Source organism: Eleutherodactylus coqui, chromosome 2 (assembly GCF_035609145.1).
Source record: "Eleutherodactylus coqui strain aEleCoq1 chromosome 2, aEleCoq1.hap1, whole genome shotgun sequence".
Taxonomy (NCBI): Eukaryota; Metazoa; Chordata; class Amphibia; order Anura; family Eleutherodactylidae; genus Eleutherodactylus; species Eleutherodactylus coqui.
In genome coordinates this window covers 304712827-304784915 of record NC_089838.1, presented here as the reverse complement: position 1 = coordinate 304784915, position 72089 = coordinate 304712827, and the positions used below count along the sequence as shown (strand labels likewise).

The following is a 72089-nucleotide window of genomic DNA, read 5'->3' as shown; positions in this document are numbered from 1 at the left end:
TCCCACCAATGCTGGCAAATGCATAAATAAAAACTCAATTATTATAAAAATGTCATTTATTCTAGAGGATATAGTAGCAGCAATACTCAGCCAAAAATCCCCATTAAGGTGTGAGGTTTGGATCAGGTGTGCAGGCTCAACTGGTCCCAACTCCTAGATCCGCAAAGTGTAATCAAGAAATAGCATAAAAGAGCAGCACCACCAGTGATCCAAGAAATGTTGGCTTTATTCAATCCATAAAAAATGGGGCAGCAAAGTTTCAACTCCACATGGAGTCTTTTGCAAGCTTGAAAAAGACTCCCTGTGGAGTTGAAAAGTTGCTGCCCCATTTTTTATGGATTGAATAAAGCCAACATTTCTTGGATCACTGGTGGTATTTCTGATTTATTCTAGAGGTGGAGAATGTGGTCAGATAGAATTCAGTCAATGTAAAATTTGCAATTTATCCTTTGTGAGAACCTAAAAAGGCAATATCAGACTAAGGGCTCATGCCCACTTGTGTTTTTTTAATGCAAATGTCAATGGGACTTTCTAATGTTAAAAACGCATTGCAAGCTTGTGCTTTGCAATTTTTATGCGATTCATTTTTAACATTAGAAAGTCCCATTGACAATCACGTTAAAAAAAAAAACCATATTGCAGCATTAAAAAATTGCAAGTGGGTAGGAGCCCTAAAAAGTACTGAAGTCATCTACTGCAATCTAAATAGTAAAATTGCTCAAAATGTTCATTGAAATATACCTTTACACTGGCTCTGCTACTTACCGTCAGGCACCATAGTATATTAATGTCTTTGCCGAATCCTCATATGCTGAATATTCCATCATTCACTAGAACCTGAGTTGGAATTTTCTTATTATTATATATTTTTTTTCAATTTCAGTCAATGGTGTACATACAAGAAAATGGGACCCACAGCAGAGATCAAAATAAAACCTCATTATGGTGCTGGGTTTTGGCAGCCAGGACCATACTTCTATTTGTCCCCAATCCACCCCCACCCCCATGACCACTGGGCCAAAGTATTATTATTAAGATTATCAAAAGGGTTATCCAGTTACCAGACAACCCCTCTTCAATAGGATGCTCTTTATTAAAATAATAACGTGAACTGCAGAGGAATAAGTATAGTTCACTTTATTATTTTAATACAGGGTGTCGTATTAAGGAAGGGCTGTACGATAACTTGACAATGCCTTTAGAAATTATTATTATTATTATTATTAAAGTGTAGAGATGAGCGAACGTACTCGGTAAGGGCGATTTCGCAATTGAGCACCGCGATTTTCGAGTACTTCACTACTCGGGTGAAAAGTACTTGGGTGCGCCGGGGGGCAGAGGGGGGGGGGGGCGCGGCTGAGCGGGGGGTAGCAGCGGGGAATAGGAGGGAGCCCTCTCTCTCTCCCTCTCCCCCCCACTCCCCTCTGCAACCCCCCGCTCACCCCCGGCGCACCCGAGTACTTTTCACCCGAGTAGTGAAGTACTCGAAAATTGCGGTGCTCGATTGCGAAATCGCCCTTACTGAGTACGCTCGCTCATCTCTATTAAAGTGCCATTAACTCCGGGAAGCTTTATTTAAAAAGTGTTGCAGAACATAACAAAGAAAAAAATACAAGAAGAATAAGCATAAGTAAAAGGGGGGTAGACTAGACTGCCTGTGAAGATTTAAAAACTACAAGGGAAATAGCAAGCAGACAGGAAGTGGGGGTAAAAACTGTTCAGGTAGTGGTTTAGTGGCAGCAGGGTTATTGTACGGTAGGCTATATACTTTATTTAAGAGGTTGCTTTTTTAGGATCTTTTTAAAGGCTTTAAAGGTGCAGTAAAGTTTGTGATAGTGAGTTGCATAATATAGATGATGCACAGAAGAAATCTTGGAGATGATTTTGCGATGAGCAGGCAAGAGGGAAACAAAGAAGAAGGCCTTGTGAGGATAAAAGAATACCTATGGGGAGATTAGGTCAAAGATATATGGAGGGGACAGTTTGTGGATGTTGGGGGCTGGATTAACTGGGAAACAGAGTTAAGGGTAAATTGGATGGGAGACCACAGAGTATAATCTTGCAAAATTTAGGTGGGAGATGATGAGGGCATGCATTAGCATTTTGTTCACTCAAAGCTGAAGAAAGAGCAAGTCTTGGATGTACATTTTGTAGGATAGGTCAGAATAAAAGGTTACCCAGAGGCAGTGGACTTTTGGGACAGGATTGACAGGTCTGATGGGGGTTGTGTTAAAGGAAGAAAGATAACACTGTTTTCTCAAAGTTAGGTTTCAGAAAGAGAGAGGAGAAGGGGGACACAGCCAATAGACACTAGGGGATTCTGGACAGCGAAAAGGTAGATTTGAGTATCATCAGCATAAAAGTGTTATTGAAAGCTCTGGAAATCTGTTAGCTGTCCTAGGCCAAAGGTGTAGATAAAGAACAGCAGGGGTCCCAAGACAGAGCATCGAGGTACAAAACAGAGAGGGAAAGAGGAAGAGATGATGTGTAATTGTGAGACAGTAAATGTTTGGTTAGTGAGTTATGAGGAGATCCAGGAGAGGGCCAAGTCTGTGATGCTAAGATATATGAGAATCTGCAACAGAAAAAAGTAGCCGACTGTGTCAAAGGCAAAGGAAAGGTTGAGAAGGATTACAAAGTAATGTTGTATGGCTTTGGCTGTTAGCAGATTATTCATGACTTTGGTTCACGCAGGTTCAGCAGAGTAGTGGGCTTAGAATCCGGATTGTAGCTAATCAAAGCAAGAGCTAGATGAGAGGTTGAGGAACAGGTTGAAGTGAACATGCCGTGCAAGGAGTTTTGAGGAAAACAAGAGTAATCTGATGGGGTGATAACTGGATAAAGAAGATGGGCTGACAGCTGACTTTTAAAGGATGAGTGTGACTTTTGTATATGTAAAATAAGAAGGGTAGATGTTGGTCCCTGAAAAGTTGTAGAAATGGGTTAGGGCTGGAATAAACACAGGCCTGGCATGCAAGAATGTTATAGCTGAAGCCACAGAAATAGTAGCTGCAGTAGTCAAGGAGAGTGGTCATCAGGGCATGCATTAGCATTTTTGTTGACTTGAAGTTAAGTGAAGAGCAAATTTGATTAACATTTTTGAGGTGGAGATGGCAGCAGGTGGTAAAGAGTTGAACAACTTTTTAGAAAGAAAGGATAGTATCAAAGGATACCCCTAAATTTAGAGAGCATCTAGATTGCAAATCTAGGTATATCATATACTAAATCGAATGTGTATGTAATTTACGTCATATAGGTAGAACCTCAAGACACCTGCATGAATGAATGAATTGTTCAAACCTCCAGGTTGGTTATTTAAAACAGTGTTTTCTAGACATTTTTTTCTTTTTCATAATAAATATATTAGCTGTATAACAGTGACCCCCATAGAAAAATGAAGTATGGAAATTTTGATAGCCTGAAATGTGGAGAAATTCAGTCAATTTTTAGGTTTGATTGTCTAGCACCTAAGGGGTTAAATGAGATTCTAGAAAAAAATTGCTAAAGTTTGACATGATTTTGTTCAATAATTTGATCTATGCTAATTGGTATCTTTTTATCTATAATGCAAACATGTAAAGGATTTTTTGAGATTTTTTGGAAGAATTTGATTCTAATTATACATTTATATATATATATTTTTTTTTTTTCATTTTGCAGATTTTTCAAGCGTTTTCCATATAGGATGTATAGACTTCCTTAGGTAATATTAATATAAACCTGAATTTCTTCCCCCCTAGTTTTTTTTCTGTTTCTTTTTTCCGTTCACTTTATATACATTTTTTTTCCTTCCCTCTATTTTTCTCCGCCCCTCCCCCTCCTGTTCCGCCCCCTTATTTTTTAATATTAATTGTATTAACAAAATTATTACCTTTTTCATACTATATAATTCATTTTAACATACAGTGATTTTTAATCATTAATAGAGAGGAACGAGCACCAAAATGCTCGGGGGTTCGTTTCGAGTAACGAATCCCCATTTAAGTCAATGGGCGACTCGAGCATTTTTGTATATGACCGATGCTCGCTAAGGTTTTCATTTGTGCAAATCTGCAAAACCTACGAAAGTGATGCAAACGACACAGAAATGGATAGGGCAGGCGAGGGGCAACATGCAGGGCTGCATATCAGGTTCCCAGGTCTCACTATTAAGCCACAATAGCAGCTAGAGTGTGCCCCCGCCCTAACAATTTTTACTTCGGACAAACCCTCATCAGCAAGGCACACCTTAGCACCATACTAACTCCAACCAAGCACAATCACTGCCTGCGGGACACACCGCTGCCTCTTCTCCTGGGTTACATGCTGCCCAACCCCCCCGCACGACCCTGCACCCACAGTGCACACAAAAGTGCCCCTGCGCAGCCTTCAGCTGCCCTCCTATCACATGCTGGCCTCATAGCCACACCACCCTCATGTCTATTTATAAGTGTGTCTGCCATGAGGAGGAACCGGAGGCACACACTGCAGAGGGTTGGCAGGGACCGGTAGCGACCCTCTTCGAAAGGGGTGGGGGGCGATAGCCCACAATGCTGTGGAGAATTGATAATAGATTGACGTTCCATCTTCATTCCAATCCTTTGCCACCTCCGTCAGCAGCTGCAGACGTGGGCAAAAAGGGGAGTCCGCTGCCAGCCCAGCACTTCTACACATCTCCACAATGCAGCAATACTCGGTGTGGGAAGTATGTGAGCAGGCCCTGGGTCAGCCTCTGTCCCAGCAAACACCTTGTGTGGCCCAAGGTGCTGCGAGTGACATATCAATGGGGACTCCATGTGTCCACACACTACTCATTCTGTTTGGGTGTCGGATACCTCATCGACAATGCAAGGGGTAAACCATCCGCACTCTGCACCCTACCCAAGTCTGTCAGTGTTTTGGGGACAGACAGGTACAACTGCGCCTTGGAAAGTCTGTGTGCACCTGCACCATGGGTGGCTAGCAGGTACACACAGACAGTACAGAAAGAAATCCCATTGCAGTGCCACGGATAGCTGAGGTTACATGAGAGGAAATACATGTTGGCTGCAGCCCACACGCTATGCCCTAGACATTCAGGGTTATTTTGAAAAGTGCCAGGCAGGTACAACTCCGCTATGGCAAGTCTGTGTGCACCCGCAGCATGGGTGGCTAGCAGGTACACACAGACGGTACAGAAAGAAATCCCATTGCAGTGCCCCGGATAGCTGAGGTTACGTGAGAGGGAATACATGTTGGCTGAGGCCCACACGCCATGCCCTAGTCAGTCTGTGGTTTTTATTGGGCCATATAGGTAGAACACCGCGATGGGAAGACTTAGTGCACCCATAGTATATACAGACCCCTATAATATTCCGGTAGCAAAGGTATAAGCTGACCCCAGTAACAGTTCTGTTGCAGAAGTCTAGGGAGACCCCAGTAACATTTCTGTAGTAACAGTATAGACAGACCCCAGTAACATTTCATTAGCAGAAGTATAGGCAGACCCCTGTAACATTTACGTGCCAGAAGTATAGGCAGAACCCAGTAACATTTTAGTAGCAGAAGTATACGCAGACCCCCTAGTAACATTTGTGTAGCAGCAGTGTATGCAGACCCCTTTAACATTTCAGTAGCAGCAGTATAGGCAGAGCACAGTATTTGTAACATTTCACTAGTAACAGTATAGACAGACCCCAGTAACATTTCTGTAGTAACAGTATAGACAGAGCCGAGTAACATATCTGTAGTAACAGTATAGGCAGATCTCAGTAACATTTCAGTAGCAGCAGTATAGGCAGAGCACAGTATTTGTAACATTTCACTAGTAACAGTATAGACAGACCCCAGTAACATTTATGTAGCAGCAGTATAGGCAGACCCTTGTAACATTCAAGTGGCAGCAGTATAGGCAGACCCCTGTAACATGTAAGTGGCAGCAGTATAGGCAGACCCCTGAAACTTTCTCATAGCAGAAGTATAGGCAGGCAGGCAGACCACAGTAAAATTTCTGTAGTAATAGTATAGGCCAACCTCTGAAACATTGGGATACCATGAGCGTAGGTGAAGGCCGGAAAAATTTGTTGGATAAGAGTGTAGGCGTGGGCCCCAAAAATTAGTGTACCAAGAGTGCAAGTGTACTTCTAAAAAATGTATCAACCGAGAGGGCAGGTGAAACCCATAAACATTTTTTTAAAGATACAGCTCACTGTTGCTTAATTTTTAACAGAGCCTGTAGGCAGCCCTGTTGAAAAAATTGGTTCATGTTACAGTCTCAATACTTTTGAAACTTAGAAAAATTGTAAAAACATTGGTAGATGTAGATGAGCCTTTTGGGACGCAGAAAAATTGGCAGTTCAGCACGATGACAAGATGTTTTTGGAGGAGGAGGACTAATGTCAGAGACAGATTGACAAAGCTAAATGCCCCGTTTTACCGGTGACAGAGAAGAGTGCTTTAATCTGTGGTTGCAGCGAAAAGAATCTTTAGCTTCCGCTGCTCTCCGCTGGTGGAGAAGAGTAGTCTGGGGAAATCCAGGCTTTGTTCATCTTTATGAATGTAAGCATGTCGGCACTGTCAGTTGATAGGCAAGTATGCTTGTCTGTGATGATTCCCCCAGCTGCACTAAACACCCACTCTGACAAGACGCTAGCGGCAGGGCAAGCCAGCACCTCCAGGGCATACAGCGCAAGTTCGTGCCACGTGTCCAGCTTTGACACCCAATAGTTATATGGAGCAGAGGCATCACAGAGGACGGTGGTATGATCGGCTGCGTACTCCCTCACCATCTTTTTACAGTGCTCCCTCCGACACAGCCTTGACTGGGGAGTGGTGATGCAGTCTTGCTGGAGAGCCATAAAGCTAGCAAAGGCCTTGGACAGTGTTCCCCTGCCTACGCTGAACATGCTACCTGATCTCTGCGCCTCCCCTGCTACTTGGCCCTCGGAATTGCGCCTTCTGCCGCTAGCGCTGTCAGATGGGAAGTTTACCATCAGTTTGTCCACCCTGTGGTATTGCATCACTCTCGAACCCCTTTCCACTTCGGGAATGAGAGTGGAAAGGTTCTCCTTATACCGGGGGTCGGCTGAATGCTTAAGGTAGGAATAATGGAATAGGACTAGAGATGAGCGAGCATACTCATCCGAGCTTGATGCTTGTTCGAGTATTAGGGTGCTCAAGATGCTCGTTACTCGAGACGAGCACCACGCGGTACTCATCGCGATTAAACGAGCACTGACCATTGAATTCAATGGAGCTGGCAATACAGCCGGCTCCATTGAAAGCAATGGGCTGTCGGCGAGCGCGGGATGAATTGTTGGGAAGGGCTTAAAGGGGTTGTCCCGCGCCAAAACGGGCGGAGCTACAAGGAGCAGCTCTCCGGCACGAGCGGCCCCATTCGGAAGGGAGAAGACCGGATTGCGCAAGCGCGTCTAATCGGGCGATTAGACGCTGAAATTAGACGGCACCATGGAGATGGGGACGCTAGCAACGGAACAGGTAAGTGAATAACTTCTGTATGGCTCATAATTAATGCACAATGTACATTACAAAGTGCATTAATATGGCCATACAGAAGTGCTGAACCCCACTTGCTTTCGCGGGACAACCCCTTTAAATATATAAGCGCTTCCCTGCAATTCATCCAGAAATGTGTAAAAATAAAAAAAATATATACTCACCTTGTCCCGGCAGAACGATGTTAGCCCATTGAATTCAATGGAGCCGGCAATACAGCCGGCTCCATTGAAAGCAATGGGCTGCCGGCGATCGCGAGATGAATTGTCGGGAAGGGCTTAAATATATAAGCCCTTCCCTGCAATTCATCCAGAAATGTGTAAAAATAATAAAAAAATATATACTCACCTGGTCCCGGCAGACGGAGTTCAGCGCGGCTGGCGGCAGTCCTCCTGAACTGCTCTGAACAGCTGTGAGTAGTATTCAGCAGCCGGGGATTTAAAATCCCCGGCTGCTGAATGAGCTGCCTCTGATTGGTCACAGCCTGACCAATCAGAGGCAGATCTCACTCACACACCCATTCATGAATTCATGAATGGGTGAGTGACTGCTGCCTCTCATTGGCTCAGCGCCGGGACCAATCTTGAATTTCACAGGTTTTCACAAATGAAAATCTTAGCGGAGCATCGGCGATATGCAAAAATGCTCGAGTCGCTCATTGACTTCAATGGGGTTCGTTACTCGAAACGAACTCTCGAGCATCACTGAAAGTTCGACTCGAGTAACGAGCACCCGAGCATTTTGGTGCTCGCTCATCTCTAAATAGGACCCCGGTTCTATTTTGTTGGTTTTCGGAACTGGGGCCATGATTAAGAGGGACAGCCGGGGGCATTCGTATTGTGCTGCTAGAGGTGAAATTCTTGGACCGGCACAAGACGGAGCAAAGCAAAAGCATTTGCCTTTCGAGGAGGAGGAGGGGGAGGGTTTAGAGGAGGTGGCATAGACCGCCGCAGATACCAGAACCGAGGAAGGACCCGCAATTCTGGGTGTGGGTAGGACGTGTGTGGTCCCAGGCTCTGACTCATTGCCAGCCTCCACCAAATTCACCCAATGTGCCATCAGGCAGATATAGTGGCCCTGCCCCCGAGTACTTGTCCACGTGTCCATGGTTTAGTTGCCTTCCCAGTAACCGCTTTGGTGAGGGCACGATTGATATTGCGGGAGACGTGCTGGTGTAGGGCTGGGACGGCACACCGGGAAAAATAGTGGCAACTGGGGACCGAGTAGCCCTGGACCGCCACCGCCATCGTGTTTTTGAAAGCCTCCGTTTCCACAAGCCTATACGGCAGCATCTCCAGGCTGATCAATTTGGCAATGTGAACGTTTAATGCTTGAGCGTGCGGGTGCGTGGCGGCGTATTTGCGCTTGTGCTTCAACGCTTGCGCTAGCGACAGCTGGACGCTGCGCTGAGAGACATTGCTGGGTGGGGCCGAGGACAGTGGAGGTGAGGGTGTGGGTGCAGGCCAGGAGGTGCTCCTGCCTGTGTCCTGAGAGCGGGCTTGGAACTGAGTGGCAGGTTAGGGCACAGGGGGAGAGGCAGTGGTGCGACCCGGAGGCGGTGAACGGCCTTTGTCCCACCTTGTGGGGTGCTTGGCCATCATATGCCTGCGCATGCTGGTGGTGGTGAGGCTGGTAGTGGTGGCTCCCCGGCTGATCTTGGCGCGACACAGGTTGCACACCATTGTTCGTCGGTCATCCGCGCTCTCACTGAAAAACTGCCACACCTTTGAACACCTAGCCCTCTGCACTGAGGCTTGCCATGACCCTGCCTTTACCCCTGGCCACTCCACTGCCTCTTCCAACCTGTCCTGCTGCTGCACTTGCCTCCCCCGCTGAAGACCTGTACTCAGTAGGCTTAGCAAACCAGGTGTGGTCAGTCACTTCATCGTCCAGCTGCTCTTCCTCCGAATCCTCTGGGCATTCCTCCCTCGGTTTTACTGCCCTTACTACTGCCTCCCTGACAGACAACTGTGTCCTATCATCATCCTCCTCCTCACCCACTGAAAGCTCTTGATACAGTTGCCGGAAGTCCCCAGCCTCATCACCCGGACCCCGGGAACTTTCCAAAGGTTGGGCATCGGTCACGACAAACTCCTCAGGTGGGAGAGGAGCCATTTTTTCCCAATCAAGGCAGGGGCCTGAAAACAGTTCCTGGGAGTCTGTCTGCTCATCAGAATGTGTCATTTTCATGGAGTGAGGAGGCTGGGAGATAGGAGGAGCAGCAGCGAGAGGATTCAGAGCTGCAGCAGTGGACAGCGTAGAAGACTGGGTGGTCGATAGATTGCCGGATGCATTTTCTGCCATCCATGACAGAACCTGCTCACACTGCTCATTTTGTAATAAATGTCTACCACGTGGACCCAAAAATTGTGATATGAAGCTGTGGATCCCAGAAACTTGCCTCTCTCCTAATCCCGAATCAGCCGGCTGCGATTTACCTGGACAAGGAACTCGGCCTGTGCCCACACCCTCACTTGGACCTCCGCGTCCTTGCTCGTGTCCACGGCCACGTCCTCTAGGCCTACCCCTACCCCTCAGCATGGTGTATTACCAGTAGAGCAGACACAGAACGGTCTGAATAATTATGCAATTAGTGGGGTGCAGTTGGAGGCTGACAGCGGTTATGTTACGCACACTGCAGTCCGTAAAAAATTATACCGTGAGGGTATATGTATATATTGCCATATGTTTTTTATGTCTTTATACCTGTATGCAAGTTCTATTCAATGCTAAAATGAGAAAAACTTAATATGTCACCTTACATCAGATATTCCAAAGGTTTGCAAGGCTGAGAGAGATGTGTCCAGAAATTTAGAGATGATACAGAACCGGATACGAAGGCCGCGTGCTTGGCTGTTTTCCCAGAAGCGCTGTATCTAGATAACGACTGTTTATCTACGTATATAACTATCACTGCCTCAGGCGGAAATGCGGACTTCACATATATGGTTATGCGGTGAATTTGAGCCAATGAGACCATTACCCCTTCCTAGTGACGTGACCAAAGGGTATAAGACCCCATGTAATCTGTAATTAAGTGCGCTGTTATGTCCCTGTGTGAGGAACTATACCAGACCTCCGTGTGTGTGGTGTCTCTTCTTTACCGCCGGCAGCGGGGCATTGGGGTGGGCCTGATTGGTGCTGTACGCAGAATTTCCCTGATAGATGGCGCCCAACGTGGTCCAGTAAAACCGGAGCCGTGTGGCCCAGACCCGCGGATCCACACCACGGGGAAGCCGTTCTGCTGCAAACCGAGCCTGATCAACTCACAGAACTCCAGGTAAGACCAGCATATATTTATGTTGTGTTTTACGCTGGGAGACTTGCAGCAGGAGGGACTTTCTGTGTTTTGTGACCAGACAGGTTGGTTTAAGAGTTCTACACGGTAACTCGTGGGATCCGGGTTTGCCGTCACGGACCACTGACCGTGATAAGCGCACCAATCGCTCACCCAGGAACTAGTCTGTAGTCTATTTGTACTCCCAAGTCCATAGTATTTTAACGATAGGGGAGGTTGTTTGTTGTATCTGCAGAAGTTTCTTTTTCTCTATTTTTGGTCTTTTCCTTTTTTTTAGTCTCACAGGAGAAGGGAGCCTCGGTTGTTTTGCCATACATAAGGGGGCTGATGATTTGGGTTAGAGGGATGCATTTTGTGAGACAGGCTTCATAGGAGGAGGGACCCTCGGTTGTTTTGCCATACATAAGGGGCTGACGATTTGGATAAGAGGGATGCATTTTGTGAGACAGGCTTCATAGGAGGAGGGACCCTCGGTTGTTTTGTCATACATAAGGGGCTGACAATTTGGATTAGAGGGATGCATTCTGTGAGGCTGGTTCCATAGAAGAAGAGACCATCGGTTGTTTTGCCATACATAAGGGGCTGACAATTTGGATCAGAAGGATACATTCTGTGGAGCGTGTTATTATTATTATTATTATTGTTGTTGTTGCTCTAATATGCGTAAGACCTTATTAAAGAAGGCGGAGCCCCTTAAGGGCCACCGCCGTGCGGATCAATTGGTGGCAGAGAGACAAGAGTCCCAATTTGTAAAATGTAAGAAAACTCTTATGAAAATGTGTGACATAGACCCGCATGGTAGATTACAGCATGGTGACTGGGAGGAGGTCCTTAGGACCAAGAAGAGCGCCTTGAAAGATAAAGGTTTACTAGAAACTGCTGAATTGAGGAGCAGAGTGACAGTCAAAGAAAGTTAGGTATGTACACGTATTAAGAAAGTATCCGTAAGTGAAATGTTGAAAAGTACAGTAAGTGATCAAGAGGATGTCGGAAGAGTGTCTATAGAAGGTTACATTGGCAGGTCGGTAGGGAGAGAAATATGGGGAACAAGCAAAGTTGAAAGGAAGGTTACGGGCATGTGATTTGTTGGCACAGAGAGAGAGGAAAAGGTGTATAAATCTAGGTGGATAGATATAGATGTATGTGTGTGTGTATTTATGTATATATATACATACAAATGGTTAACTGAGCTCGCTTCTAGTGGGAGAAGGATTGTTTACTTGAAGCTGCAGTGTCTATGTCTAACTTTTCAAGGCCAAGAGATAACAGCGAGAGAGAATGCGATACTAACCCTGGAAAGTAGCTTTGTTTGCTTTAATAGAATAGAAGCTTGTAATGAATCTAATGAATTATACTGTCTTAGAAGGCCGGCAAGATAGCAATTTTTCTGGGTTACTGGGTTCTGAGGTCACAAATGGAAATGTCTTGGTCTTTTTCATACAGGTATAAGAAAGTTATACCCCACTCACATCCTGTGGGGGCTTTTAAGAATACAGGGGTTGAAAATGCAGAACATGTTACGCTGTCAGAAGGTCCCAGCATATGTGTTATTTATGCGTTTAAATGCAGGGAATAGTTAAACTAAAAGAACTTTGTTCAGTCGGTGAATGCATATTCGCAGAGAGATAACAGTTATTTTGCAAAGGTCGGGGCTTTCAGACTTCACTCTTTGCTCAGGGTCACAGACAGAGAAGGAAAGACAAGGGGGGTGAAAGATACCCACGCATTCTAAAATATATCAGCATTTAATATAGCATACATTAGCTTCAGTAAATAAGAAAGATAGAATGTCTCAGTCACTCAGCAAAATTTTTTCCCACAAATTGTCAAAAATAGCACTCATTCACAATCTCATCTCAATAGAATCATGTACTTTATAACATTATAGCACTCAACTCAAGTTTTTCAACTGTATGTTTGTCAAACTTTTTTTTTCTTCTGTGCATCTGTATGCACTGGTACACCTTCAATGGGGGGTGACTGGGCAGACTTGAGCGCATGGATCGATGAGAGTTAATGACCAGTGTTTAGTCTGTGATGAATGTAAAATGTGTGATGCAGATATTGACTAGGGATAAAAGTGTTCCTTTCCCCTCTGCATAAGACTTTACTTGTTTGTGATGTGGATGGGCAGACTGTAAAGTTTAAATGAAGGTGTGAAGATAGACGCAAGCGGCCAGTATCGAAGGGGTGGAGCTAGATGATGTAAAAGCACGTAATGGGTCATCCCTCTCTTGTCCACAAGGAGGGGGTGAGAATCTTGAGCAGCCAGGAAAAGTGTTTTTTTCTTCTCAAATTTGATGAGACATTGAAGGCAGGATCAGATTAATAATGAATTGGCTTAAAGGATATCACATTTCAAATATTAATAGATGTTTGTAGATTATTCTGCCCCCATGTAACTTATGTTTCTGTTATTGGTGCTAACATTTTACAGGCCTTATCTGCATCCAAATCTTTTTTCCAATTTTGTACTACCTTGAACCCGGCTACTCTTCTTCCAATTGAGTACCCTGGTTCAAAGGAGGGAGGAGGAGGCATAGGTGATCTAGGTATTGCAGATCAGGTATTTTTAATTTTTTTGCAACAAGATTCTGATCTATTTGAAGTATAATATCAGCATGGTTGTCTAGCATTGATGCAACAAGAAAAGTAAAGTTTTAAAAAGTTACTGAAACCCCTTGTTAACAATGCATATTTTGAGCTTTTTATAGATGGTACCAGGGGTGATTGATGACTCCACACCGGATATGCAGTGGTCACACAACAAGATGTCCTAAAAGTAGAAGCTCTGCCTCCGCATGTCTCAGTACAAGAAGCGGAACTGAAGGCCCTCACTGAGGTGTGTAGAGTGGCAGAAGGTAAGACGGCAAACATTTACACTGATTCCCGGTATGCATTTGGCATAGCTCATGATTACGGCCCAACATGGAAGGCCAGACAGTTTTTTACCCCAGCAGGACAGCCAATTAAGAATGGTGCAGTGGTGCAGAGTCTCATGGAGGCCCTACTTCTACCTGACAAAGTGGAGAGCTCACACCAATTCCTACACCGGAGAAGCAAGAGGCAACACCATCACAGACCACACAGCAAAGGCAGCGGCCCTTAAGCCGTGGAAGAAAAGAAGAATTTGACAAAAACCTTGGACATTGACTACATTTTGGACTTTGATAAAAATTTTGGACTTTGATAAAAACTTTGCACTTTGATATGCTAAGGACTTTACAGTTACAAGCCAGCAAGTAAGAAAAGGAAAATGGACTAAAAATGGAAGCAGCAGAAACAGGACGGCGTATGGCGAACAGTCAACAGAACTTGCCTACCACAGTCCCTGTGCCCCAAGATGGCCCAGCTGATGCACGGAAAGACGCACCTCTCAAAGCAGCGATGATGTCGATGCTTGAACGAGGACGGGTGGCTCCTGAGTTTTCTGTAGCTGCTGCATCATTTGTCCAATTTTGCATGGTCTTTGCCGTAAGCAACAGGGCAGAAGTAAAATTTGCCAAATAACACTTGCCCGGGCCACTCTACCCATTTCAGGGATTGCAAATTGACTACATTCAGCTCCCACTTGTTGGGAAGTATGAATGTGTGCTTGTTGTTGATGTCTTTTCAGGTTGGAGGCCTACTCTGTTACCAAAGTAAATAAGTAGGTAACCGCACAGAAGCTCATGAATGAGGTATTCTGCAGATACGGGGTACCGGAAGTGATTGAGTCAAACAAAGGTACACACTTCACAGGTGAAATAATGCAATACATCATGTCTGCTTTGGGTATATCCCAGGCCTTTCACACACTCTAACAGTACCCTGAAAAGTAAGATACAAAAGGCAATGGAGGAAATGGGCAAATCTTGAATTGAGTGTCTTCCATTAGTTTTTCCTCAGGAGAGTGCATGCCACAGTAGCGGAGCTTGGGGAATGATTCTTTTGTTAATTTTGTCATAGGTCTCTCCAAGGAATCGTCAATAACATATTCTGCAGTCTCTGCTTTTCTCCCAGGTTCAACAGACGAAGGTCATGATCTGAAACCAGGTGACCGGGTGTATGTGAAAAAGTTTGAGAGGACTAGAAACCCGGTTTAAAGGTCCCTACCAGGTGTTGCTCACCACCCCAACTGCAGTCAAGCTCGAAGGAAAGCCCACTTGGATCCACACCTCGCACTGCAAAAAGGCCCTGGGTCCCGGAGCACAGAAATCATGATCCTGCATATCCTTTACATGGTATGTGGTACAATTCCTCTAACACACACCTTTGATTACTGTACACTAGCCCCCTGTTTCAGGGATCAGAACAAATTAATACAATCAAATGTGCAATATGAAGACTACACTGAGGGTGAGAATCCAACACCGCATCATACTAAGAGAGAAGTTGACGCTCCAGGTAGTAACTTTGATCCACATGTATACATAGATGCAATAGGAGTGCCAGATGAATTTAATTCTAGAGATCAGGTTAAAGCAGGTTTTGAGTCCTTATTTGCTATTGTTACTGTTAATAATAATGTAGATTGGATGAATTATATCTATAACAATCAGCAGAGGTTTGTAAACTTCACCAGGGATGCTTTGCAAGGGTTAGCTGACCAGTTAGGGTCCACTGCATCCATGACGTTCCAAAATAGAGTGGCCCTGTATATGATTTTAGCAGAAAGAGGTGGGGTATGTAACTTCCTGTACGTCTATTATCCCTTTGATCAAAAAGAGTATGAGTAAGGGACTGGACAAAGTGACACCAACATTTCCCTTGTTTGAAAAAGATGAACAGCCAGTTCCGATAATGCCAACCACGTACATTACCAGAAGAATGGAGAAATGTACTAGTACTGCGCCTGCCCCGATCTCCTAAGATGGATTGTCAGTGGACTTCCCATTTGCCTAGGGATAGTGCAGAAGACCATAGGTTCCAGCGAGGGCGCACTCCACGAAGTGTTAACTCGTACAGATAGAGGGTATGGATGCCCGGAAAATGAGCCAAGGGAATCCATGGCCTCCTTCTGAGGTGAGGTAGGGATTCCCCTCTCCTAGGAATAGGGCCTTACGGGCAGTGGGGAAACCCTGATGCAAGGGAGAGGCGACCGAGGAAGAGTGCAAGGTCTGGTGCTTGATCTCCATATTAAGTTTTTAGGGGGGTTTGTGAGGGTATATATATATATATATTGCCATATGTTTTTTTATGCTTTTATACCTGTATGCAAGTTCTATTCAATGCTAAAATGAGAAACACTTAATATGTCGCCTTACATCAGATATTCCAAAGGTTTGCAAAGCTGAGAGAGATGTGTCCAGAAATTCAGAGATGATACAGAACCAGATACGAAGGCCGCGTGCTTGGCTGTTTTCCCAGAAGTGCCGTATCTAGATAACGACTGTTTAACTACGTATATAACTATCACTGCCTCAGGCGGAAATGCGGACTTCACATATATGGTTTTGCGGTGAATTTGAGCCAATGAGACCATTACCCATTCCTAGTGACGTGACCAAAGGGTATAAGACCCCATGTAATCTGTAATAAGTGCGCAGTTATGTCCCCGTGTGAGGAACTATACCAGACCTCTGTGTGTGGTGTCTCTTTACCGCCGGCAGCGGGGCATTGGGGTGGGCCTGATTGGTGCTGTACGCAGAATTTCCCTGACAATACGCTAGGCTGCAAAAAACAGCAGCCTAGATAGCGTGTATATGTCTTTCCCTCTATCAGCGACTGTGGGCGTACGCTGTGCGTGAAGTTCACGGGACGCACAGAGCGGTGTAAAAAATTAGGCAATTATTGGCCTGCACTTGGAGGGTCACAGCGTTTATGTTACGCACACTGTAGGCCGAAAAAATTATGCGCTGGGCTGCAGAAAGGCCTAGCTGGCTAATAGTGAGCCACTGCAACAGTAAAGCACACGCTCACAGATAGCCCTAAGGAGGAGTGTTTTGTCAGATTTTTTTTAAAAACCAGCTGCCTAGATAGCGTGTATATGTCTGTCCCTCTATCAGTGGCTGTGGGCGTACGCTGTGCGTAAAGTTGACGGGACGCACAGAGCGGTGTAAAAAATGAGGCAGTTATTGGCCTGCACTTGGAGGGTCACAGCAGTTATGTTACGCACACTGTAGGCCAAAAAAATTATACGCTGGGCTGCAGAAAGGCCTAGCTGGCTAATAGTGAGCCACTACAACAGTAATGCACACGCTCACAGGTAGCCCTAAGAAGGAGGTTTTTGGGGGTACTTGTTGACAGGATTCTACACTACCACTGTCCCTGCCTGACCAGTACTGCCCCTATACTTTGTATAATTGGCTGCAGACTGAGAACGGAATAGTCTGCATAGCCCAGGATGAAAACAAAAGAATTGTGCAAAACTGCTCCCAGCAGCCACAACAGTAATGCACACGGTGAGATGTGGCCCTAAGAAGGACCGTTGGGGTTCTTGAAGACGCTAACACTCTCCCTATAGCAGTAACAACACTCTCGCTAATCTCTGCCAGCGTGCGTCTGAGGTGAGCCGCGGGCGGGACTGCTTTATATACTCGGCGGTCACTTGATCTCACCAGCCACTCACTGCAGGGGGGTGGGATAGGGCTGGAACGTCACAGGAGGAAGTTGTAATGCCTTCCCTGCATGTCTATTGGCCAGAAAATGGCGCTAAACATGCAGGGAAGGAAATGGAATTGACTCGAGTACCGCGTAGTGCTCGTCTCGAGTAATGAGCATCTCGAGTACCCTAATACTCGAGCGAGCATCAAGCTCGGATGAGTATGTTCGCTCATCTCCAATCATTAACCATTTATTATTATTATTATTATTGTTATTACAAAAATGTACTATATATAATTATTAATAACATATTTTTTCTATAATAATCTGCTTTCCAATGGCACTCCAATATGTATGTACACAAAACACAGTATATTCTCTTTGTTTGGTATCAATTAAGTTTGTTCTATTGAATGTATTCTGTTTGGAGACAGCGTGATGATGTCATCACATTTATGTCTCCCTCCAGTTATTGTGAAATGCATGTTTTGCGTTCCAACCTCAGATATACTTGTTATTTCCGTCGCACACCATTTGGCGGTGCTCAGCTGTCACTGGGAGATTTCTCTGAAAGCTCACAGATTAGCACCTTATTGTAAGTTCTTCTTGTTGTATAAATCTGCTTTTTCTTTTCAGTATACCCAGGCTTAAGAAAAGTGCTCTATATACATGCCAAAACACGTTGCAGTTCATTTTTTTATATACATATGCACTTTTTTCATGTTTGCACTATATGTCTCTCACTTGTGTTGCTACACTAGCCAGACATTAAAGGCTTTTTAACTCTTCACCTTTTATTCTACAGTAGACTTTTGTTTTTACCTTGAATTCGTCTCCTTATTCCTACTTCATATTGCTGCTGCTTTGGGGAGTCTCTTATGCCTGAGTCCTCTCGCAGCCATACAAGTCTGCCCTTTTCTTTTATTTAACTGTAGAGATGAGCGAGCATACTCGTCCGAGCTTGATGCTTGTTCGAGTATTAGGGTGCTCGAGATGCTCGTTACCCGAGACGAGCACCACGCGGTACTCGTCTCGATTAAACGAGCACTGACCATTGAATTCAATGGAGCCGGCAATACAGCCGTCTCTATTGAAAGCAATGGGCTGCCGGCGATCTCAGGATGAATGTTCAAGAAGGGCTGAACTCCATCTGCCGGGACCGGGTGAGTATATATATATATTTTATTTTTACACATTTCTGAATGAATTGCAGGGAAGGGCTTATATATTTAAGCCCTTCCCGAAAATTCATCCCGCGATCGCCCGCAGCGCATTGCTTTCAATGGAGCCGGCTGTATTGCCGGCTCCATTGAATTCAATGGGCTAACATCGTTCTTCTCTGCCACAGCTGTTACAGCTGTGGTAGATGAGAACGATCTTTATGCTGACAGTGCGGGGGGGGGGGGGGGGGGGCACTCTTGCCGCTATTGTGGCTTAATAGTGGGACCTGGGAACTTGAGATGCAGCCCAACATGTAGCCCCTCGCCTGCCCTATCCGTTTCTGTGTTGTTTCCATCACTTTCGTGAATATCCCAGATTTTCACAAATGAAAACCGTAGCGAGCATCGGCGATATACAAAAATGCTCGAGTCGCCCATTGACTTTAATGGGGTTCGTTACTCGAAACGAACCCTCGAGCATCGCGGGAAGTTCGACTCGAGTAACGAGCACCCGAGCATTTTGGTGCTCGCTCATCTCTATTTAACTGTAGTGAAGATCTTTGTTTTTCCTTTTGTATCCTTTATTGGGATCTCACTTATACAAAAAGATTAATGAAATAGAGAAAACATTTTTCAGGTATATTTACAGAAAGAAGAAACACTGTGGAATTCCAAAAATTTGAATCAGGAATAATAACTATATTAATGAAAATTAGACCATTTCTAACTATTTGAATAGCTGCTTTTGTTCTGTATTTCAAGAAGCTAGTTTTCAGAATCATAATATGTTTGGGCCTGTTTGTACTTCTAGCCGTGAGGGCTCATATCTAATGCTTTGGGGGCTGATGATGTAGATGAACTATTTGAAAGCAATGGTCCAGATGGCATCCACTGGAGAGTTCTTAAAGTACTCCAATCTGTTCACCTTTAACTGATTCATTTAACCAGTCACTTCTAATAGGCAATGTTCCTGATGGCTGGAGAATGGCCAATGTTGTACCAATCTATAAGAAGGGTAGTATAGAAGAAGCCAGGAACTACAGGCTGTTTAGTTTAACATCTGTAATAGTTAAACTAATTGAAACTCTCCTGAAAGAGATGATATTTGACCACTAAAAAAGACCAACAACCTGCTGGACCCAAAACAGCTTTGGCTTTGATAGGAATAGATCATGTCAAACTAATCTCATCCAAAATCAATATATTTGCCAAAAGCAACAACCCTGAGTGGATCCTCTTAAAAGTAAACTTTAATCACATATAGAATGTCACCTAAAATAGATATAAAAAGAACAGATATGCTGTGGGAGCAGAAAAAATGATTATACAGACTCTAACAGTCTTGTGCACTGTAAGATGAATTACCATTTCCATGGGTACCATTTCGACTACATGTAATGTTTTGATTGCTTTTAATCATGTTTTTGGGAGGCAGATGTATGAAAAATAGTTATTCTGGCATCTTTTGATTGGATTTTTTTGTGTAGCCATTTTTTAAACGTGCTCAAACATGCACAAAAAAAATATTTGTCTGACCGCAGCCTCAGGCCTCGGTCAGACGACCGTTTTTTGCCACGATTTGCGGATGCGCATGCGATCTGCGCATATATAGAACCATTGCTTCACAATGGGATCGGTCACATGTCCGTTTTTTATGCGGATATGCGATAAATTATAGGAGACTACGAATCGCAGATCGCGCCTATCTGCGTTCTGCGCTTCCTTGTGTTCTATATATGCGCTTAATGGGGCTGGCGGCAGCAGCGCCGACCCCATTGAGCACATATACTATAAAGATCATTCTCCTCTGCCACAGCTGTAACAGCTGTGGCAGAGATGAACGATGTTCGCCCATTGAATTAAATGGAGCTGGCAATACAGCCGGCTCCATTGAATTTCAACGGGCGGACAGCGCTCCTTTGATCGGGTCCGTTTCGCTAAAAACGCTGCTAGCTGCAGATTTTTCAGCAAACCGTCTGCCACGGTCACGCGATTTGCGGATGCGCATCCGTCATGCGATCCGTAAATCGCGGCAAAAAACGGTCGTCTGACCGAGGCCTCAGGCCACTGTCAGATGATCAAATTTTTTACGCATGTATGGGCGAGGGAAACAACTCTATTAGAACCAATACTTTCCAATGAAAGCAGTCACATGTCCATTTTTAGATGTACTTAAAATTCACACCTGCAGAAGATAGGAGTTGTGAGTGCAAATGCACCTGGTCATGTGATTTTTTTTCTACACACTTTGTGCGATTTTTTTCCCCCCACACCTATGCATGCATGAAAAATTTGCTCGTTTGACAGAGCCCTTAAATGTGGTTAACTACATCCCTTAGCACTTTAGATTCCAGAAAATAATATATTCATATACAAATTAAAAAAATATTTTTGACCAATAATCCGATTATTGAAACGGTGCTGCATTTATACTGTATGTTTAACAACACAGAATTTGCTTGATGTTTTGGCTACTTTTCTTATGGCTCCCAAGACTTCTTTGTTCCTCAGGCTATATACAAATGGGTTTAACATTGGGACCACAGCTGTATAAAACATTGAGAAAATTTTGTCCTGTTTCTCAGAATCTTCAGATTCAGGTTTCAAGTACACGAAGGTGCTTGGTCCGTAGAATAATAAGACAGTAATGATGTGGGATGAACAGCTAGTAAATGCCTTGAGTCGTCCTCTTGCTGAGTGCATTCTTAATATTGCAGAGATAATTCTTACATATGAGGTCAAAATAAACATAAAAGCAACAATTACCAAACAGATGTCTTCTACAAAAATTACTATTTCTCTTCCTGTGGTGTCACTAAAAGAAAGTGCTATTAAACTTCTAGACTCACAAAAGAAGTGGTTGATCTTGTCAGAGTAACAAAATGATATTGTGGCTATCATTATGGTTAACATTAGGGAATTCACAGCACTGAAAACAATGTTGGAAGTAGCTATAATAAAACAAACTTTCTTTGTCATGATCAAAGAATAATGTAAAGGAGAACAAACCGCCACATAGCGATCATAAGCCATAGAGGCCAGAGTGTTATTCTCAGCAACAGCACATAGTGAAAAGAAGTAGAGCTGAGTGAGGCACCCGAAGAAGGAGATTGTCTTGTCTTCTGTAAAAATGATGGACAACATCTTTGGGAGAGTAGTAGAGACAAAGATGACATCAATAGAAGACAGATTACACAAGAAGAAATACATGGGAGTGTGAAGTTGGGGTGCAGTGCATATCAGGAGAATGATAGTCAGATTTCCCACCACTGCTAGCAGATAAATGAATAAAAACCCAATAAATATAAGAATTTCATTTATTCTGGAGGTGGAGAATGGAGTCAGGGAGAATTCAGTCACTGTAATGTTTTCACAGCCATTCATCTTGAGTATTTGTGATAAAACAAAGAAAAACTGATTCTTATGAATGTTAGGAACTTCTCTGCACACAATGCTTGAATGATGTACATTTGTAATACTGTAGAATGCAGATATATAACATGAATAACAGATAATAATCAAATATACAATAAACTTGAGCTTACTGATTGAAAATCTGTACACAAAAGATAGAAGAGCCTGCCCGTGAGGACAATCTATGATGGAAGAGCTAAGAGAAAGTAGGTGAGAAAAGAAGCTACCTATACAGTTGTGTAATGGTAGAAGGGTTATTGTATCTTATGAGATTTTCTAAAAAGATGGGTTTTTAAGTTACTCTTGGAAGCTCATATGATGGAGTCTAACGTATTGGGTACTGATTTCCAGAGTATGGGAGATGCATATAAGAAATCTTGGAGATGATGATTGGAGGAACAGACAAGGGAGGAACACAGAAGGTCTTGGAAGATACTGGAGATTGTGTGGGGTGGAATCTGGAGAATAAACCTGGCTTCACACAGACATAAGCGTAATTCTGCTGCACAAACACGCTATATGTTTGCACAGTCAAAATGTGCTTACATCTGCATATGAACTCTTGTGCCCTGTAAATGTGCATAAAATAGAGCATGCTGGGTATTTTTTTGAACAACCAAAATGTGCTAGAAAATACTGACATGTGAATGAACTCATTAAAATCAATGGGTTCTATTCACTGTGTATTGCACACACAATACACCGAGCAAATGCGGCAGTGTGAAAGACTATACGAGAGTCAGTATTACCAATAACACATGGTCCAAAAAACAACGATACCATGACCACATGTTACCCTGTACATAGTGACTGAATAATATTACCAAACCGTTGTTGAATAATTAAAAAATGAATTAGAAAAATGATAATTCTGTACCTGCAGAAGTGATATTTTACGTAATCAGAGAGTATAAAGCTGCATTGCCATTGCAGTTTCTTAGATGTGCATACAACAATGAAATTATTATATCTATGGAAGTGTATACATTAAAGTATAATATTGTGGCCATGGTTCTTCTTTGTCTCCTCTTCACCTAATTACCTGTCCTTCCCCTACTGTAAAACATGTCACTCATGCAAATGGGAAGATGGAACAGTGCCTCTACAGCGCCAGGCAGCATTTCTGCAAGTCAGTGTTAGGCCTTTGAAAAAGCTTTGTAACACTGACTGAGAATATAAGCCACAGCTTATATGGCATTACATCATACTGCAGGAGTGATCAAAGCATTGCAAGTTGTTGTCCCCTTTGGGGACTAAAAACAAAATAAAGACAAGATCAATAAAGTTTTACTAGTTATCAAAAAAAGTAATAAAAGTTTAAATCACCCCCCTTTTGCCATATTTATAATAAAAGAAACTAAATCATAAAACAAAAATACATATTCGGTATTTCCGCGTCCTTCAGTCTATCACAGTAATGCATTATTTACCTTGCACGATGAACATTGTCACAAAAAAAAAAGAACGCCAGAAATGCACTTTTTTGCTCACCCTATCTCCGAGAAAAAATGCAATAAAAAGTAATCAAAAAGTCATATGTATTGCAATATAGTACCAACACAAACTGCAGGACGTCCCACAGAAAAATAAGCCCTCGCACAACTATGTCGATAGAAAAATAAAAAAGTTATTGTGCGCAGAAGATGGTGGCAGAAAATAATTTTAAGAAATTAAATGTCTTTGAAAAAAGTAAAAGTATGGTAGAAAAAAAAAACTATGTACGTTTGGTATGGTAGTAATCATACTGACCCATAGAATAAAGTTATCATGTTATTTTTGTTACAGTTAGTGCGCCGTAGAAACAAAACACACTGAAAGATAACGGAATGTTTTGTTTTTTTTTCATTATACTGCACTTAGAAGTTTTTCAGTACATTATATGATACATTAAATAGTACCATTAAAAATACAACTCGTCTCGCATAAAACAAGCCCTCCTACAGCTATGTCCATGGATAAATAAAGGAGTTGCGATTTTTTAAAAGGAAGGAGGAAAAAACGAAAATCGCGATAAAGGGCCGTGTCCTTAAGGGGTTAATATTAAATGAAGGATACCTACAGTACAAGTTGATATATTTCATCATAAGAAATACTTCACAGAGCACAATTCTGAGTATAAGCAGAATATATATAAAAGATCATAATTATATTTTACTCACAGTTTTAATGATATTTATATACCCTAGAGCGAGAAAGCTTGTTTTACCCTTGTGGCATCTTATCTCAATTTAGCTTAAGTGTTTTGCTAGAATATTCAGTAAGGAAGAATATTTCTCTAGAGATTATTTTATCTATTTATTTAATAATAACGGTCAGTGCTTCCATTTTATGTAAATCAAGAATATGAATTCATGAATTGAAGGAAAACCAGTGTAATGACCCTTATGATATTCAGAGAACAAGCCCTATATACAACTATTCTATAGACAGGGGCATGCATGCCATAGAGGCAAACCATGTGGCTGCTATGGCATTCTTAAGGCCGCCTGCACACGGGCGGAAATCCCGCGGCGGTATTTCCCGCGGGATTTCCGCCGCTGAAAGTCTGCATAGGAGTGCATTACAATACGCACTCCTATGCAGACGGCCGCGTTTTGGCCGCGCGAAATCTCGCGCGGCAAACAAACCGCGGCATGTCCTATTTTTGTGCGGGGCTCGCACTCACCCGGCCGCCGGCTACGGTCTGCGCACATAAAAAAAGCCGGGGCCGCCAGGCGCGGGTGAGTACGCGCTTGTCACTGCAGGCTCTCGGGTCGGGTCCCGCGGCGAGAATTCTCGCCGCCGGATCCGACCCGCTCGTCTGCAGGTGGCCTTAGAGAGAAGCGCAGTAATGGTAGGCCATATCCCCTTTCCTGCTGGGTGATGAAAATCTGCATAGATTCCCTCTCCAGGTAGATTATAAATGTTGTATAATTGGCCCTATGGTTATTGAAGGGCATGAAAACAAAAACAAAATCTGGACTCTTCTAAACTCGATGGCATAAGGCTGGCTGCAGGATTGACAGTCTTCTTAGCTCATTGAGGTGCTACAAAAAAAGTTAGAGTAGCTCATATGAAAAGTATGTAGATACAATATATATAAGAAAGGATAGAAAAATGGTGGACTCTTGCTCACTTACTTTGCTTGTGTGCCAGAAACAATGCACAGACAATGCCTAAAATTATAAACTTTATTCATTAATAGAGATGAGCAAGCACCAAAATGCTCGGGTGCTCGTTACTCGGGACGAAATTATCGCGATGATCGAGGGTTTGTTTCAAGTAACGAACCCCATTGAAGTCAATGGGCGACTCAAGCATTTTTGTATATCGCCAATGCTCGCTAAGGTTTCCATTTGTGAAAATCTGGGCAATTCAAGAAAGTGATGGGAACGACACAGCAACGGATAGGGCAGGCGAGGGGCTACATGTTGGGCTGCATCTCAAGTTCCAAGGTCCCACTATTAAGCCACAATAGCAGCAAGAGTGCCCCCCCCCAACAACTTTTACTTCTGAAAAGCCCTCATTAGCAATGCATACCTTAGCTAAGCACCACACTACCTCCAACAAAGCACAATCACTGCCTGCATGACACTCCGCTGCCACTTCTCCTGGGTTACACGCTGCCCAACCCCCCCCCCCCCCCGCACGACGCAGTGTCCACAGCGCACACCAAAGTGTCCCTGCGCAGCCTTCAGCTGCCCTCATGCCACACCACCCTCATGTCTATTTATAAGTGCATCTGCCATGAGGAGGAACCGCAGGCACACACTGCAGAGGGTTGGCACGGCTAGGCAGCGACCCTCTTTAAAAGGGGCGGGGCGATAGCCCACAATGCTGTACAGAAGCAATGAGAAATATAATCCTGTGCCACCGCCATCAGGAGCTGCACACGTGGGCATAGCAATGGGGAACCTATGTGCCACACACTATTCATTCTGTCAAGGTGTCTGCATGCCCCAGTCAGACCGCGTTTTTTTATAAATAGTCACAGGCAGGTACGACTGGGAATCCCCAACTCCGCAATGGGAATTCCGTGTGCACCCACAGCATGGGTGGCTCCCTGGAACCCACCCGCTGTACTTAAATGTATCCCATTGCAGTGCCCTGGACAGCAGAGCTAACGTCAGATTAAATGCAGGTGGGCTTCGGCCCAAACTGCATGCCCCAGTCAGACTGGGGTTCTTTAGAAGTGGACACATGTAGTTACAACCCCGTGTGGACCGACAGCATGGGTGGCTCCCTGGAACCCACCGGCGGTACATAAATATATCCCATTGCAGTGCCCATCACAGCTGAGGTAATGTCATGTTTAATGCAGGTGGGCTTCGGCCCACACTGCATGCCCCAGTCAGACTGGGGTTCTTTAGAAGTGGACACATGCAGTTACAACTCCGTGTGGACCGACAGCATGGGTGGGTGCCATGAAGCCACCGGCGGTACATAAATACATCCCATTGCAGTGCCCAGCACAGCTGATGTAACGTCAGCTGTAATGCAGGTGGGCAAAAAATTTATTGGATTACACTGTAGGCGAGGGCCCCAAAAAATTGGTGTACCAACAGTACTAATGTACAGTACCTCAGAAAAATTGCCCATGCCCAACCAAGAGGGCAGGTGAAACCCATTAATCGCTTTGGTTAATGTGGCTTAATTTGTAACTAGGCCTGGAGGCAGCCCAGTTAAAATAAAAATTGGTTCAGGTGAAAGTTTCAACGCTTTAATAAGCATTGAAACGTATAAAAATTGTTTACAAAAATTATATGACTGAGCCTTGTGGGCCTAAGAAAAATTGCCCGTTCGGCGTGATTACGTCAGGTTTCAGGAGGAGGAGCAGGAGGAGGAGGATGAATATTATACACAGATTGATGAAGCTAAAAGGTCCACGTTTTTGATGGTGATAGAGAACAATGCTTCCATCCGCGGGTGCAGCCTACGTATTGTTTAGGTATCGCTGCTGACCGCTGGTGGAGAAGAGAAGTCTGGGGAAATCCAGGCTTTGTTCATCTTGATGAGTGTAAGCCTATCGGCACTGTCGGTTGACAGGCGGGTACGCTTATCCTTGATGATTCCCCCAGCCGCACTAAACACCCTCTCTGACAAGACGCTAGCCGCAGGACAAGCAAGCACCTCCAGGGCATACAGCGCGAGTTCAGGCCACGTGTCCAGCTTCGACACCCAATAGTTGTAGGGGGCAGAGGCGTCACGGAGGACGGTTGTGCGATCGGCTACGTACTCCCTCACCATCCTTTTACAGTGCTCCCGCCGACTCAGCCTTGACTGGGGACCGGTGACACAGTCTTGCTGGGGAGCCAGAAAGCTGTCAAAGGCCTTAGAGAGTGTTCCCCTGCCTGTGCTGTACATGCTGCCTGATCTCTGCACCTCCCCTGCTACCTGGCCCTCGGAACTGCGCCTTCGGCCACTAGCGCTGTCGTATGGGAATTTTACCATCAGTTTGTCCGCCAGGGTCCTGTGGTATAGCATCACTCTTAAACCCCTTTCCTCTTCGGGTATGAGAGTGGAAAGGTTCTCCTTATACCGTGGGTCGAGCAGTGTGTACACCCAGTAATCCATAGTGGCCAGAATGCGTGTAACGCGAGGGTCACGAGAAAGGCATCCTAACATGAAGTCAGCCATGTGTGCCAGGGTACCTGTACGCAACACATGGCTGTCCTCACTAGGAAGATCACTTTCAGGATCCTCCTCCTCCTCCTCAGGCCATACACGCTGAAAGGATGACAGGCAAGCAGCATGGGTACCCTCAGCAGTGGGCCAAGCTGTCTCTTCCCCCTCCTCCTCATGCTCCTCCTCAACGCGCTGAGATATAGACAGGAGGGTGCTCTGACTATCCAGCGACATACTGTCTTCCCCCGGCTCTGTTTCCGAGCGCAAAGCGTCTGCCTTTATGCTTTGCAGGGAACTTCTCAAGAGGGATAGCAGAGGAATGGTGACGCTAATGATTGCAGCATTGCTGCTCACCATCTGGGTAGACTCCTCAAATTTTCCAAGGACCTGGCAGATGTCTGCCAACCAGGCCCACTCTTCTGTAAAGAATTGAGGAGGCTGACTCCCACTGCGCCGCCCATGTTGGAGTTGGTATTCCACTATAGCTCTACGCTGCTCATAGAGCCTGGCCAACATGTGGAGCGTAGAGTTCCACCATGTGGGCACGTCGCACAGCAGTCAGTGCACTGGCAGATTAAACCGATGTTGCAGGGTGCGCAGGGTGGCAGCGTCCGTGTGGGACTTGCAGAAATGTGCGCAGAGCCGGCGCACCTTTCCGAGCAGGTCTGACAAGCGTGGGTAGCTTTTCAGAAAGCGCTGAACCACCAAATTAAAGACGTGGGCCAGGCATGGCACGTGCGTGAGGCTGCCGAGCTGCAGAGCCGCCACCAGGTTACGGCCGTTGTCACACACGACCATGCCCAGTTGGAGGCTCAGCGGCGCAAGCCAGCGGTCGGTCTGCTCTGTCAGACCCTGCAGCAGTTCGTGGGCCGTGTGCCTCTTATCTCATAAGCTGAGTAGTTTCAGCACGGCCTGCTGACGCTTGCCCACCGCTGTGCTGCCGTGCCGCGCGACACCGACTACTGGCGACGTGCTGCTGCTGACACATCTTGATTGCGAGACAGAGGTTGCGTAGGAGGAGGAGGGTGGTTTAGTGGAGGAAGCATACACCGCCGCAGATACCACCACCGAGCTGGGGCCCGCAATTCTGGGGGTGGGTAGGACGTGAGCGGTCCCAGGCTCTGACTCTGTCCCAGCCTCCACTAAATTCACCCAATGTGCCGTCAGGGAGATATAGTGGCCCTGCCCGCCTGTGCTTGTCCACGTGTCCGTTGTTAAGTGGACCTTGGCAGTAACCGCGTTGGTGAGGGCGCGTACAATGTTGCGGGAGACGTGGTCATGCAGGGCTGAGTAGAAAAAAGAGGTTCCCAGCAGCACAGCATATATCCTCACATAGAGCCAGGCAAAACAGTGTGCAAAAGCCAGTCAGGAAGCCTAAACCAGAGAGGCTCCAAGGGTGTAGTCAGGAATAAGGAAATAGTGACTGGCAGCATTCAGCAATGTAGAAAAATACAAGATTTATTTCCCCATTACAAAGATTGCGGCAACGTTTTGGTCGTAATAGACCTTCCTCAAGCCAAGTGGTCATGCAGGGCTGGGACGGCACATCGGGAAAAGTAGTGGCGACTGGGAACTGAGTAGCGCGGGGCCGCCTCCATCATACTTTTGAAAGCCTCCGTTTCCACAACCCTATACGGCAGCATCTCCAGGCTGATAAATTTGGCTATGTGCACGTTTAACGCTTGAGCATGCGGGTGCGTGGCGGCGTACTTGCGCTTGCACTCCAACACTTGCGCTAGCGACGGCTGGACGGTGCGCTGACAGATATTGGTGGATGGGGCCGAGGACAGCGGAGGTGAGGGTGTGGGTGCAGGCCAGGAGATGGTAGTGCCTGTGCCCTGAGAGGGGGGTTGGGTCTCAGTGGCAGGTTGGGGCACAGGGGGAGAGGCAGCAGTGCAAACCGGAGGCAGTGAACAGCCTTCGTCCCACCTTGTGGGGTGCTTGGCCATCATATGACTGCACATGCTGGTGGTGGTGAGGCTGGTGGTGGTGGCTCCCCGGCTGATCTTGGCGCGACACAAGTTGCACACCACTGTTCGTCGGTCATCTGCACTCTCAGTGAAAAACTGCCAGACCTTTGAGCACCTCGGCCTCTGCAGGGTGGCATGGCGCGAGGGGGCGCTTTGGGAAACAGTTGGTGAATTATTCGGTCTGGCCCTGCCTCTACCCCTGGACACCGCACTGCCTCTTGCAACCTGCCCTGCTGCTGCCCTTGCCTCCCCCTCTGAAGACCTGTCCTCAGTAGGCGTAGCAAACTAGGTGGGGTCAGTCACCTCATCGTCCTGCTGCTCTTCCTCCGAATCCTCTGAAAGCTCTTGAGACAGTTGCCGGAAGTCCCCAGCCTCATCCCCCGGACCCCGGGAACTTTCAAAAGGTTGGGCATCGGTCACGACAAACTCCTCCAGTGGGAGAGGATTCGGAACCCTTGCTGCCCATTCTGGGCAGGGGCCCGGGAACAGTTCCTGGGAGTCTGCCTGCTCCTCAGAATGTGTCATTGTAATGGAGTGAGGAGGCTGGGAGGAAGGAGGAGCAGCAGCCAGAGGATTCAGAGTTGCAGCAGTGGACGGCGCAGAACTCTGGGTGTTCGATAGATTGCTGGATGCACTTTCTGCCATCCACGACAGGACCTGCTCACACTGCTCATTTTCTAATAAAGGTCTACCGCGTGGACCCATTAATTGTGAGATGAATTTGGGGACGCCAGAAACGTGCCTCTCTCCTAATCCCGCAGAAGTCGGCTGCGATACACCTGGATCAGGAGCTCGGCCTGTGCCCACACCCTGACTTGGGCCTCCGTGTCCTTGCCCGCGTCCACCTCCTCTAGGCCTACCCCTACCCCTCAGCATGGTGTATTACCAGTAGTGCAGAAACAGAACGCTGTAATTAAATGTGCCGCTTATTGGCCTGTGGTTGGAGGCTGACTTCGCTTACGGAACGCACAGCAGAGCCAGGAAATAATTTTGCGCAAGCCTGCTGTAACACTTAGCTGGATGCGTATGAATTAGGAGGACAACTACCCCCAGCACAGACCCAGTACACTGAGGACAGTCACAGGCAGCCCAAATAGATTTTTTTTCCCAAATGTTTTTGGAAAGGCCCACTGCCTATATTCAATAAATATGTCTTCTGTCCCTGCCTCACCACTACTGGCCCTGGAGTATGTAAAATAACTGCAGACTGTTGCACTGTGGACTGGAATACAGCGGTGATGTAACAGCCAACACAGAGCCAGGAAATAATTTTGTGCAAGCCTGCTGTAACACTTAGCTGGCTGCGTATGAATTAGGAGGACAATTACCCCCAGCACAGACCCAGTACACTGAGGACAATCACAGGCAGCCCAAATAGATTTTTTTTTCCCAAATGTGTTTGGAAAGGCCCACTGCCTATATTCAATAAATATGTCTTCTGTCCCTGCCTCACCACTACTGGCCCTGGAGTATGTAAAATAACTGCAGACTGTTGCACTGTGGACTGGAATACAGCGGTGATGTAACACCCAACACAGAGCCAGGAAATAATTTTGCGCAAGCCTGCTGTAACACTTAGCTGGCTGCATATGAATTAGGAGGACAACTACCCCCAGCACAGACCCAGTACACCGAGGACAGTCACAGGCAGCCCAAATAGATTTTTTTTCCCAAATGTTTTTGGAAAGGCCCACTGCCTATATTCAATAAATATGTCTTCTGTCCCTGCCTCACCACCACTACTGGCCCTAGACTATGTATAATTACTGCAGCACGCAATGCTCTGCACGGCCGATATACAAAAAAAAAAAAAAGTGCAACACTGCAAAAAGCAGCCTCCACACTACTGCACACGGTTAGATGTGGCCCTAAGAAGGACCGTTGGGGTTCTTGAAGCCTAAAATACTCCTAACGCTCTCCCTATAGCAGCTCCGGCACCAGCAGCACTGTCCCTGATCTCTGTCAGAACGCATCTGTGGCGAGCCGCGGGAGGGGCCGATTTATATACTCGGGTGACACCTGATCTCGCCAGCCACTCACTGCAGGGGGGTGGTATAGGGCTTGAACGTCGCAAGGGAAAGTTGTAATGCCTTCCCTGTCTTTCTATTGGCCAGAAAAGCGCGCTAATGTCTCAGAGATGAAAGTGAAAGTAACTCGAACATCGCGTGGTACTCGTCACGAGTAACGAGCATCTCGAACACGCTAATACTTGAACGAGTATCAAGCTCGGTCAAGTACGTTCGCTCATCTCTAGTCATATCCCCTTTCGTGCTGGGTGATGAAAATCTGCATAGATTCTCTCTCCGGGTAGATTATAAATGTTGTATAATTGGCCCTATGGTTATTAGAAGGGCATGAAAGCAAAAACAAAATCTGGACTCTTCTAAACTCGATGGCATAAGGCTGGCTGCAGGATTGACAGTCTTCTTAGCTCATTGAGGTGCTACAAAAAAAAGTTAGAGTAGCTCATATGAAAAGTATGTAGATACAATATATATAAGAAAGAATAGAAAAATGGTGGACTCTTGCTCACCTACTTTGCTTGTGTGCCAGAAACAATGCACAGACAATGCCTAAAATTATAAACTTTATTCAATTTAACTATTAAAAAAATGTGCTAAACTTAGTAGAGAAAATTGTGTTATTTTCACAGTAAAGCGATTTTCTGGCATGCAGAATAATGTAGCATCCAGAAGCACGTGAAAACTAATTTTTGAGGAATCCTTATACCCCCCGTACTCTAATGAGCCAGACACTCTCAAATGTACATAGCCACACACCTGGAGTTCCACCACAGATCCTCAAAAAAAAAATTGTCTTTGGTGCATAATTTTAACATCTAGTGTGGAAGAAAATCAACAAACAATTAATTATGGCTGAACAAAGCAAGTTCTATTAACTATCACAAGGGACAACAAGTGATGGAGGTCTATGTGCTGTAGAGCCACAAATTGATAAGGTGCCATTCAGTTGCCATTGCAGAGTATGGTATAATGCAATACTATGCTATTATTTATACTCTATGAGCAATCAAACGATCCAAGTTCAAGTCCCCTATGGGGACTAAAAAATTAGTAAAGCTTAATTTTTAAAAAGTTGCACTAAGTATTTTTAAAAGAACTTCTCTTTTCCCATTGTTATAATGAAACAATCAAAATAAAAAAGTCTGATCCTTCACACATTATTTATCCTGTACAGTGAACGTCATCAGAAAGAAAAATACACCCTGTCAGAATTCTATTATTTTTGGTCACCCCCGTCTCAGAGAAAAAATGTAATTAAAAGTGATCGGAAAGTCATATGTACTCCAAAATGGTACTAATAGAAACTATAGAGCATCCCACAAAAAATGAGTTTTCATAGGATGAGGTTGACGTAAAAATAAAAACATTAGAGCTGTCAAAAGATCGTGTCAGAAATTAATTGTACTTTTTTGCAAAGATATGTTATTTTTTAAAAACAGTACAGCAAAAATAAAACGCTATCGTACTTATAATGCCTACTATTGTATTTCATTAGAGATGAGCGAATATACTCGTTTTGAGTAATTACTCGATCGAGCACCGCGATTTTCGAGTACTTCTGTACTCGTGTGAAAAGATTCGGGGGTGTCGGGGGGCGGGGGGAGGTGTGGCGGAGCGGGGGGTAGCAGCGGGGAACAGGGGGGAGCCCTCTCTCTTTCTCTCTCCCCCCACTCCCCGCTGGAACCACCCACTCACCCACGGCGCCCCCCGAATCTTTTCACCTGAGTACGGAAGTACTCGAAAATCGCAGTGCTCGGGCGAAAAAGGGGCGTTGTCGAGTAGGTTCGCTCATCTCTATATTTCATCTGTATACTTGTTATTTTTCAACAATAAAAAAAATATAAAAAATAAAATGCTATATGAACTTGTTATCATCAGAATCACACTGCCCCACAGAATAAAGTTTGTGCTGCAGTATGTACACCACAGAAACAGGACCTACCCCCAAAGATAGTGGAATTGCATTTTTTCAATTTTACTTTATTTAGAATTTTTCAGACTTTTTTTTACCATATATGGTAAATCATTTAGTACTATTGAAAAATATAACTCATCCCACAATAAACAAGGCCCCCCAGACAGCTACGGTGATGGATAAGTAAAAGAGTTCGGTTTTTTGAAAGTGGGGAGGAAAAACTTTTAAAAAAGGGCCAGGTCCTTAAGGGGTTAATAGATCTTAGACAATGAAGCAGAGCAGGGAATAAAAAAAAAAGTCACACTGCGTATGTTTGTGTGCGTGTGATATGCAGGCATTATTGTTCAAGCAAACGTGAGTTTACCCTTCCTCTCCTGACTCTCTGGACTTTATGCACTGTATATTATCATCCTCACCATGGGAGCAGAGACCAGCCCCATTGAATGTCACCATTACCCCATGTACTTTTACACTGTGTGACTGGTTTTGGAAATAAAACACCATGACAATACATCACTCTACTGGCCACTGACAGTTAGTCCCATCCCTGGTTGCAACTTGTTTCAGTATCTTAGATTTTGTTCATGTTATAGATAAGTGGTGTAGGAAATAGTGTAAAGTTAGTAGTAATGTAAGTAATTTAACCGGACCCATTCCAACATCAGCCTGTATGAATGGTAACCACACATAGCAATGAGCTTTATGCCCAGATGCTTAACTGTGTATATGCAGTTTATGCCACCTTCTCGATAATCAGAAGGCAACCACAATTCTGGAATGTATTAATAGAAGCACAGAGCCTAGAAAACATGAGGTGACTATTCCCCTTCACTGTTCCTTAGTCAGACCTCATCTGGAATACTGTGTGCAGTTCTAGGCACTCCAATTTAATAAAGACATAGGCAAACTGGAGCAAGTTCAGAGCAGCTTCACAAAGATGGTGAGCGGTCTGCAAATCATGGCTTATGAGGAATAGTTAAAGGATCTGGGCATGTTAATCTTGCAAAAAAAAATGTCTTCAAATATCTGAAGGGCTGTCACAGTGCAGAGGGATCATCCCTATACTCATTTTCACAAGGAAAGACTAGAAGCAATGGGATGAAATTGAAAGGTAGGAGACCCAGATGAGATATTAGAAAAAGCTTTCAAACAGTGAGGGTGATCAACAAATAGAACAGGTTGTCACAGGAGGTGGTGAGTTCTCCTTTAATGGAAGTCTTCAAACAGAGGCTGGATAGACATCTATTTGGGATGATTTAGTCAATCCTACACTTAACAGGGGGTTGCAACTGATAACTCTGGAGGTCCCTTCCAACTCTCTAATTCTATGATTCTGTGATCATATAAAGCAGTATGTCCCTAGTAACAATGATTTATCCCTATTAGTCATAGGATTTAACCTAAAGAAGAACTCTAAGTAGATTGAAAGCTGGCTATAACATTGTGGTTTTTTTTTTTGTTAGCCAATAAAAGATATCATATCTACAAGATTACTTGGTTTCTAGGGCTGAGAACAATCAAATTTTGCTCTACTGGCTAACACGGTACTAAATGTTTTTCATTCATCCCTGTTAGTAATATGCCTGAAAAAAACATTTTGCCTCCTTCAACTTGGGCTTCTGGTGCAGCCTTTGCCTGACTATTATTGATAATCTAAACAGCAGCCAAATGTTATCTTTTTGACTTTGTAAGGGGAGGTGGGGGGCAAACCTTATGTAGCCTCCCTTTACGTAATATAATATATGATACTGTACTGTTTGTATACTGCATTGTGCTGTATCCCACCCTTTTAAATGTAGTTGTCTATGTAAGGATCTGCATTAAAGGATTGTCTGCTACCGCAAATCTCACAGTTGTAATAAATAGATGAATCAAAAACGCTCTTGCGGGGGCCGGGCCTAGATGCAGGCAGAGCAAGACGTGTAATCCAGAGCTCTGCTCTCCGGTGGCCTTTTGAAGCTATTTAAAGCTGCTCCAGCACAACCCAACATTAAAAAACTCCTCCGAAGTATCCCTGCTTACCATGCTGAAGAGGAGGACCGGGAAAGCGCCGCTCCAGAAGATCTCCGACTTCTTCTCCTCCCGCGGCCCGGGACAGACTGAGTCTGCAGGGAGAGATGCCTGCCCGAGATCTACAAGCTCCGATATGAGCACCGAAGCAGCTGAAGCCTTGGCCGGTACCATGGACAGCGGCGCTGCCTCCGCAGCCGGCTCGGGGAGATCACATCCCGGACGGATGGAGTCCTCATCACAGCGCAGGGTGAGTGAGAAAGGAGCCGACATTACACATAAAATTGCGCTGGAACATCCGCACTCCCCACATGCTGCACGCACTCCCTCTGCTAGTCCAGAAAAGCAAAGACCCCATCTGTCCCCCTCTAGCAGCTCCTGCCAGCAACTATTATATACAGAATAGGACCCTATTAATGATCTCCCCTCTTCAAGTCTTCCTGCCTCAGAAGACTTTATTAAAAACATGATCCTAGCTCTATGTGGTTCACTACAAAAGGACATTAAAGCCCTCTCCAGCACAATAAATATGTCCGTACAGGAACTAGAGCAGTGCACTGATCATATTGAAAACAAAATGGGAGAAATTGCTTCCTCCCACAACAACCTTATCGATGCTCATTATTCCCTGGAAGAAGAGGTGGAATCCATTAAGCACAAACTGACCGACTTAGAGGACAGGAGCAGAAGAAATAACGTAAAGTTTAGAGGCATACCCGAAAGCGTGTCGCAACCTGATCTAAAGTATTTCCTCATCAAACTAATAAAACACCTCCTTCCAAACTCAACAGAACAAGACTGCACTATTGACAGAGCCCACAGACTAGCGAAACCAAGCTTTCTTCCTGATACAATCCCTCGAGATGTGATCGCTAGGATTCATTTTTTTCATGTTAAAGAAGCCCTCATGTCAGCTTCCAGAACCTCAGGTCCTCTGGTACCCCCATATACCAACATTCATTTATATACAGACCTCTCGCAATCTACAATACAAGCCAGAAAGGCCTTTTCACAGATAACCCTGGCCCTGAGATCCGCCAAAGTACCATATAAATGGGGCTTTCCTGTCAAAATAATAACGCATAAAGACAATGCAACACAAGTTATCTCTTCCCCAGAAGAAGGAAAGAAACTACTATCTAAATGGAACATTTCCATACCAGACACCTTCCAAACTGCGAAACCTCAAAGACCCCAAAAGTCTTCCAGCAGACGCACCCTCCCTACTACGCCTCCTTGAGGGAAGTGAATTAATTTCTATTTGACCCTATCCATCATCTGTGCTGGACTAATCATCTTACCAACACAAGATAAAAGGCTGCCACCTGCCTGCCGAACTTTTCTCCCCCAAATGTACCAGGTTCTAACACCTGCTATGCTGTTTTGTTCTACTTGTTTTTACTTTCAGGTCTTCATCCACATCTCTGGAAAACAACTCTCTCTAACCCCTTATTGCGGGAAAACCACCCCCGCCACCAAAAACAACTCTCATAAGCTTCCGCTTTTTTCCTTAAGAAGACCTACTTCTGTTGTTGTAAGTTCTAAATTTTCTGTATACAATGTTAATTATGCTGCCAAACTAACTCCATACACAATGCATATATTTACCACTTACTATGTCGTTAAATGTTTGCTCACTGAACGTTAAAGACTTAAACACCCCTTTTAAGAGGGCAATGGTGTGGAAAGACGCCAAGTCAGCAAACATCGACATACTATGTCTCCAAGAGACACATTTCACACACCCCTCTTACACCAAGTTCTCAAACAGGCTCTACCCTAATATCTTTTTCGCAAACACCCAGAAAAAACATGCAGGCATCCTAATCGCCCTCAGAGAGAACTTAAACTTCTCTCTTAAAGAACAAATTGTCGACCAGAAAGGTAGATACCTAATTTTAACAGGTTTACTTGACGAAGTCCCGGTGACTCTGGTAAACATATACGCCCCCAACAAGGCACAAATTTCCTTTTTAAACAAGTTAATCAAAAAGGTCAAGAAAGTCCATATAGGCAAGCTAATTTTCTGTGGCGATTTTAACATCATCCCTGACAAAGATCTAGACTCTACAGCACAAACAAGGACCTCCCCTATACTCCAACCCTGGCTGCACAAAGAGAGTCTTTATGACTCCTTTAGATGCCTAAACAATTCCTTGAGAGAATTCACCTACTATTCACCAAGACATAAAACGTTCTCACGAATCGACCTAATGTTGGTGGATAGATGGACCCTGACTTTTGTTACCAGCTCCTCAATAGGCAGCACCACGTGGTCTGATCACTCCCCTATCTACTTAAAACTAAACATTAAAGCCCCCTTTAACCCAACTAGAATTTGGCGAAACAACATAAATCTGTTCAGCTCACCCGCCAACCAAAAATTAATCGAAGGGGCCATAGAAGAATACTTTTCTATAAATGCCACACCCGATATTAGCAACTACACACTATGGAACGCCCATAAGGCAGTAATCCGGGGAGTTCTAATAAAGCTTAAAATTCTGGACCGAAAAAACAAACAAATGAAAATTGACTCTACTATAAAAAATTAAAAATCAAGAAAAAGCTCAACAGGAGCACCCCCAAAACACACACAATATAGAACTAATGGAACTGAGGAGAGAGTTGAGGAAAACTCTCTTAGACAAACATGCCAGCAACCTCACTTTTCTCAAAGCAAATTTTTACTCACACATCGACAAGCCCTCAAAACTAATGGCAAAAATGGCCAAAAAAAGACAAATCAGGGCAAAAATCCCCTTCATAAACTCCCTCAGTGATCCTACCACAAAAATAACCCACCCTCAACAAATTTCTGAGCAATTTAGAGTCTACTATGTAAACCTATACAACTTAGCAGAAGACCCAAAAACTCTTCAACCCTCCCCTCACCTTATAGAGGAGTTTTTAGAGAGCATGTCACTTCCCTCCTTAAAATCAAAAAATGAGTCGTCTCTAAATAAATCTGTATCTATCTCAGAAGTAACTAAAGCCATCAGTGGCCTAAAAAAGTACAAATCCCCTGGCCCGGATGGCCTATCGAACGAATATTATAAAAATTTTTACCTTTCCCTGGCCCCACATCTAACAGCCATCTTTAATGATTCAATGAATCAAGGAGAGATGCCAGCAGAGATGCTACACGCTACGATTATCACTATTCCTAAGCCAGGAAAGGACACCTCTTGTTTAGCAAATTTCAGACCCATTTCCCTCCTAAACTCTGATGTAAAGATTTACTCAAAAATTTTAGCAACCAGGCTCTTGGAGCTCCTCCCTTTGGTCATTCACAATGACCAGGTGAACTTCACAAAAGGCAGAAATGCAACAGACGGCACACGAAGAACCCAAAACCTGGTGGAACTAGCCAACTTGAGTCGGACGCCTTCTCTCCTCCTTTCTTTGGACGCGAGAAGGCGTTCGGCAGAGTCCATTGGGGGTTCGCTCTCGCTGTTCTGCGAAAGTTCGGATTTGGAGATAACTTTCTCCATGCAGTCCAGGCCCTCTACACACAACCATCCGCCAGAGTACTAGTCAACGGTGTCCTGTCCACGCCATTTCCAATCACTAATGGAACCCGCCAGGGTTGCCCCCTTTCCCCTCTAATATTTACTATGATAATCGAACCCCTGGCGGAAATGATAAGGATGTCCCCAACAATTAAAGGCATTCCAGTTGGCATGAGGCAGCATAAAATCGGCCTCTTCGCTGACAATGTGCTTATCACTCAGACGGATCCTTTGAACTCCCTAAGGAAGGTCCAGGAGTGCATTTCCCGGTTCAGCCAAGTCTCCTTCTACAAATTAAACTTGAGTAAATCCCAGATTATGGGCTTCAACATAGACAAAAAACTGAAAGAGGACATCCAAAATGAGTTTTCTTTTCAGTGGAAATTGACAATCCCTTACTTAGGAATCAACCTATGCAGTACCGCGTCAGAGATTGTCCCACAAAATATGAATCCTCTCTTCTTTTCACTGAGGGGGGAGCTGGAGGAGCTGGGAGAAAAAGAATTCTCCTGGTTTGGTAGAATGGCCTCATATAAAATGCTTATCCTTCCAAAAATCCAATACCTCTTTCGCACACTATCTCATCCAATCCCTCAAAATATAATCACCAATTTTCAAAGACAGTTGCTAAATTTCATATGGAACAACAAGAGGCCTAGAATCCTATATCTCAACAGAAAACGAGGTGGACTAGGAGTACCCAATCTGCAAGCATATTACAATTCCACCATCCTAGCCCAGTCAGCCAATTGGCTAAAAGACTCACAACTCCCATCATGGTGCCATTTGGAGAGACATAGAAATCAAAATAAAACACTGAGCTCTCTTATCAAGGCCTCAATGCTAGGCATTTTCAATCCAGAGACTCCTCTCCTCCTCCCAATACAATCTCTCTCACCTCTAATGCTATCTACTATCCACTGCTGGAATCTGCTACCGTACAAGTTCGACCATGTCACTAAAGGCCCACCCACAAATCTTCCCTTGGAGATTCTAACCTACTTCATTCAAGATCTAAACTTTAGGGGATGGCACAGATGTGGAATCAAATCTATATCTGACCTCCTAGAAAAGGAAAAACCCTTACTTTCCAAACTATCAAATCCAAATACAATCTGCCGGATAAGGAAACATTCTCTTATCTGAAGATAGCCTCTCTTCTCAACAGTTCACATTTGGGGAAGTGCTCTTTACCAAATGACTTAGAGACTCTACTCCACAAATGCACGAACTCCCAGGGCTCCATGACAAAAGTTTTTTTATGATGTCATTGTGGGCAACACAACTGACACAAAAAGAATCCATCTGCTAAACTGGGAACGTGATCTCCAGAAAAAATTCAAAATCACTCAGTGGCTGAAAGCATTTGAAAGAGCAAACAAAGCAACCATTTCAGCAGGACTACTTCAGACACACTACAAAGTGCTATCTAGGTGGTATTACACCCCCACTAAATTAGCCAAATGCTTTCCAAATACAAATAGAGAATGCTGGAGAAATTGTGGCTTCGAGGGCTCAATTTACCATATATTTTGGAGCTGTCCCGTGATCCAAAACTATTGGAGAGAGGTGTTTGACATCATCCGAACCATCACCGGAGTGCGCCTTACAAAAACTCCTCAACTCCTTCTTCTAGATAGCGAATCAATCCCAGCAGATAAAAGGACCTGGATTTGCCATTTCCTCCTTGCAGCTAAAAATATAATCGCAAGAGCATGGAGAGTTACTTCCCCGCCTGTTTTGAAGGATTTACTGAACATGATAACTGACCACCATTGCTTCGAAAAAATACATGCAAAGAATAACAATTCTCTTCTAAAATCTAATCGCATATGGAAACCTTGGCAGCAATATGAGTTAAAATGTTTGTTGTAATTTTACTTTGTACTCACAACTGACTCAACACCTCACCCCTTATAACTACAATAACACTATATATCACACACAACCACAACACTCATTCAAATACTCTCATACTCAATCACTTACTACACACTTCAAAACAATGGTGTTTGTATTTGTTCAACCTCATACCTACTGTTTCAATTCCACTCTGCACTCACAACAGGCTCAACACTTCACCTCTTCCAACTAAAACAACACCAAACTTCACTCACAAATCTAGCACACATTACAATTGAGTTGCTTACCCAAATATTTAGAGTCAACACCAAAGCAACAAAGTTTGTGTTTGTACTATATTTTACTTATATACAGGTTATTGTACCTACTACAAATCAACCGTGCATAGTTGTATACTGTGAAATGTTCAATAAAAATTATTTGGAAAAAAAAAACGCTCTTGCCATAAGCAATATCTAGGAAATGGATCCCTTTGAAATATAACTGTTATTAAATAACACAAAGATTGCACATATGAATGAAAATATTTAATATTTTGCTGCAGACATACTGTGTTTCCCCAAAAATAAGACCCTGTCTTATATTAATTTTTGCCCCAAAATAGGCACTAGGTCTTTTTTTGGGGGGGGAGGTCTTATTATACTTACCTAGCAAGCTTGGTCGCTCCCGCTGCTCTCCACAATTCCGACAAGCTTCCCACAGTCCTCGGCCGCTTGTACAACATCACTTCCTGGTTACGGGATTCATAAATCCCACCTGCAGGAAGCAATGGCTGTGATTGGTTTTTTGACTGCTGCTCAGCCAATCAATGCTGTGCTGGATGAAGCAATGCAATGGATGTGATTGGTTTATCCAATGCTGTATTGGTTGGCTGGGCAGTAGTGTAAGAACAAATCACCAGCCATCATGTTGTAGAGGTGGGATTTATAAATTGGCCGAGCTATGGCCAATCACAGTCATTGCATTGGTTCATTCAGTGCTGCATTGAGTGGCTCAGCAGCGGTCGAAGAACCAATCATAGCCATCGCTTCCTGGACATGGGATTTATGAATCTTGTAACCAGGAAGTAATGTTGTACAAGCGTCTTAGGACTGTGGGAACTGCGCCGAACCTCTAGGAGCAGTGTGAGGAACTTGGCCCGAGCCTCCTCGGTAATGTATTTTTTTTTAATGTAGTGTAACTAGGGCTTATTTTTAGGGTAGGGCTTATATTTCAGCCCTCCTGGAAAACTAGGCTATGAAAAAGCTGCTGAGCTGCTTAAATGTTGTCGTCGATAAGTGGAGGGAAGCAAACAGTCTAGACATGCTGACTTCTGACCTTGCTGGGACAATATACACACACACAATGCCTAGGTATTTCTTCCTTCCAGATTCTGTGAGGTCTGCCCTGACTCATATTTCCACTTATGCAGGGTGGAAAAAGACTCTCTGAGGCTGCACACAACTCCCATTATATGTAAGTTATTCATATGGAAATAATTGCCACAGGTTTTGTCAGTTTCAAATTCCACTGATTGATTTTGGACAGATTATCGATGAAAACTGAGATATCACTACTAATTTTTACAAAAATGTAGTTACTAGATGAAAAAAATCAACAAAGCAAATACAGACTGTCCCCATACCGCCCCTTTATGTTCTAATGCCCCCTGCTGTCCCTTTTTGTTCCACCATCCCCTTAAGAAGTAAAAACACCCCCCAGGGGGCAATAACACCCATATTGAGAACCACTGCTCTAGATTAAGCAACCCACTCAGGCATGAATTCAGAAATCTCACTTCCAGTGTCAATTTTCAGTTTTAACAGCATGTGAAATAATGAGGACTGGCCAGTACCTTTTTAGAAACACTGAAGAGCTGCGTGTAACCCGGGATGCATCAGCATGCGATATGGGGCCCCTACATAATTTTTCTCCCCAAAGCCTGAAATAAAAGAAACACACTTCTGCTGGCACTTGAATAGAAAAGAATGTTGGTTAGGTACCTGGAAAATGGGTAGAAGTGGAATGACCTTCACTTCCCCCTTCGACCTGGAAGCCGAAACACTCGTTAAACATGTCTCCAGATAAGACTAAAAATTATTAAAGAACATCTGCACTGGTGCTTCCCTTGCAGAAGGGAATATCTCTACACCCTAACTACGGTACTGCAGACAGAGCACTCTACATTTAGAACAGAAATAGGGATGTGCTTCCAGGAATGGATCTCATTGGAATTGCACAAGCAGACACCGGCATTTACTTTGATGAGTACTAGCATAGGATTTTAGAGGAACCTCACTTATTACTTCAGCTTCCCTCGTTCTCTCACCTGTAAGGACACTAAGACACTATATTTCTTAAACACTGAAACACTTCGCTATTCCACTTCCTACACTTGTACTTGAATTGTGTCTAACAAACTTATTAAATATTAACATATATCAACAAATATCAACATTACCACTTTAAGGCATTTTCTTAGCATGCATTAATCTGTTCCAGACATTATTACATTAAGGCAGTTGCAGGCAATACAAATTAGATTTTTCACAGAGTCCGCTGTAAACAAAAGCAAAGAAGGTTATTGGAGGCACAGCAAATCAGAATTTACAATCCAATTATCTCAGTCTTTTGTCTCTGGGTGTGAAACAGAGTACACAGTCCATAGTGACACCTTTGTGTCGGAACCTACTGGTAATCTGGTTAAGTAGTGAAGGGCAACACTCTAAAGTAATCCATAATGTCCCCCATCAAGTTCCAGATGAAAAAACGGGTCACAACACAGGGTTCCATAAAAAGTCTTTCACACAATTCGCTCTACCATAAACGGGAGTCCATAATACACATATAATAACTTATTTTACAATTTACATCTCTACCTTGGTAGGGAGTCTATAATTTCCGTTCTGTTAACAGTCTTTTCTACTGTGGGGCTCCCACGGAACCTCTGGCTCCTCACCTTCAGACTCTATAGTGAATCCCGTAGATGTCTCATTTGTCCCCGGGAATTCCAATTTAGGAACACAGCAACAGGCTCGGACACTGTAGACCTCTAACTTTCATATCTTCTAATGAGCTCATATCCTCCTCTTCCTTGGGACTCGGCTCTGTCCATCCTTTTCTTTCCCAATGGACAGTGAATGACACATCCCTAGGTAATGGGGTACAACTCCATTGAGACAACCCCACTGGAGCAGTGACATATGGTGGCATGATCCTCTCTCTCTTGGTCTTTTTCCTTTTGTAGATCCCGGTAAATAAATGAAAAGTTGGTGTCTAGGTACTCTACTACAAAGTGCTGTAAGTGCTCTGGCATGTACTTTCAGGCCTCATCATTGTTCTGGTGACTCTAGATCCATGGTGGGTACCACAATAAAATAGGTCCCATTAGCATGGTGTATGACACCAGTCTTTTTTGTCCTGAGGCACTGGGAACAGCACCAAGATCCTCTGAGGCAGTGGTGACAGTAGGAGACTTCACCTCATTCCAGATATCTACTGCATCAGCTGTAGAAGACACAGCAGCAGCCAGGAAGAGACTTGAGGGTGACTTTCACCAAGGTAGTAGCTCCTTCCCTTCGCTGGTCAGCAGATGGGATACCCTTGATGCTTTCTGGGCAGCCAAGGCATTGGTGTGGCCCAGTCCTGACCAGCATCATCAGCTGTGTCCTTGGTGGCAGCCATATGACCTTCCTCACTGGAAGAAGATCCCACAGCCAGGTCCAGTGGTAATGATTCCAGAAATGGCAACAGTTCTTGAATCTCCTTCTCATCACCAAAGTACCACTGAGGCCCAATTGGAGGGTAACTGGCAGACAAACCTGTGCTCCTGTGTCCACCCCATCTCTCTCTTCTTGCTCTCTCTGAAAACAGCAGGGCACTCTGTGAAGACTCCATGGTGCTCTATGAAAACTCCATCCTGTGGCAACTCCTGGCTTCACTCTCTCTTGGCTGTACTATGGGGGATTGCCACCCCCCTACTCTCTCCACACTGCTGGCGGGCTTCACTTAGCACCAACAATTCATGGACTATTCCTGAGGGAGTGAAGAAGACACCCAAGCACCATCTTGGGAGACTATGTAGCAGCACAAATTTCCTCACAATTTGTCACCATCTTGTACGTTAAATCACCCAGCAACACCACACAGACACACATTGCCCCAATAAATTTTCAACTTTCAGCCCATGGTTTGTAATCCATAAAGAAAAAAATGAATGTCCATTTTGGTACCTTTTGGCATAGAAGGCGCAGAAGTATCATCCTGTTCGTGATGCCAAGGAGAACCATACTGCAGTGAATTGGAGTCAGCAGGAGTAACTCGAGCGGTATGTTCCAACTCAGACCTAGTCATGGCTACTCTGCCTAGTATGATGGCCAGCACAGCAGACAGTTCACACAAAGATGACCATTAACCATGGTAGCATAAGTTCTGGGTGACATCAGTGCCTTGGAGGGTGGACAAAAAAACAAAACAGATATACTGCACATGACAGTGTTTGTGAGTACGCGGTCATCGGCAGTGCAATTTTGCCACAATTTGCAGCAGTACGCAGGTATATGGCTGGCTACACAGCTGTAAAAATGACTCCCACATTGATTTGCATTTACAGCTGTGTGAGTACGGTCTTAATCAAAGACATCTATTGCACTGCAGCCTGCAATCTATTTTTAAAAGGAACCTGTCACCTCCCTACAGCACCATAAACTAAGTTATGGTTTTGTTAGGAGTGGTCTTAGGGGGCTGAAAGGTATATTTTATATGCTCCCATGTTCCTTTGCTGTCAGTCTTTGAAGATCATGTGGTATGGTGATCCTACTCTTTGCAGATTGCCATGCACATGCCCTCCCATAGACTTGTATGAGAGAGCATTCATACAGCCATCTGTACAACTAATACATGAGTATAAGTAATACATGATTTGGCTCCCTGTCACTTCCCCTAACAACATCATAACTTAGTTTATGGTGCTGTAGGGAGGTGACAGGTTCCCTTTAAAGGGGAAATCCATCTACTGTTGGTACCACCTCTTACAATTCCACTCTACTGTTCTGAACAATTGTTGATGACTTCCACTTGGCCCACAGTGTACAAAGAACTAAAGAGGGAGAAAAGGGGGGACACATTGGATTTAATGAATAGAAAGGAGGGTGTCCCAGGGCAAAAATCATTTACGGTTCTCTATTATGTTTCTAAGTTTTACAACCCCCACCCCCTCCCCCAAGACAGAAAAGCCTGATATTTGTTCTTCCATTCTTTTCCTATGTCTCTAAGACCATTTATCCAGCAGTTGTTATTTTTTTTTTTAGATATGGCATCCCTGTCATGGCTTTATGCCACTAAGAAGGAAAGGGCTGCCTCTATGTCTATGAATGCCATAGTCTACCTTTATGTTATGAAAACCCTTGTTTATAGATTAATTGTGTATTTGGGCTTTCTCTGAATATCACAAGGTTATTACATACACTGACCTTCAATTCATGAATTCATATTCTTGATTTCTACTGTACAAAATGGAAACATTGATTCTTATTACTGAAAATGGTATGCAGAAACTTTTATTGTAGAGTAAGACAAACAAGCTACAGAAGACAAATGATGAAAACTTTTTCGACTCAAAGGAATTAATTAAATGCATACAAAGTTTTAAAAAATCCCCAAAAGAGTCCACAGACTTTAAACTAAAATGATATGAGATTCCCCAGGGCAAAGCAAACTTCTAGCCTCTAACACAGCTGTATATCTTTAAAAGCATGAGTAAGTAAAGCTATCATACTCACATCTAGAGCCGGGTTGTATGAAGCATTTCCTATGCAACAGACCACCGATATATTATCTAAAATGTACAGTAAGTATCATTTATTTACATTTAAAGTTGCACATTTTGAGCTAAAACAGTAGATTTTACCTTTTGTGATGAAATAATTAGCAGCTTAAAACCTGCCTTCAAATTCTGCATCAAAACCTGCAGGTAGACCGGTGGATTTTAGTTTGGAATTTAGCGGCTGCAGATTTGGGTGCAACCTTTCCCACAGAATGGAATTGTCTGCAAGACACTGCGCTGATGTGGATTTTGTAAATTAGTGCGGATTTTGTTGCATTTTGAACTGCAAAATTTGCATTCTGAGCAACATCTTGTGGAATTTCTGTGTTTTTTTCGCAGACTTTAATTGTGGAATTTGTCCCAAATTCGCAACAACAATTCTACAGGACTATTTTAACGTGGCAGCAAAAAGCTTTTCCACAGGTGAATTTAATCTTGGGGTTTTTAAGTAGAGACTCGCTGATTTTAACAGATGCAGAATTAAAGACGCACTGATAAAATTGTGGCTTAGAAATGTCTGCGCTGACAACTTTTGTCCCATGTGAAAGGCCCCATTACCACTTAACTGCATTTGAAACTAAATAATAATGATATGTAGAATACTATTGTATGCATGTTTAAAATTCAGATGTCTTAAATGTAGGAAATATACCCCGATTCACCTCAATGTCCACATCATTGTTGTTTCTTCTGCTTTGTTGCCTGTCTACCAAAATATTTGATTAATTGCTTGTGATTCAGATGGTATCTAAAAGAAAACAATGTTGCAACTTTGCAAACAGTGTTAATAAAAATGTTGAATTGTATATAGAGCTTCTATGCAGAACCGTGTGTCATTATTGCTGCGGACTACAAATAAACCCTGTGTTTGTTGTGATCCAGTAGGCACATTACACTATTCAGTCTGCTTGCTCCATTTCTAACCTGACTAGATGACTAGACGTAGGATTTGTTTAAGGGCTTTGAGAGACAAATATCTTTGCAGAACGTTTACAGACGTGAAAATCACGCCTGCAAAACATGTCAAAGCAAAGCCATTGATTTTAATGGTTACTCACTAGCGTGTTTGTTGTGTGATATTCCTACCTGCGAGATAAGATAGCCCTAGCCCTATCTTTTTCGCACGTATTCTTTATTTTTATTTTGGCTCTTTATTTTTGGCACATGCCAAAAGGCGTGTGCAAAAAAAAAAGACTTTTGACTTGTTCATATGTAAATAGGCTCCATAGCAGCACAGAGAGCACTGGCCTCTTAACAAATAATGTACGAGAAACCATAGAAGACGATGGGGGGAAGGCAAATTTATGAAATAGTTTTTTCTCAAGTGTATTCACGAATAAAAAAGAAATGTCACGTGAGATGCAGGGGAATAAAACGAACACCCACACTGATGGCAAAATCGATAGAGGAGTTTAAGAGGGGACTAGATGCCTTTCTAGAGCACTATGGTAATACAGGATATAGACATTAGGCGACAAGCAGGGTTGTTGGTCTTGGAGTTAGGTAGGAACTCAAATGCTGATCCAGTGATTATTTTGACTGACATTATAGGTCATTTTTATACTCATTTAATTGAATAAGAAAAAACATAAAATGAGCATCTATCTCAATACGAGAGACACATAATTACACACATCAATCACTGACAGGAATTAGAACATGCAAATACATGTCAATGTGCAAATTGTCAATTTATTGGACAGCACACAGACAAGTGTCCATGTGGTTTCCATTTTGCGTTTTGCCTGAGCCTCTCAGTTGCAACTTGGACACTCAGCAAGTGTTTTGGTGGCTTTATACTGTATTAAACGAATGCCTATCTGTATTTAGTATAAAAACAAAGGAATTCATCAGCTACACATCATATATACTAGAAGAAAATAATGTTTAACCCCTTGGAACTGAAGCGTGTTTGTGCCTTAAAGGAGTTGTCCGAGTACAACCCGTTCGCCATGCTGTAACATAAGAAATGGTCATATACACACATCCCACTGTGTTTTTTGCTGGTGTTCGGTCAGCGATAGATTACTGAGCTCTGTTAGGCCTCCCTCACACAGGGCGTTTTATACAGCGTTTAGCGCTGCCTTTTCAGCCCAGCGCTAAACGCTGTACAACACTCCCACAACACTCCCATTCATTTCAATGGGGCTGCTCACACAGGGCTGAAAACACAGCGCCTTCCAACGCCGCGCTTTGACAGCGATGCATGTTCTATTTTGGGCCGTTTTCAGCCCTGCGTCGCCCATTGAAATGAATGGGCAGCGGTTTTAGCACTGCTAAAAACGTGGTAACACTTGGTGCCGCGTTTTTGGCAGCGTTAACCGCTCGCCGATTTTCGGGGTGAGGGCTTGCAATAGAAGCCCTCACCCCGAAAATCAGTCCCTGCTAGGTGGAGAGAAAAAAAGAAAGTAATACTCATCTAGCCGCTGCAGTCCGGGTCGCGGCCGCTGCTCTCTGCCGCTGATCCGGGCTTCCTCTGCACTCAGAAGTCTATTGACGGAGGCCAGGTTTGAGATCCCCGACTCCGGCAATAGAGTGCTGTGATTGGTTGTCAGCGCCCAATCACAGCCCTTCATTGACTGTCTCAGCCAATCAGCGCCGGCAAGCTCTGATTGGCTGAGACAGTCAATGAAGGGCTGTGATTGGGCATCGAGCAAGCGCCGACAACCAATTACAGCACTCTATTGCCGGCAATAGACTTCTGAGTGCAGAGGGAGCCCGGATCAGCGGCAGAGAGCAGCGGCCGCGACCCGGACTGCAGCGGCTAGTGAGTATTTAGTTTTTTTTTCTTTTCAGCATTCTTGGCTGCGTTTTCAGCCGAGCTGAAAACGCAGCCAAAACGCTGGCATAAAGTATGCCAGCGCTGCTGAAACGGGGTGGAATCTGCAGTAAACGCAGCGTTGCAAAACGCTGCGTTTCTGCAAACGCCCTGTGTGAGGGAGGCCTTATTGAGCCCCTGTGATATCCTGTAAACTTGGCGAGACTGCCACTGGAAACATAGACTGAAGTGGGGGACTGAGCACCAACTCAAGACACAGCAGGGAGAGGTGGGTATATGATTATTTGTGTTACTGCACGGGGAAGGGGTTGTACCGAGATATTACAACTTGTCTTGTCGCTAAAGGGTTAACATTGGGCCATGAAAATGAAATATGGTAATTTCTTTAAAAAAATGCATTGGTTTAGTCCCAAATTTGTTATTTTCACAAGGAGCCGTATGAAAAAAGCACCACAAAATGTGCTACCCACTTTCTCCAGAGTACAGAAGTGCGACTGATATGGACATAAACTGCTGTTTGGATACACAGCAGGGCTCAGATGGAAAGGAGCGCATATTTTGCTGAAATATGTGACCCCTCTTGCAGGACAATTGATGTTTTCATTGGTAGCATTTTGGGGTGCAGACAAATTTTTGATCGCTTTTTATTATGTTTTAAGGAGCCAAGTTGTTAAAAAAAGCACAACTATGACTTTTTTTTTTGCTTTTCACACGCGATACACCATGTGGTATATAAAGTTTTTTCCTTATCTTGTGGGTAGGTATAATTGCAGCAATGCCACATTTATATATATTATTTTATTTTGTATTACTTTTTCATAGAATTTTTTTTCTTGCATCGTATTCCGAGAGACATAACTTTTTTTTACTGTATGAGAGCTTATTCACACAGGCGTATTTTTCCTCAGGAGTGGAATATAAAAATAGAAAGTATAATGGAAAGTTTTGCATTTCTTCAGTATGTTGGACCCGCTGCTAGTTTTGGCTCATAAAATACTGCAGAAAAATAAATACCCCTGTGTGAATAAGCCCTGAGGCTTATTATTTTGCTGGATGAGTTGAAGTATTTACTGGTACCACTTTGGGGTGCATTTGACTTGTTGATCTGTTTTTATGTTGTTTTTGGAAGTTGTAGTGATTAAAAAAAATACCCAGAGATGTTATCAAAATTGGAATTATTTAGTTTGGAAAAAAAACTGCTGAGGGGCGACCTAACATGTATACCAACATAGGACGACCTAATATGTATAAATATATGAGGGAATAATACAGAGATCTCCCCCATGATCTATTTATACCCAAGACTGTAACAAGGTGGCACCTTCTAAGTCTAGAAGAAAGAAGGTTTCTACACCAGCATCGAAGGGGGATCTTTACTCTAAGAGCAGTGAGATTATGCAACTCTCTGCCTGAGGACGTGGTGAAGGCACATTCGATAAAAGAGTTCAAGAGGGGCCTGAATGCCTTCCTTGAGTGTAAAAACATTGCATGTTAGACCCCCTTCATATGAGCATATGCGTATTCGAACGTGGCTGAGCACTGCGTATTTGCAGACTGAACAAGGTTTTTGCACACATTTCACTGTGCTCTTTGCGCCCACAAGGCATGTTCATTTGCGTGCGGCAAACAAAGATGCACCGATTAAAATGACTGATTAGTCTAATAAGACCAATTATTCTAATAGGTTCTAGATGTGTTCTTTCACCTGCAGAATTACGCATTGTTTTTGACGCATTTTTACTAATGTATTTTGTGCAGATTTGTGCATTACCTTTGACTTCCATAGGGACTTTGGGTCCACAAATGCGCAGGAAAATATAGCATACAGCTTTTTTTTTTTCACTGCCAATACTTTAGGAAAATATGCACATGTGAACAAACCCATTGAAATCATCAGGTCATATTCATAGAAGCATAAAATGATAGAGTTGGAACAGACTCCCAGGGTCATTGGTTCAACCCCCTGCTCAGTGCAGGATTCAGTAAATAATCCCAGACAGATGTCTGCCCAACCTCTGTTTGAAGACTTCCATGAAGGAGAACTCACCACTTCCTGTGGCAACCTGTTCCACTCATTGATCACCCTTACTGTCAAAAAGTTTTTTTCTAATATCTAATCTGTGTCTCCTCTCTTTCAGTTTCATCCCATTGCTTCTGGTCTTTCCTTGGGCAAATGGGAATAGGGCTGATCCCTCTGCACTGTGGCAACCCTTCAGATATTTGCAGACAGCTATTAAGTCTCCTCTCAGCCTTAGGGCTCCTTCACACGGGCGGATTTCCACTGTGTATTACGCAGCGGAAATCCGCTGCGTTGGCCCGCAGCTATTAGGTTCTATCGAACCTAATAGCACAGTGCTCATGCTCATGTGGAATTCCGCACCGTAAAATCACCCGTCCTCACCTGCGGCATGCTCTATTTGCCGCGGGTGTACGCGCGGACAGCTTTCATTGCAGTCAATGGAAGCCGTCCGTCACGCTATCTTTCGCTGTAGCACAGAGGAAGATAGTGTGAAACCGCTTCCCCGCCCACCGCCAGCCGCGTCATATGACGCGGCCAATGCGTCACGTGACGCTGCCGGTGCATCACGCGCTCTATTGCGCATGCGCGCCGAAGCGTCATGCGGGACGTCAGATGCCGGATCTGGAGGTAAGTATGGGGTCTCTGGGGAGGCACCGTGACAGGCTACGCTGTGGAATTCTGCTTGCGGAGCCCGTCACGGCCGTGTGAAGCCGGCCTTATTTTTTGCAAGCTAAACATTCCCAGATCCTTTAACTGTTCCTCACAGGACATGTTTTGCAGACTGATCACCATCTTTATCTTAATACATCCCAGGATTATGTTTGCCTTTCTTGCTGCTGCATCACACTAATGTTTACTTTGTGATCTATTAGTTTAACCCAGCCTTTTTTTACATGTGCTGCTGCTTAGCTCATTTCCTCTCTTTTTGTATGTGTGTTTTTCATTTTTCTTGCCCAGATGTAAGACCGCACATTTCTCCTTGTTACATATTATTCAGTTCGTCGCTGCCCACTGTGCAAGCTTTTCTAGATCTTTTGAATCTTCTCTAATGTTAGGTATTCCTCCTAGATTTGTGTCATTGGCAAATTTGATCAGTTTCCCCTCAATTCCCTCCTCCAGATCATTTATAAAAACAACACTGGTCCCAGGACAGAGCCTTGTGGTACCCCACTTGAGACATTCTTCCAATTGGATGTGCAGCCATTTATGACCACTCTTTGCATACGATCACTCAGCCAGTTGTGAATCCACCTAACAGTTGCCTCGTTAATCCCATATTTGGTCATTTTTTCAATAAGTATGGTATGAAATACTTTGTCAAAAGCTTTACTAAACTCAAGATATACTATATCTACTGCATTTCCATGATCATGCCATCAGTGATTCTGTCATAGAAGGATACTAGATTGATCTGGCATGACTTGTTTGTTACAAAGTCATGCTGGCTCTGGTTAATTATTCCATTCTTATTCAAGTACTTGGAACGAAAAAGAGAAGAAAAGATCCTCAGCGCTCGCAGAATGGGTACAATTGACAGGATAATAAGTGAAAGTATAGAAAATGGCGGACTTACTTCACGGAGGTGTCCTTGTATAGACGCCCCCAGTCCCAGCAAGCATAGCAAATTACCATCGGCGACAGCAGAAAAGGTTCCACAATTTATTTGACGCGTTTCGGCCTTACAGCAGTTTAGGCCTTCATCAGATACATCAGCTTATATGTAAAGCTCTTCCATGAAAAACAATTCAGGGGTACCAGCAGACCATTGTTTTCAATGGAGCCGCCAGCAGCAGCCGTGGCTTAATTGAAAACAATGTAGAGCAAGGGGCACCTTGAAAAATGCTCGAGTCTTCCATTGACTTCAATGGGGTTTGGTACTGGAGCCAAGCTCTCGAGCAATACAAAAGGCTCGGCTTGAGTAAAGAGCACCTGAGCATTTTGGTGCTCGCTCATCTCTAATCATTAACGATCATGTATGGCTCTGTGTTAGAAGAAATGCAGAATTTTCAGACCATCATTCAAACATCATCGATAGAAAGTTCCCTACCATAGGCACAGTAAAACTCAGTTATCCTTCCTTTTAGTACAGATATTCAAGATGAATGGCTGTGAAAACATTACAGTGACTGAATTCTACCTGACGCCATTTTTCACCTCCAGAATAAATGACATGTTTATATTTTCTGGGTTTTTATTCATGTATCTATTAGCTGTGGTGGGAAATCTGATTATCATTGTCCTTGTGTGCGCTGTACCCCAACTCCACACTCCCATGTACTTTTTCTTGTGTAATCTGTCTTCTGTTGATGCCATTTATGTTTCGGCTATTCTCCCAAAGATGTTATCCATCATTATAACAGAGAACAAAACATTCTCCTACTATGGCTGCATAACTCAGCTGTCTTTCTTCATACTCTGTGCGACTGCTGAGAATAACATTCTGACTTGTATGGCCTATGATCGCTATGTGGCGGTTTGTTCTCCTCTACATTATTCTTTGATCATGACAAGGAAAGTTTGTTTTATTATAGCTACTTCCAGCATGATTTTCTGTGTTGTAAATTCAATAATGCTAACTTTACTGATATCAACATTATCATTCTGTTACTCTCATGAAATCAACCATATCTTTTGTGATGTAATACTACTGATGGAACTTTCTTCTAGTGATACTGAGACTATAAAAGCAATCATCTCAACTGAAGACATCTGTTTGGTAGTTTTTAGTTTGATTTTTATTTTGATGTCATATGTAAGAATTATCTCCACAGTTGTAAAGATTCGTTCCTCTAGTGGACAGCTTAAGGCTTTTTCTAGCTGCTCATCGCACATCATTACAGCTTTATTATTCTACGGGCCGAGTATCTTCATGTACTTGAAACCTGAATCTGAGGATTCTAAGGAACAAGACAAAATTCTCTCAATGCTTTATGTGGCCGTGGTCCCAATGTTAAACCCATTTGTGTATAGTCTGAGAAACAAAGATGTTCTGGGAGCTGCTAGAAACACAGCCAGAGTTATGTGGAATAAAATCATACCTTTTAGAACAAATGAGCCAAACATTATTCTGAAAAATTGCAGAATTGAAATGCAACACTAAAAGCACAATGACCATAATGTCAGAGTCAGTGTAAATTGTGTGGAATGCGGTGTATTTGGAGGGAATCTGTATTTGGATAACCATCTTCTATGTCTCTTTTCATGATATTCATTTGTCCTCTTTCTTGAGGATTATAGATATTAAACAGTTACTCTAAAAGCCTTGAATGAGGAACTGAGGCCAAAGCTGCCGCAGATAGTTATGCAGCATTCAGGCTGTTTGGCGGGTCAAGATGATATGTTCCTATCTGTTCGCATATAGTACAAAATATTCTCTCTAATAAAATTATTATTTAGAATTACTGTACTTTTGTGTTCTAAGTTAATCACATATAATTCTTCTGTGCCTGCACTGCATTTCCCTGGCATTTTAGATTTTAAATTCCTTGTCTTGCATATTCGCATTGTGTTTACGTTTCATCAACCAATGGTAATAAATGAATTGAATTCAAATAGATTTGAATTACAGTAATCAAAGCATGTGCCTCTATAAAAACTGTTTACTGTTAATCAATAAACATATAACTTTTGGTCACGTCCTGTGTGTTCTGCTTGAAAGTTATTTCACAAGCTCGGTTAATCCTCTAAATGAATTTGGACCCCAGAAGCATATCATATAGTAAATAGTTTGTTTGCACTAATAATCACCTTCTCAGCTATATAAATTTCTCAGAAGAAATACAGAAAACTCTTGGGGAATAATTTACTCTAATACTTCATTATAAATGATGTTGATAAAACATTGATCACATTCATTTCGAGGCTCTATGAGAGGCCATTAAAAAAAACAGCATTTGAAAAAGACATAGATTGAAGAAGATAGATGTTCTCCTGAAGAACATTAAATACCTGAAAGTTAAGAATAACATTTTTCTGATGAGATTTTATTAGAGATAGAAAAGCTTTGCTTTAAACTTTACAGTCTTAGGCCTTAGTCACACGGGCGTTTTTTCCCGCGATTTGCGGATCGCATGACGGATGTGCATCTGCAAATCGCCTGACCGGGGCCGAAAAATCGCCAGAAAATACTGCTCCTAGCCGCGTTTCAATAGAAACAGGCCAGAGCTTTCCAGCGCATTGAATTCAATGGAGCCGACAATACAGCCGGCTCCATTGAAAGCAATGCACTGCTGGCGATCGCGGGATGAATTGTCTCGGGATAAATATATAAGCCCTTCCCTGCAATTCATCCAGAAATGTGTAAAAATAAAAAAAATATATATACTCACCTTGTCCCGGCAGACGGAGTTGAGCCGCGGCCGGCGGCAGTTCTCCTGAACTGCTCTCTCTAGTATTCAGCAGCCGGGGATTTAAAATCCCTGCCTGCTGAATGAGCTGCCTCTAATTGGTCACAGCCTCACCAATCAGAGGCAGCTCTCACTCACATCCATTCATGAATTCATGAATGGGTGAGTGCTGCCTCTGATTGGCTCAGCGCAGGGACCAATCAGGAGCAGCTCTCACTCACACCCATTCATGAATTCATGAATGGGTGTGAGTGAGAGCTGCCTCTGATTGGTGAGGCTGTGACCAATCAGAGGCAGCTCATTCAGCAGGCGGGGATTTTAAATCCCCGGCTGCTGAATACTACAGAGAGCAGTTTAGGAGAACTGCGGGCCAGACGCGGCTGAACTCCGGCTTCAGCGGAAAGGTGAGTATACTTTTTTTTTATTTTTACACATTTTAGGATGATTTTCAGGTAAGGGCTTATATTTTTAAGCCCTTCCCGAAAATTCATCCCGCGCTCGCCGGCAGCCCATTGCTTTCAATGGAGCCGGCTGTATTGCCGGCTCCATTGAATTCAATGGGCTAACATTGTTCTTCTCTGCCACAGCTGTTATAGCTGTGGCAGAGAAGAACGATCTTTATGCTGACAGTGCGGGGGGGGGGGGGGGGGCACTCTTGCCGCTATTGTGGCTTAATAGTGGGACCTGGGAACTTGAGATGCAGCCCAACGTGTAGCCCCTCGCCTGCCCTATCCGTTTCTGTGTCGTTCCCTTCACTTTCTTGAATTTCCCAGATTTTCACAAATGAAAACCTTAGCGAGCATCAGCGGTATCCAAAAATGCTCGAGTCGCCCATTGACTTTAATGGGGATCGTTACTCGAAACGAACCCTCGAGTATCGCAGGAAGTTCGACTCGAGTAACGAGCACTCAGGCATTTTGGTGCTCGCTCATCTCTATTTACAATGCATCGGTTGAGATGGGCGTATTATCACAAAGTAAAAGCACCTATCTGGTCAAAATAGCACAAAGGAACGCATTTTGGCCGGGAATATTTACGTCAGCCAAGAAAGATAGTTCAGGAACTATCTTCTGTCTGGAATACGGCGATGGCTCCCATATACTTCCATGAGGGCCTATGGTAGCTGCCGGTGAAGGGAGGTGGGAGTTTAGTAGAATGTCTGCTAAACTCCCACCCCCTTCACTCCTTTTCTCTGCCCTCTGCCAGCAGTTTGCAATGAGAGGGGTAGGGGTTGGGTTGGGAGCTAGTTGTCAAGCACCCACCCTATCCTGCCCCATCCTATTGCTGGCAGCTGACAAGGGGCAGAGAGGGGAGCACACTAGCTCCCGCCCCATCCCACCCCCTTTTAATGCCAAGAGCCAGCAAAGGAAAGGGGAAGGCAGTTTGGCAGGGGTGAATTGTTTCCCCCCGCCCAATGGCAATCCGGGCTTGGAGTATACGCGCTGAACCCAGGCCATCTGAATGGGCGCACAAATAGCAGATTTGTGGGCCCATTCACAGAATTTTTGGTTGCGTTACACGGCCGACCAAACATATCATTTACCCATGTGAATGAGCCCTAAACAAGAAAAGCAGGCTTTGGCACAGTACAGTGTATGATCCATCCTGAACACACAGACCTCATCTTCAGTAGATCTTATTACTGCACATCTTTGGAGGGGCTATTAGGCTATTTGAATTGCCTATGTGGTGGTTTCCCTCTTAAGTAATGTCTGAGCTGCTTGAGAGCATCCACTTAGCCCACTTAGTAAAAGAGGGTAGATCTATTTAGCACGTGCAGTGCTGGAGAGGCCTGCAAGTCATTGTGTGAAAATTACGGAATATCTACAACAGCTGTCAGCAAGCAAACAAATATTTTATTTTACAGTGTATGTGCAGAAATTTTGCCTACTACCAAATTCATATATCTTATGCCACAATTGCTTGGTCCCTTTCATGTTTTTTTTGTTTTTTGTTTTCTAGCGTGATAACAATTGTAAATCAGGCGTGGAACCTAGGAAATCAATTGTCACTAATATTGGGGCACCACTGGTCTTCATGGCCTGGACACATTAAGCTTCAGACACTACACTTGGTATGCAAACCATGTAAAAACATCAGTAAGGATTCTCCTGTATGATCAGGAATAGAGAGTTTCTTTCACTCTGGTCGACCAGGCCTGTTATTGCATTTAATTGACAGCTATTCATTTAAATAACCTCCATGCAATGCCATATTTCCCCTCCTGTGGCCACTGCAGGACACATTATACCCCCGGCAATCAATTAATCAACATAAATGTCTTTCTGTTAAACATGGTTATCTTCATGAGATAGCACCATCCTCTTTCATTGACCTTAGTATAATGTTCAATCCCTTCCTTCTCTAACATAATGGTCATTGAGTTTTTAATTTTTCATTACATTTTAGAAAATTTTAGATCATACTGTTTCTGAATTATATCAAACCAAAACATGTTTATTCTTAATGTTTTTCAAAGTTTATTCTTGTTTAATATTACTTTCGCCATTTTTCTAGCAGCTTCCAGAACATCTTTGTTCCTCAGGCTATATACAAATGGGTTTAACATTGGGACCACGGCCACATAAATAATTGAAAGAATTTTGTCCTGTTCCTTAGAATCTTCAGATTCAGGTTTCAAGTACATGAAGATACTTGGTCCATAGAATAATAAGACAGTAATGATGTGCGATGAGCAGCTAGAAAAAGCCTTAACCTGCCCACTAGAGGAACGAATCTTTACAAGAGTGGAGATAATTCTTACATACGAGACCAAAATAAACATCAAACATGCTAACACACAAATATCTTCCATCGAGATGATCATTTTCATCCTTTTAATGTCACTAGAAGAGAGTTCCATTACTGGTATTACCTCACAAAAGAAATGGTTGAGCTTCTGAGAATAGCAAAATGATAATGGAGATAGATAAGGTTAACACTAGGGAATTCACATAATATAAAATTATGTAGAAAATCACAATAATAAAACAAACTTTCCTTGTCATGATCAAAGAATAATGTAAGGGAGAACAAACCGCCACATAGCGATCATAAGCCATACAGGCCAGGATATAATTCTCAGCATGAGCACAGAATATGAAGGACAGCTGAGTGAAGCAGCGATAGTAAGAGATTGTCTTGTCTTCTGTGATAATAATGGACAACATCTTTGGGAGAATAGCAGAGACATAGATGGCATCAACAGAAGAAAGATTACATAAGAAGAAATACATGGGAGTGTGAAGTTGGGGTACAGCACAGATCAGGACAATGATAATCAGATTCCCCACCACTGCCAGCAGATACATGGATAAAAACCCAATAAATATAAAAACCTCATTTGTTCTGGAAATGGAGAATGGGGTCAGGGAGAATTCAGTCACTGTAATGTTTTCACAATCATTCATTTTGAGTAACTGTGATAAAAGAAAGGAAGACAGATTATGCACAGTAGGGAGCTTTCTACTAATGATGCTAAAATTATGGACCTGATTCAGGGCCTTTTTACAATGATTTATTATATTATTTTTCCTGGGTGAAAGCTTAGGCTCTCGACACTTATCCCATGTCAAAGGGCCTGTACATTTGAAATACTGGGGGATAAACATTAATAGAAGAATAATAAATAGGGATGAGCGAGTATACTCGCTAAAGCACTACTCGCTCGAGTAATGTGCCTTAGCCGAGTATCTCCCTGCTCGTCCCTAAAGATTCGGGGACCGCCGCAGCTGACAGGTGAGTTGCGGCGGGGAGCAGGGGAGAGCGGGTGGGAGAGAGGGAGAGAGAGATCTCCCCTCTGTTCCTCCCCGCTCTGCCCTGCAGCTCCCCGCCCCCTGCCGGCCCCTGAATCTTTAGGGACGAGCGGGGAGATACTCGGCTAAGGCTCATTACTTGAGCGAGTAGTGCCTTAGCGAGTATACTCGCTAATCCCTAATAATAAACCAAGCTTACTGAATGACAACCTGTAAATGAGGACAGAAGGTCATGCCCATGAACGCTCACAGTCCATGAGAGAAAGAGGTAAGAGGAATTGCATTGGCTACAGAGTTATTGTAGGCTATAACCTTTTCTGAAGAGGTGGGATTGCAGGTTGCTCTAATGTGTTGTGGTGGCAGGTTTCCGAGTATGAGGAATGTACATAAGAAATCTACCAAGCAGTCTGGTTACATAAGAAATTGTGGAGATAATGACTGATGATGACTGTAAGTGCAGCTTACTGGTAATGCTCCTGTAGTGGCTGCAAATTCTATTCTTCATCCTCTTTCTTCATGCAATCATGTGACCTAATGAACTGCTATTTAAGAACAGCCATTTCATTTATGAATTGTACCTCTTGGGTAGCTTGGAATGAAACACATGGTGGGGTGAAGGTAGGCTTTATACATTATGTACTGCTGCTCATATGCATAGATTTAATGCTTTGCATGCTTGATGTGTTATTTTAAATGATTATTTGTTTGCTGATATATGATTTTGCATACATGTATTTTTTGAGCATATACCTAATTCTATGAAATTGAATCTCTCTCGGGTGCTCGTTGCTCAAGTTGAACTTTCCGTAATACTCAAGAGCTCGTTTCGAGAGCTGTTGAGAATTGATGATAAATTGACGTACGATCATCATTCCAATCCCGTGCCAACTCCATCACAAAATTGTCAGGAGCCGCAAACGGGGGCATAAAGGGGCCAGCCCAGCACTTCTACACATCTCCACAATGTAACAATACTCTGTATGGGAAGCACGTGAGCGGGCCCAAGGTCAGACACGGGCCCAGCCTCCACGTTGTGTGACCCAAGGTGCCATGAGTTACATAGCAATGGGAAATCCATGTGTCCCCACACAATTCATTCTGTGTAGGTGTTAGATAGCTTAACACCGCAATGAAAAGTCTTTGAGTTCCTTGGGCTTGCCTATGCTGTTGGTGCACAAAGATGGTATTACACAGGAAGAAATCAGAGCGTCCAAACATGGCAGAGTTTCACCCCGCCAGGGACCTCGGCCCACCTTTCTACCTAGTCAGTTAGTGTATTTGTGCCAGACGGGTAAAGCAACGCAATGGGAAGTCTTTGTGCACTCACAGCTTAGGCGATTCCAAGGAACTCAAGCATGGTATTACACATAAGGAAATCAGAGTGCCCAAACATGGCAGAGTTTCACCCTGCTAAGGGTCTCAGCCTACATTTCTGCCCTAGTCAGTCAGTGTGTTTGTGCCAGACAGGTAAAGCAACGCAATGGGAAGTCTTTGTGCACTCACAGCTTAGGCGATTCCAAGGAACTCAAGCATGGTATTACACATAAGGAAATCAGAGTGCCCAAACATGGCAGAGTTTCACCCTGCTAAGGGCCTCGGCCTACTTTTCTGCCCTAGTCAGTCAATGTATTTGTGTCAGACAGGTAAAACACCGCTATGGGAAGTCTTTGTGCACTCACAGCATAGGCGAGCCAAAGGAACCCAAGTAAAGTATTAAACATGAAGCAATTACAGTGTCCAAACATGGCAGACTTTCACTCCGCCGAGGACCTGGGCCTCTGCACACACCCTCAGCAATCGTGGGCATAAAGCAAACTCTGATGCTAGTACAGCTGTGAACATCTCATTTAATTAGTTGTGGTTGCTTTAATCGCTCCGAAGACTGGATGAACCAATAAGAAGTTCCACGGGCCAAACCTGGCGCAGTTGCATTTTCCCCAGGACTACGGCCTCTGCCTACACCCTCAGCAAAAGAGGATTCCGATCCTAGTACATCTGTGAAGTCTCATTAATGCAGTAACGCTCCTTTAGTTTGGCCCAAACCAGAGTCTCAGATGACTGTGGTAACACGACAGAAAATACCTGTTGCCCATTGCTGATCCTCTGACCCTAAGCAGGAGGAGGAGGTGACATAACAACGCCAAGAAACCATGACCAGGACCCGCTATAGTCTGTGTGGGAAGCATGTGAGCGTGCGCAGGGTCAGGCTCTGTCCCAACCTCCACCTTGTGTGACCCAAGGTGTCTTGAGTTGCATAGCAATGGGAAATCCATGTGTCCCCACACAATTCATTCTGTGTAGGTAGCAGACAGCTCAACACCACAAGGGGAAGTCTTTGAGTTCCTTGGGCTCGCCTATGCTGTCAGTGCACAAGGATGGTATTACACAGGAAGCAATCAGAGTGCCCTAACATGGGAGAGTTTTACCCCGCCAAGGACCTAGGCCTCGGCCCACATTTCAGCCCTAGTCAGTCAGTGCATTTGTGCCAGATATGTAAAACACAGCGATGGGAAGTCTTTGTGCAATACTGTAACATTCCTGTAGCAAAGGTATTGGCAGACTACAGTAACATTTCTGCACCAATAGTATAGGCAGACCCCTGTAACATTTCTGTAGCAGAAGTATAGGTAGACCCCAGTAACATTCCTGTAGCAAAGGTATAGGCAGACCCCAGTAACATTCCTGTAGCAGAAGTATAGGCAGACCCCATGTAACATTTCCGTCGCAAGAGTTTAGGCGAACCCCTGAAACATTGGTGTACCATGCGTGTAGGCGAAGGCTGGAAAAATTAGTTAGATAACAGCATAGGCAAGGGCCAGAAAAATTAGTGTACCAAGAGTACAAGCGTACCCCTGAAAAATTGCTCAACCGCGAGGGCAGGTGAAACCCATAAACATCTTTTAAAGATACAGCTCGCTGTTGCTTAATTTGTAATAGAGCCTGGAGGCAGCCCTGTGAAAAAATTGGTTTCTGTTAAAGTATCAATACAATACTTTGAAACTCTGAAAAATTGTAAAAAAATTATAAGCAAAGCCTTTCGGGCCGCAGAAAAATTGGCAGTTCAGATTGATGACATGCTGTTTTAGGAGCAGGAGAAGGAGGAGGAGGAGGAGTAATAATATTCGAGAGTGATTGACAAAGCTAATTTCCCCTTTTTTTCCGGTGATAGGGAATGCTTTTTTCTCCGGTTGCAGCGAAAAGAATCATTAGGTTCCGCTGCTCTCCGCCGGTGGAGAAGAGAAGTCTGGGGAAATCCAGTCTTTGTTCATCTTTATGAGTGTAAGCATGTCGGCAGTTGACAGGCGGGTACACTTTTCCGTGATGATTCCCTCAGCTGCACTAAACAATCTCTCTGACAAGACGCTAGTGCAGGCCAGCACCTCCAGGGCGTACAGCGCAAGTTCATGCCACGTGTCCAGCTTTGACACCCAATAGTTGTATGGAACAGAGGCATCACGGAGGACAGTGGTACGATCGGCTATGTACTCCCTCACCATCTTTTTACAGTGCTCCCTCGGACTCAGCCTTGACTGGGGAGTGGTGAGACAGTCTTGCTGGGGAGCCATAAAGCTGGCAAAGGCCTTGGAGAGTGTTCCCCTGCCTGCGCTGAACATGCTGCCTGATCCCCGCACCTCCCCTTCTACTTGGCCCTCTGAACTGCGTCTTCTGCCACAAGCGCTGTCAGATGGGAACTTTAGCATCACTTTTTCCACCAGGGCCCTGTGGTATTGCATCACTCTCGTACCCCTTTCCTCTTCGGTAATGAGAGTGGAAAGGTTCTCTGCATACCGTGGGTCGAGAAGGGTGTACACCCAGTAATCCTTGTTGGTCAGAATGCGTCTAACGCGAGGGTCACGAGAAAGGCAGCCTAACATGAAGTCAGCCATGTGTCCCAGGGTACCAGTATGCAAAACATCACTGTCCTCCCTAGGAAGATGACCTCCTCTACAGCCCATACACGCTGAATAGATTGGAGGCAAGTAGCATGGGTACCCTCTACAGTGTGCCCAGCTCTCTCTTCCCCCTTGTGGGGGAAATTACCCAGGATCCCAGCTTTTGTGATATTATTTTAGATTCTACTGTTTCAGATAAATCATTTCTTGTATTGGAATCATCATGTATGAACCCTAGGCTTTGCTAGAATGTCAGCTTGACTTAACTAGCAATAAACCATAACTGGTGACTAGTCAGATAGGTGAAATACAGATATAAATTGATAAGAGAGAGAGCTACAGAAAGATAACAGATAAAGTAATAGAAATTGATAGGTATAAGCAATATACTTACCTCAAAATAAAGTCATAAAAAGTAAAAACACACTAATAAACAATTATGCTGAATCATTATGAAATGTTAAATGTTTAAACATGTATAAGGAAATATCAGAACCGCTGAAGAATGGAAAATTTTAGGTATCACGAATGGACTTTGATTAAACATGTGGCAAATTATTGAATGATGTAAACAAAATATGTTATGTTTGGCTCAGAATCAACGTCATTTTAAATATGTGACATGTCTATAAAAAAGGGCTTGCAATGAGCAATATATTAGAGCTGATTTGGTACACATAGGCTAACGTGCTCTCTATATCAATTGATATACCCGTATATACTGACGGTTTTTCAAGTCTGCAGACTTACTTATTTTACTTTTAATTTGGACGCCGAATGACATACTAAAAGGGAGTTTTTCCCTAACAAACTTGGTGCCGAAACCCTATCAAGGCACAAAATCTTTCTCCTTGGACCCCGGACCTAGCAGAGGAGGAGCGAGGATACCAGGAAACCACAGATTTAAAAACAGCGCTGTAAAAAGGTAAGAGATTTTTTATCTTACCATACAATTTGTGCGTTTCTGAAATTCTCCTCTTTCCGTCCGGAGCGAAGTGGATAAGTGTTTTTATCTCCTTTAAAGCCTAATTTTCAAAGAACCTGTAAAAGGGATCTGGTATGTCATTTTGGCGGGTGAGAATGTTGCGTCCCATGTTTTATGTTTTATAATGATTTCCTTCAGCATATACTAGAGCGCTGCTAAGCTTACTACTGTACTTTGTCCTCTTAATTTGGGTGTGTATGATTACGGAATCCTGTAGACAGGAAAAGTGTTATAGCCCTTTGTTACAAAGATCCCCTTTAACTGCGCCTTGGGAAATAAAATAGCAAAATGGCTATTTTATATAGACTATATATATATTTATATAACTAGTCAGGGATACGCCCTTCTTAAAGTAAAGGGTAGTAGTTAGAGATGAGCGAGCACCAAAATGCTCGGGTGCTCGTTACTCGGGACGAAATTATCGCGATGCTCGAGGGTTCGTTTCAAGTAACGAACCCCATTGAAGTCAATGGGCGACCCGAGCATTTTTGTATTTCGCCGATGCTCGCTAAGGTTTTCATGTGTGAAAATCTGGGCAATTCAAGAAAGTGATGGGAACGACACAGCAACGGATAGGGCAGGCGAGGGGCTACATGTTGGGCTGCATCTCAAGTTCACAGGTCCAACTATTAAGCCACAATAGCGGCAAGAGTGGAGCCCCCCCCCCCCTTCCAACAACTTTTACTTCTGAAAAGCCCTCATTAGCAATGCATACCTTAGCTAAGCACCACACTACCTCCAACAAAGCACAATCACTGCCTGCATGACACTCCGCTGCCACTTCTCCTGGGTTACATGCTGCCCAACCCCCCCCCCCACAGCGCACACCAAAGTGTCCCTGCGCAACCTTCAGCTGCCCTCATGCCACACCACCCTCATGTCTATTTATAAGTGCGTCTGCCATGATGAGGAACCGCAGGCACACACTGCAGAGGGTTGGCACGGCTAGGCAGCGACCCTCTTTAAAAGGAGCGGGGCGATAGCCCACAATGCTGTACAGAAGCAATGAGAAATATAATCCTGTGCCACCGCCATCAGGAGCTACACACGTGGGCATAGCAATGGGGAACCTATGTGCCACACACTATTCATTCTGTCAAGGTGTCTGCATGCCCCAGTCAGACCGCGGTTTTTAATTCATAGACACAGGCAGGTACAACTCCCTATTGTGAAGTCCCTGTGGACCCACAACATGGGTGGGTGCCAGGAAGCCACTGGCGGTACATAAAAATATCCCATTGCATTGCCCAACACAGCTGAGGTAGTAATGTTGTGCTTAATGCAGGTGGGCTTCGGCCCACACTGCATGCCCCAGTCTGACTGGGGTTCTTTAGAAGTGGAAACAGATGCATTTACAAGTCCCTGTGGACCGACAGCATGGGTGGCTCCCTGGAACCCACCGGCGGTACATAAAAATATCCCATTGCATTGCCCAACACAGCTGAGGTAGTAATGTTGTGCTTAATGCAGGTGGGCTTCGGCCCACACTGCATGCCCCCGTCTAACTGGGGTTCTTTAGAAGTGGAAACAGATGCATTTATAATTCTCTGTGGACCCACAGCATGGGTGGGTGCCAGGAAGCCACCGGCGGTACATAAAAATATCCCATTGCATTGCCCAACACAGCTGAGGTAATAATGTTGTGCTTAATGCAGGTGGGCTTCGGCCCACACTGCATGCCCCAGTCTGACTGGGGTTCTTTAGAAGTGGAAACAGATGCATTTACAGGTCCCTGTGGACCGACAGCATGGGTGGCTCCCTGGAACCCACCGGTGGTACATAAAAATATCCCATTGCATTGCCCAACACAGCTGAGGTAGTAATGTTGTACTTAATGCAGGTGGGCTTCGGCCCACACTGCATGCCCCAGTCTGACTGGGGTTCTTTAGAAGTGGAAACAGATGCATTTATAATTCTCTGTGGACCCACAGCATGGGTGGGTGCCAGGAAGCCACCGGCGGTACATAAAAATATCCCATTGCATTGCCCAACACAGCTGAGGTAGTAATGTTGTGCTTAATGCAGGTGGGCTTCGGCCCACACTGCATGCCCCAGTCTGACTGGGGTTCTTTAGAAGTGGAAACAGATGCATTTATAATTCTCTGTGGACCCACAGCATGGGTGGGTGCCAGGAAGCCACCGGCGGTACATAAAAATATCCCATTGCATTGCCCAACACAGCGGATGTAACGTCAGCTGTAATGCAGGTGGGCTAAAAATTCATTTGATTACACTGTAGGCGAGGGCCCACAAAAATTGCTGTATCAACAGTACTAATGTACATCAGAAAAATTGGCCATGGCCAACCAAGAGGGCAGGTGAAACCCATTAATCGCTTTGGTTAATGTGGCTTAAGTGGTAACTAGGCCTGGAGGCAGCCCAGTTTAACGAAAAATTGGTTCAAGTTAAAGTTTCAACGCTTTTAAGAGCATTGAAACGTATAAAAATTGTTTAGAAAAATTATATGAGTGAGCCTTGTGGCCCTAAGAAAAATTGCCCGTTCGGCGTAATTACGTGAGGTTTCAGGAGGAGGAGCAGGAGGAGGAGGAAGAGGAATATTATACACAGATTGATGAAGCAGAAATGTCCCCGTTTTGGATGGTGAGAGAGAACGATGCTTCCATCCGCGGGTGCAGCCTACGTATTGCTTAGGTATCGCTGCTGTCCGCTGGTGGAGAAGAGAAGTCTGGGGAAATCCAGGCTTTGTTCATCTTGATGAGTGTAAGCCTGTCGGCACTGTCGGTTGACAGGCGGGTACGCTTATCTGTGATGATTCCCCCAGCCGCACTAAACACCCTCTCTGACAGGACGCTAGCCGCAGGACAAGCAAGCACCTCCAGGGCATACAGCGCGAGTTCAGGCCACGTGTCCAGCTTCGACACCCAGTAGTTGTAGGTGGCAGAGGCGTCAGGGAGGACGGTCGTGCGATCGGCTACGTACTCCCTCACCATCCTTTTACAGTGCTCCCACCGACTCAGCCTTGACTGGGGAGCGGTGACACAGTCTTGCTGGGGAGCCATAAAGCTGTCCAGGGCCTTAAAGACTGTTGTATTGCCTGTGCTGTACATGCTGCTCGATCTCCGCACCTCCCCTGCTACCTGGCCCTCGGAAGTGCGCCTTCTGCCACTAGCGCTGTCGGATGGGAATTTTACCATCAGCTTGTCCGCCAGGGTCCTCTGGTATAGCAACACTCTCGAACCCCTTTCCTCTTCGGGAATGAGAGTGGAAAGGTTCTCCTTATACCGTGGGTCGAGCAGTGTGTACACCCAGTAATCCGTAGTGGCCAGAATGCGTGCAACGCGAGGGTCACGAGAAAGGCATCCTAACATGAAGTCAGCCATGTGTGCCAGGGTACCTGTACGCAACACATGGCTGTCTTCACTAGGAAGATCACTTTCAGGATCCTCCTCCTCCTCCTCCTCCTCCTCCTCCTCAGGCCATACACGCTGAAAGGATGACAGGCAAGCAGCATGGGTACCGTCAGCAGTGGGTCAAGCTGTCTCTTCCCCCTCCTCCTCATCCTCCTCATGCTCCTCCTCCTCCTCCTGAACGCGCTGAGATATAGACAAGAAGGTGCTCTGACTATCCAGCGACATACTGTCTTCCCCCGGCTCTGTTTCTGAGCGCAAAGCGTCTGCCTTTATGCTTTGCAGGGAACTTCTCAAGATGCATAGCAGAGGAATGGTGACGCTAATGATTGCAGCATCGCCGCTCACCACCTGGGTAGACTGCTCAAAGTTTCGAAGGACCTGGCAGATGTCTGCCAACCAGGCCCACTCTTCTGAAAATAATTGAGGAGGCTGACTCCCACTGCTCCGCCCATGTTGGAGTTGGTATTCCACTATAGCTCTACGCTGCTCAAAGAGCCCGGCCAACATGTGGAGCGTAGAGTTCCACCGTGTGGGCACGTCGCACAGCAGTCAGTGCACTGGCAGATTAAACCGATGTTGCAGGGTCCGCAAGGTGGCAGCGTCCGTGTGGGACTTGCGGAAATGTGCGCGGAGCCGGCGCACCTTTACGAGCAGGTCTGACAAGCGTGGGTAGCTTTTCAGAAAGCGCTGAACCACCAAATTAAAGACGTGGGCCAGGCATGGCACGTGCGTGAGACTGCCGAGCTGCAGAGCCGCCACCAGGTTACGGCCGTTGTCACACACGACCATGCCCGGTTGGAGGCTCAGCGGCGCAAGCCAGCGGTCGGTCTGCTCTGTCAGACCCTGCAGCAGTTCATGGGCCGTGTGCCTCTTATCTCCTAAGCTGAGTAGTTTCAGCACGGCCTGCTGACGCTTGCCCACCGCTGTGCTGCCACGACGCGCGACACCGACTGCTGGCGACGCGCTGCTGCTGCTGACACATCTTGATTGCGAGACAGAGGTTACGTTGGAGGAGGAGGAGGGTGGTTTAGTGGAGGAAGCATACACCGCCGCAGATACCACCACCGAGCTGGGGCCCGCAATTCTGGGGGTGGTTAGGACGTGAGCGGTCCCAGGCTCTGACTCTGTCCCAGCCTCCACTAAATTCACCCAATGTGCCGTCAGGGAGATGTAGTGGCCCTGCCCGCCTGTGCTTGTCCACGTGTCCGTTGTTAAGTGGACCTTGGCAGTAACCGCGTTGGTGAGGGCGCGTACAATGTTGCGGGAGACGTGGTCGTGCAGGGCTGGGACGGCACATCGGGAAAAGTAGTGGCGACTGGGAACTGAGTAGCGCGGGGCCGCCGCCGCCATCATACTTTTGAATGACTCCGTTTCCACAACCCTATACGGCAGCATCTCAAGGCTGATAAATTTGGCTATGTGGACGGTTAACGCTTGAGCGTGCGGGTGCGTGGCGGCGTACTTGCGCTTGCGCTCAAACACTTGCGCTAGCGACGGCTGGACGGTGCGGTGCGAGACATTGCTGGATTGGGCCGAGGACAGCGGAGGTGAGGGTGTGGGTGCAGGCCAGGAGACGGTAGTGCCTGTGTCCTCAGAGCGGGGTTGGATCTCCGTGGCAGGTTGGGGCACAGGGGGAGAGGCAGCGGTGCAAACCGGAGGCGGTGAACGGCCTTCGTCCCACCTTGTGGGGTGCTTGGCCATCATATGTCTGCGTGTAAGATGGTGAAACAGTCCTCCGGCTGTGAATGTCATTTTGTTTTTTGACCACAAGAGGTCACTGTGCTCTGGACTGAGACAGAGAAAAAAGAAGTGCATCATGACCATAGAGAGGAGCAGAAAAAAGCAGTTAGATGCGTGTGAGCGAGATGAGATGAGCTGGTGAGGACTGCAGCTAGCGAGAGACACTGCGATCCACCGGAAAAAGGACCCCAACGAGGACCGGAGCTACCGTGAGGGGAGCTGCATTAGAGACTGTTCCAGAGTTTGTCAGACTACCATCTTAACGGAGAAGATGGTCATTACAGACCGGGCTCAGAAGTAGCGGCGTCAGTGAGTTCATATGGTTCTTGGATGAAATCCTATTCCCGCGTTCCGGACAAAGTCTAAAGGTACCCACCAGACCCGGGTCAGCCAGAGAACTAAGGCCTCTGGTGTAACCGTGCACGCACCGCCAATCTGACTGAGACTAATAACAAGGCCGGCAGTTAGCTAGTTTAGATAGGCATACTGATGGCCGCCGGCCGCACTGCTGGGGACTGAGCTGTCCGACATAGTCCTAACACACAGAGAACTCTATACTCGTAGAGCTGTCTAAGGATATCTACAAGTCACACGTTACGCAACTGTACTTGGCCTTGACTTGTGAGCTATATATTGTTATATCTGTTGAGTGGTGTTGTGTAAGGGGGAATACGGGTGTGTTGATAAGATTGTAAACTCTTGTGCTGTGCCGCCGGTGCTTCCCTAGCATCCTCACTGATTGTTCCTACTTCCAGGGTGATAGAAGGTAATAGCGGCTGGTTAGAGACGGCCTGCGGCTAGGCAAAAGCTTGGAGGATACTGAAGGCGCACATTATAGAGCACAGCGCTGCATGGCACAAGAGTCTCAGCTTCCCCGCTGAGTGTATGTAACTTTCTGGGGGAGTTCGGGTTGGTTAAGGGTTCTGCTAAATTAAGTAAAATCTCCTTGCTACGGATTGGTTTTGAGTCGCGTCTTTTGTTCAGGACTTCGCTGTATTTTGGAAAGCCCACCCCGGTCGGCGGCTTACATGCGCATGCTGGTGGTGGTGAGGCTGTTGGTGGTGGCTCCCCGGCTGATCTTGGCGCGACAAAGGTTGCACACCACTGTTCGTCGGTCGTCAGGCGTCTCTGTGAAAAACTGCCAGACCTTAGAGCACCTTGGCCTCTGCAGGGTGGCATGGCGCGAGGGTGCGCTTTGGGAAACAGTTGGTGGATTATTTGGTCTGGCCCTGCCTCTACCCCTGGCCACCGCACTGCCTCTTGCAACCTGCCCTGCTGCTGCCCTTGCCTCCCCCTCTGAAGACCTGTCCTGAGTAGGCGTTGCAAACCAGGTGGGGTCAGTCACCTCATCGTCCTGCTGCTCTTCCTCCGAATCCTCTGTGCGCTCCTCCCTCGGACTTACTGCCCTTACTACTACCTCACCGATAGACAACTGTGTCTCATCGTCATCGTCCTCCTCACCCACTGAAAGGTCTTGAGACAGTTGCCGGAAGTCCCCAGCCTCATCCCCCGGACCCCGGGAACTTTCCAATGGTTGGGCATCAGTGACGATAAACTCCTCTGGTGGGAGAGGAACCACTGCTGCCCAATCTGAGCAGGGGCCCGAGAACAGTTCCTGGGAGTGTTCCCGCTCCTGAGCATGTGTCATTGTAGTGGAGTGAGGAGGCTGGGAGGAAGGAGGAGCAGCAGACAGAGGATTCGGATTTGCAGCAGTGGACGGCGCAGAACTGTGGGTGGACGATAGGTTGCTCGAAGCACTTTCTGCCATCCACGACAGGACCTGCTCACACTGCTCATTTTCTAATAAAGGTCTCCCGCGTGGACCCATTAATTGTGCGATGAATGTGGGGACGCCAGAAACGTGCCTCTCTCGTAATCGCGCAGCAGTCAGCTGCGATACACCTGGATCAGGAGTTCGGCCTGTGCCCACACCCTCACTTGGCCCTCCGCGTCCTCGGCCGCGTCCACGTCCTCTAGGCCTACCCCTACCCCTCAGCATGCTGTATTACCAGTGATTTGATTTCCCAGGCAGGAAAGAAATTGGCGCAAGCCTGCTGTTAAACGTAGCTGGCTGCGTATGATTTCTTTACGTTCTGCACCCACCACACACGTACCCAGAACGCTGAGGACTGTCAGAGGCAGGCCAAATAGAATGTTTCCCTTTTTTTGTTAAAGAAAAGGCCCACTGCGTATATTCAATCAATAATATATGTCTTCTGGCCCTGCAAATGTGTCACAGAACTGCAGGGTTGCAGAGTTATTAACTACAGCAGAGCGGTGATTTTTCCCAGGCAGGAAATAAATTGGCGCAAGCCTGCTGTTAAACGTAGCTGGCTGCGTATGATTTTTGTTTACGTTCTGCACCCACCACACACGTACCCAGAACGCTGAGGACTGTCAGAGGCAGGCCAAATAGAATGTTTCCCTTTTTTTGTTAAAGAAAAGGCCCACTGACTATATTCAATCAATAATATATGTCTTCTGGCCCTGCCTACACAATTCTGTCCCTGTAGTATTACTGCAGGGCGCAATGCTCTGCACAGCCGATTTAAAAAAAAAAAAAAAAAATGCAACACTGCTAACAGCAGCCTGCACAGTTCTGCACACGGTTAAATGTGGCCCTAAGAAG

The 72089-nt window shown here is 44.8% G+C and overlaps 1 protein-coding gene and 1 pseudogene across 1 annotated transcript; one reads left to right on the top strand and one right to left on the bottom strand.

Annotated features, from left to right (window-relative positions):
* The first annotated feature begins 53468 nt into the window (after positions 1–53468).
* On the top strand, positions 53469–54470 carry LOC136610245 (olfactory receptor 1G1-like). Its single transcript, XM_066589481.1, has one exon. It carries the CDS (start codon positions 53469–53471, stop codon positions 54468–54470), a length of 1002 nt encoding a protein of 333 aa, XP_066445578.1.
* A 3719-nt stretch (positions 54471–58189) lies between these two features.
* Positions 58190–59126, bottom strand: LOC136610244 (olfactory receptor 5AR1-like; annotated as a pseudogene).
* Positions 59127–72089: the final 12963 nt, after the last annotated feature.

Bases quoted from the DNA above. Each gene is read 5' to 3' on its own strand.
- LOC136610245 (XM_066589481.1), top strand. From the start codon at position 53,469: ATGAATGGCTGTGAAAACATTACAGTGACTGAATTCTACCTGACGCCA.